Source organism: Helianthus annuus, chromosome 12, assembly GCF_002127325.2.
Source record: "Helianthus annuus cultivar XRQ/B chromosome 12, HanXRQr2.0-SUNRISE, whole genome shotgun sequence".
Classification (NCBI taxonomy): Eukaryota; Viridiplantae; Streptophyta; class Magnoliopsida; order Asterales; family Asteraceae; genus Helianthus; species Helianthus annuus.
In genome coordinates, this window is record NC_035444.2 from 12604898 (window position 1) to 12676986 (window position 72089).

Sequence of the window (72089 nt, forward strand, 5' to 3'; positions counted from 1 at the left end):
TCAGATGGGAGCATATTAACTGATTTTCTATATTGAAGAGAAGTTGCATTCCATTTAAATGCTTTTCGTATACGCCCATGTTTGTGTCTCCCTGCTCTCCTTTTGAAATTGTGGTAATTTGTATTGTTAATCATGGCTAATGATGGCACATGTGACAGGGGTTATATGGCACCCGAGTATGCGCTACATGGATATTTGTCAATCAAGACAGATGTCTATGGTTTTGGTATGTTGGTTGTGGAACTTATAGCTGGACGTAGAGTGAGCCTTTTAACTGGGGTTTGTTCTGGTTTAGAGAACCCTTATGAGTTCCATGAAATTGTAAGTATGATTATGGTACATTTTGTAAGGCAAAAATAATACAAGCATTCCTGAATTTTTAAATCAAACTGATCAGAAACACATAATTGACATGGATTTTAATGTCAATGTATAACAACTTGTTTTTTTTTAATAACATATATTTCTGTGTGACTTGTCAGTTTCACGGGAAAGGATTTTGGTTACTGATCATATGATTTTGGATCTTAGTTTTTTTACTTATTTGTGTTGGGAGATATCATATGGGCATGAAATGAAAAATGAAGTTTGTGAATGAAATGAAATGAAAAATGAAGTTTGTGAATTTGTTCAATTTTAAAACAGTAACATTATGGTAGGATTATAGCTGTTTCAATCTAACAGACATGATAAATTGATGTAGGTTGAGAGAAATTGGTTACAAGTAACACTTTCAAATGTAGTTGATCCCACAATTGATGTCGATTCAAGTTTTATGACAAGATTTTTGGAGATTGGGCTGTTGTGTGTTCAACAGGATCATGCGGATAGGCCAACAATGGAAGAAGTTGTTTCCATGCTGCTTGATAGCTCGTCTCTCACTCTCCCTATGGCAAAAATGGAAGAAAGGATTACAAGAGAGCGTTCAAATAGTGTTAGCAGTAGCAACACTGTTGACCATTCTGATCCTGATTACGATTATAATACTGGTCCAGATGAGGATTTTATATCAGAACTAGTCCCTCGATAGTGCATTTCTAAAATGTTTTACTACATAAAATTGTGTGTGCATTGCACTACCAAACTTCCTATTTTTAGGTAAAAAGAAGCTTGTGTTTTATTTCTATTTAATGTCAAAAGTGACCTAAAACTGGTTTATATCAGAACTAGTCTCTGACTGCTTACGTTTGTCCTCATCCGACTCGTCATCCGAACTATCACAAACCTCAACAATAGGATGACTCTGATTATTCATAGACTTTGAATAGTTGATTTCATCCGATTGACTTTGACTTGAGGATGCACCCTTAGTGAACCCTAGACCGGCTGTAAATTCAGCAAGATCTAAAGGAACGGTGGGTTCAAAATGTGGCATATTCTCGTCATCTGGCATTTTGGTGTAGTTGTGTCTAACCGGAGGAAGACAAGCCTGATAGCCGGTGCATTTTACATCACCTTTCTTCTTTTGAACATCGATGATATGATATGATCCAAAACATATCTCGAGTTGGAGCATAGTTATTAAAGGCGCATAGGCCTCGCCTGGGGCCTAGGCGCAAAAAAGCGAGGGCCTGAAAAAAGAAAAGCGCACCATGAAAAAAATGAAAAATATATTATGTATTAGAAAAATAATAATATTCTTCAAAAAAATAAACGAAAGCTATTATATAATATTTAATATCATATATTTTGTACAAAAAGTTCTAAAATATTTAGTGTACTGGTGTAGAAAAGTTGTTTGCCTTAGATAAAGATAGAAATCTAGCTAGAATTTTGCCGGAATTTAGAGAATTTGGCCAGAAAATATCGAAAATCTAGGAATCTCGTTGAAATCTACGCCCGAACCATCACCTGGAGAATTAAAGCGCAATTGCCTCAACTGAAAGCGCAATTGCCTCACCTCGCCTGGAAAATGGGCATAGGCGCAAGAGGCGATGGCTTTTAACAACTATGAGTTGGAGTAGTTGTCCAACTTGAGTTTGATAACATTATGTTCACTCGAGTTGGAGTAGCTCTCTTTGTTTCATCAATCATATTAATGTAGTTATTAATAATAATTTGCTTATTAAGAATGGTTTTCATAAGTTCAGAATTATCTTTCCTTAAGGTTTCAATTGTCGTTTTAAATTCATTTTCATTTTTTTTAAGAGTTGTGTTTGCCTCAGTGCACTATGTCAAATCTACAATCAAACTCTGATAATGTTTCTTGGTGTGATCAAATTTACCTTCTAGTTCTAAGCATTTACCTTTTAAAACCATACATTCAACACACTTAGACAAGATAGGTTTATTGAAACTTACCTGACTGGATTGGCAATCCAAACGAGCCATGAAGGCAACACGGAAAGTAGAAGATCCAACTTCTGAAAGATGCTTGGAAAAATCATTAGATGAGCCTTCAATTTTCTGTTCCAAAGTTGCTCCCTTGCTACCCGTTGATTCAGTTTCAGCAATCGCATCATCTACCTCACTATCAACATCTACTCTCAGCTTAGCTTCAGATCTTTTTATTTGTAGCTAGTAATTAGTTTTGATGTATGGTTTTCGATTTTTGTTTAAAAGAATTAAGTTAATGATTAGTTTAATTTTGTGTAAGTTGACCAAAGTTAAAAGGCATCCTCCTGTCGTTTGACTTAGTCTGTCTGATCCAAACGATATACCAACTAATTACAATATATATATATATATATATATAATATACCAAATGTTGATGCAGATTTTGTGTCCGATGCTTGTCGAATAGATTAGTTATTATTTTACGCTGAATTTGTAATAGTTAGTGAAACGGTCTATCGAACGTGTATAGACCCGCTCGTTTGAAGTGGTCAAACGAGAGGGTTATTCGGTTGACCGTGTGTGTTTGCAAGACAAGGGGTGTGACTATAAATAGAAAACCCTTGCCATTTGCAACATAAGAGAGTTAGAGGAGGTTTGAGACCTCACCGGGAGAGATCACCACTTGGTCTCTCCCCGGATGTATACTCCTTTGGTATTAGTTCGGTTATCATGTAATCGGGCCGACTTGTAATGTTTTACTACCGGATTAATACAAGGTTGTTTGTTTATCATCTCTAATCTCTTCCGTCTATGAACATAATCATGAAAATCACGGTTTCGGTCCCGAAACCCGGACCTACAAGTGGTATCAGAGCCGTGGCTCTTTACCTTGTTAAAAACCGGGTTTGTTCAAGTCTTGGTGTGTTTGGACACTTGGTTTAGCTCCCGTTTTTAGTGATTTTCTGGGATTTCTTGGCATAAAAACGTGTTCTAAACCAGCCGGGAGTGTTAAAAAGCGGGTTGGGTAACTTACAACTTGTTTTTACTAAATTTGGTGATTTCCGGCCAAATTCCGGTGTGTTCCGGTGACCGGACTTTCTGGATAAGATTTGCCATTTTGGGCATATTTTATTTGAAAATCAAAGTTGGTGAAAAGTTGGGTCAGAACATCCTTCTGCCGAAAGTTGGTTCACCAACCAATCACCTTTCTCACCAACCTGTCACCTTTTTATCTGTAAGTCCCGTTTAACCGGATCTTTCAATGATATCAACCAATCTTGTGAGAGTGCGGAATCCAATCACAAGATGATTCAAGATAAATCGAAAAATATGAAAATCAAAGAACACAATACCGAATAATCTTTAAACTTGCACACGATTCTATTACTATCAATTAGCAAAATCGTCTGGTACAAGCTTGCAACCAATCGTCTCTCTCTCTAGAGGAAATCTGTAATTGTGAAAATCCAACCCTAAAACAAGTTAGAAACTTGTTTATATACTAACTTAAGCCCAAGTCCCTACATGGGCTCCCCTTGGGCCTGCTTGGCCCACATGGCCTAAAGCTTGGCCCAAGTGACCTGTAAAGGTCCAAAACCTAATATAAACTAACCCGGTAAAGCCCAGTTCATAACCATAGTCCGTTGTATTAATTTGATGCGTCAGTCTCACACTTTAGGGCCTAACAATCTCCCCCTAGACTGATGCTATCAAATTATCTTCATAACTTGAACTCAGCAACGTCTTCAATGAAATCTATGGTTGTCACTATGCTGCAGATGTTGTGGAAGTTCTTGACTTCTGAACTCTCAGCACTGGGTCTCTTTCTTCAGCTCTTGTGGTTAGTTTCATATCAGGATCACGATCAGCGTTTGCTTGAAAATATCTTTGTCAAAAAGAATGTGAGAGGAGGATTCTCAGCAGCTCTTTTCTTCTTCAGTCTTTGTCTTTCAAGCAGGTTCACGGTACTTCTTTAAATGCACTTTCATTGTCAGACGGCGTTTCGTATCCGGTTCTTCTGACTCAGGTACATCTTGTTGTTGTGATGCTTTGGGCTTCTTCAGCAACAAACAGCATCTCAATCTTCATCAACCCCTGTCCTTGATTGAAATCAAGTTCTGCACATGCTCACAAACTCATAAGCAAACATTTCTTATGCAACAGGGAGAGTACCACATGAACACTAGGTACATCAAATTTCACAATTTAAATTCTTTCAATTTTTTGATGATCAGTCAAACCTTCAAGAACGGTTATATTTTTTAATTTTAGAAAAACAAGACACTATTTTTGGATTTTGAATTTTTCTATTTTTTTTTAATTTTTAATTTTTAAGAACTAAAAAAAAATAAAAACTCAAAATATAAATAACTACCATAATATACAATTACAATTGCAAATGGGATCAAAATTTGTTCTCAGGCAGACTAAGGAACACTTTTCAGTACGAGCCTAATCAAACTGGTCTATGCGATTGCCAATATGTTTGTCCACTTAAACTTTAACGCTCAACTTTTAATTTTCAACTTCGTGATATGCTTAATGTGATATTATACTATTATACCCGTGTGTCCCATTCCAAGGCATACCCCCACGATCAAGGTAAGCACAACGATTCATCGTAGCAGGTGAGTATACTGATGTCATCCTTTAAGATATCCTGACTGTGCAGTCTGCATATAATCTGTTTTATCATGTTTTAATTTCTTAACAATGAACACCCAAATAAATACTAATCAAATCCCGGAAATATAAACAGCACACTCTATCATGCAAGTATCTTCCCTACCACATATTTCACAAGTCCAATCCAGATTTCTGAAATCTTAACTGGGAATAGGTTGAGAAGAGAACAGAATAGATCTTAAGTAGAGATGGTATAATATACAGATCAAATGAGTTTTTCTCAGTTTGATATAGGTTTATTGGGGTTTCTTTTGGGCACTAGAGGGCCTCTTTCGGGTGTATTAGATCTATAGCGCGACAACGTACAGCTAGGTCAGCATGTATCTGGATGCAGCAGAAGCTGTCGTTGCCTAGCACCTCCAGGTCAGCATATATCTGGATGCAGCAGAGGAGGTACACGACTTTTTTCAGAGAAGATTTCAGAATCAGATCAAAATTGTGTGTATCGGGAAACATACAGACATTCAAATAGATATGAGCTAATTCCAAGTGACTTTCTTTCCTGGGGTCATGTACACTTTTAGTTCTAAGCAGAAGAACAACCAAAATATCCTCGGATGATTCAACAATATAAAGACCCGAAACCTCAGATGTTGGCTATCAATCAACGCAAGATTTAAGACCATAAGATCATACGCCGTTGGTATGTTACCCACATGATACATAGTTCGTTATGTTTATATCACTTAGTATCTTTTATCATGTTGAGCGTCAAGCCTATCGACATATCGCAGTAGATCCTAGTCTTTTCAGCTATGGCACCTTACATGTGTTAGTCAAACCCTTTAACACGAACATTTATTTCACTTCCCATATCATGCAATTTTTCTTTTTGGCTTTTTCATTTTTCTAATGTTTTTGTATTTTTCTCATTTTCTCCCCCTAAACTCTATATATGTCTCTCTCTCCCCCTAAATTTGTGCATAAATCTTGGATTTTTGCGCAAATTTACCCTTTACAAGAGAAAGGACACTCTATATACAAGGTTATAAACTAAGAAAAAGAGAGAAAATATTTTTGCTTAACCGTTCTTTCATCAGATTGAAGACTAATCAAATTCAAATCAAAGTACTGAATTTAAACGGTACCTTTTGCTGATCATTTCTTACTTCTTTTATCTCCTCCAAAGGAAACATATCATCTGTAAAAAAAATTTGAACTTTTTTTCAACAGTGAAATGTTACCCGTTTTATCTCTGGAACAACCGCTATCAACATTCCAGAGATTGTCAACAGCTCCTCCTTGGTTGTTCCTGAAAAGTAAGGAGATTAGTAAGACATTGGTACCCAGGCCATCGTGGTCCTGGGTTTACCTGAAGCATCAAAATAAGACACTTCCTTTAAACATAAGTCCCCTTTTGTCTCAAGGATTGGAGACGTTGCTGCTTTAGATTTGGGTTTCCAAATCTGTTTCAGCTTAACAAACGTGTTTGTTGCCTTAGGTTGAGCAACTTTGACTGGTTCAGGTTTGTGAGTTTTGAAAACCGATTTTTGTTCCTGAACAGCTTTGCGTTTGTTTTTAGCAGCGTTCCAATCCCCATCAGAAGGTTTAACCTTGGGATTCACATTCTTCATTGCCTTAGGTGATGATACCTTCATCGGCTTGGAATGGTAGTTACCCTTCGGTGTAACCCTCTGATTTTGCATATAATAAGGTACGTAGGGACGATTTGTGCAGTTCCGAGCAATGTGACCAGCAATGCCGCAATTGAAGCATGTTTGTCTCTTTACGTAGAATGCATTCTGATCAGCTGGATTTGCTCTTGAAGACCCTGAAGGACGAACCGGTCCTTTCTGTGCTTGATTTTGTTGCACATTTCTTGCAGACGACGATGAATTTGGATGCCTATACTTGTCGTTTGCAGGGGCCTTCTGTGGTGGAGATTTCTTCTGAGTTTTCTTGTTGTGAGTAGACTGCACGTCATGTTCAGAAATCTCACCAGTCTTTCCGAAAGCTTTGTTAGCACAGTCAAATGCATATTTTTCACATTTGCCATTACTGACTGGCTTAACAAAGGAATTTCACATCACGGGCCTTTTGATGACTATTGCTGCCCGTTGAGGACTGTGGAGAGCCTGATCGTCTTTGATGTTTAGGCTTCTTATTTCCGCGTCCTTTACCTACTTGTTTTGGCTCTTGTTTCTTGATTTGAACCTTTTCACCACGAACCGAAGGTTCAGATTTTTCAGCTCGCGCATTTGGAGCCTTGTTCACGTCAGTCTTCTCTTCAAAAGCTTTGGTAGGATCCGAGAGTTCTGGTTTGTCGGAAGAAATACCAGAAACTTTAGCAGAATCATTTGACGAGTTATCAGCACATGAACCATTTGTGTCCAAGAATGGTTCACTGGCAGCTTTGTTTTTGAAAGAAATCTCCTGATCCGTTTGAGAGTGTGTTTCAGTGGTCCCACATGATACATTATCAGGGACATTTACAGAAACAGTTTCAGAAGAATAATCAGAACATGGTTGATCTTCACTCTCACTTTCATTTGTTTGTTCAGCTTCAGTTGCTGTTGAACAGGAAACATCAGAATTATTATCAACTGAAAAAGAACCAAATAACGACGTAAAAAAGTTTGGTCCAAAAACAGATTCAGAAGCTGTTTCATTTATTGAGTTTTTAGAAAAATCTGAATTTGCATCTGGTTCATTCCCAAACATATCGCCCCACATCACTTCAGGTACTTCAGGTACTTCATCTGCACATGATGAAGAAACGTTAGAATCAATTGTACCCTTAGCAACAAAATTTATTGGAGGAGTTGGTCGTTTATCAACAGGTCTGCTGTTGATTGATGACTTATCAGTTTTAGGACCGTAAGTCATTTTACTTTCATTCATCAGCTCCTCCTCAGTCATGGGTAAATAAGTATAATTATCATTGTAGGGAGAAGGAGTCTGATTATAACCCAAACCACGTCCTTTCTTTTCCTTGTACGCAAGCTGTTGATCACACAAATTTTTGACTAATTTACTGGAAGAATCAAATTTCTTAATGTTGAGCTCATTAATTTGATATCTCTCTCTGATATCCTCCAGTTCCTTAGTCACATCGCATAGTTTTTCTTGAACCATGAAGAGTTGGGCTGTTTTTACACTAACATCATCCTTAAGTTTGATGATGTCTTTTCGCTGAGCTTCAATTTTATCTTTATAAAGCTTTTCATTCTTTGATAAAGTAAAATTTTTATTTTTTATGTCGTTGTAGTCTTGAACCAACTCAGCGTTGTGTAATCGATATGCCTCATTTCTTTTTCTACACTCAGGAGTGCAAAATACAGAAAGTATCTCTTCACGATCACGAGTAACTTCTTGAGCCATGGGTTTGTTAAACATAGATGCTGAATTTTGTGGTGAGTCAGCATTGCCATAGGATTTGATAAGAGAGATCAACTCATCTGACTTCATTTTGTAACAGTTGCCGTCGGTTGTCACTATTATCTGATTAACATTCATAAACCAACTACAGTTCGCCTGATTTGGAATCCCTTTTATAGCCTCCAGAAGCTTTCTGTTGCTTATGCGAGTAGACACCACCATTTCTGCCTTCTCCATTTCAGAAAGCAGTTCAACAAACCGGCCAATCACTGCATCTATAGATTCACCGTATGAGTAACTGAATCCTTCGAATTTCTGCTGAAGCATCTCTCTTTTTGAAGAATTTTTTTTTTTTTTTTTTTAAATTTGATCCCCCAAAAATGTGATCCTTTTTAACAATTTCCTCAACACACGCTCAAAGCGAGAACCCGTGTACTCGCTAACTCAAACCCGTTGAACACGAAGGAACGAACCCGCTTTCGAAATCACACCTCAAAAACCTGTCAAAAACCGTTATCACAAACAAACAAACCCCCCTTTTTTTATTATTATTTTTATGTTTATTATTATATAATGATTAACAAATGATAACCTTATGATTGATTGATTTATTATTAATTAAAAATCCAACAGTCCACAAAATCTTTCCCGACAAAACAAAGTGTCACAAACAAATCCTACCAAGATGACCAGTTCTTTCCTGACAATTGAAATCGTCACAAGTGGTGATGATCAATGGACGTAGCGACAAAATAGGGTGGTAACAGGAGATGAGGATGACGATAGGATTGAAAGAACGACAATTATGACAAAAGATAACAGTGGTGATGAAGAATGGTGACCCGAGATAAGGAGGGTGGTCGGAGGTGTTGATGAAAGAATGATTGACGGAGAAGTGGAGGTTGGAGTTACACGTTCGGTGTTCGAATGATCGGTGAACGGAGGTTCGTCGGATAAGTGGCGGTAACCAGCTCGTAGTTCCGTTTCCACTTGTAAGTCCCGGCGGCGTCTGTTAATGGTGACCGATGAAGATATGGTTAATGACGAAGAGGATGGTGATTAACGGTGGTCGGAGGAAGTGGTCGGAGACGAGGATCGGAGACGCAGGTTTCCGGTGAACGATGATGATTAATATGACGGATGGATGGAGATTAGAGACACGATGGGTGATTATGGATGCTGATTGCACGTGACGATGATCGGAGTGGTCGACGAGAACGAAGGTTGCGACTGAACAGTGATGTCTTTACTTGTCGGTTGCGACTCAAGACGGTAAAACAGAGACAAGGTTGCGACTTGAAACCGTAGTTGCGACTCGAGACGTTGTGAGCAATGAATAGAGGTTGCGAGTCCGGAGGTTGCGAGTCGGAACAATACCGTGAAGAACCGAGACCTTGATTGCGACTGTGGAGTGATGCACTCGAAACCGTGGTTGCGACAATGGAAGTTGCGACTCAATACGGGATAACTCGAAACCGTGAGAGCGGTTGCGACTTGATGGAGGTTGCGAGTGGATGATGATGATGATGTCTTCTGTTGATTGTAGGTTGCGAGTCAGACTTTTGGAAAGATGATACCCGAAATCTGTTTTTGGAAACAGTGGACTCGAATTTTGAAATTTTTGGAAACAAGAGAAAGGAAAAGACCACTACTATAATTTTAAAATTTTTTGAATTATGAAAACTGGTAATGTGATTTTTAAAATTAGGAAATAGTTGAAATTTTTTTTAAAAAGATTTGTTAGGAAACTGTTCAAAAAAAAAAGGAATTTTCAAAACAATTTTTAATTTCAAATCTTTTCAAAAATAAAACAATATCCTTAATCCATTAACAACTTCCAATAAGATCAAAATACCAAACTATAACGAATTTTGATAAAAATCGTATGAACATTCACCAAGAACACGAAGAACGCGAAGAACACCAACCCAAAAATAACGAAATCTTGAATCCTTGATATCACACCGAGCCTAGAAATAGGTTCTAAAGGCTCTGATACCACTTGTAAGTCCCGTTTAACCGGATCTTTCAATGATATCAACCAATCTTGTGAGAGTGCGGAATCCAATCACAAGATGATTCAAGATAAATCGAAAAATATGAAAATCAAAGAACACAATACCGAATAATCTTTAAACTTGCACACGATTCTATTACTATCAATTAGCAAAATCGTCTGGTACAAGCTTGCAACCAATCGTCTCTCTCTCTAGAGGAAATCTGTAATTGTGAAAATCCAACCCTAAAACAAGTTAGAAACTTGTTTATATACTAACTTAAGCCCAAGTCCCTACATGGGCTCCCCTTGGGCCTGCTTGGCCCACATGGCCTAAAGCTTGGCCCAAGTGACCTGTAAAGGTCCAAAACCTAATATAAACTAACCTGGTAAAGCCCAGTTCATAACCATAGTCCGTTGTATTAATTTGATGCGTCAGTCTCACACTTTAGGGCCTAACATTATCAGTTGTGTCAGAAGCGATCGAAGGATATCTTTCGATATCGAACGATCATCTTTCGATCAAGGAAGGCTCGATAGATAATCATCTTTCGACCCATCCTTCGAAGTCAGAGACTTATCCTTCGATCCAGGGAATCTATTCGAAGGATAGTTATTCGAAAGATAAGGATCTTTCAAATTGTGAATCTTTCGAAATAATTGCTCGAAAGATAAGGATCTTTCAAATTGTGAATCTTTCGAAATAATTGCTCGAAAGATAAGGATCTGTCAAATTGTGAATCTTTCGAAGTCTTTGTTCGAAACTCAACAGTGATCTTTCGAACACTGTTGATCCTTCGAACAAGTCTTGATCTTTCGAACAAGTCTATATCCTTAAATTCTTGTCTGTTTGAATCTAACAGGTTTGTGTTTGTGAAGGTTTCCAATTAGTATCTCATCAAAATGAGTTGTACAAGTCCTTGGGACTGGAGTATTGACTCACAATCTAGTCAAGAGCTAACCTCTGCTGCAGCTTGGGCAAAAAGTATGTTTCCACCGCCATCAATCAGTCCAAGTCAATGGGCTTTGGTATCCAATCAAAGTCAAAGCATTCAAAATCTTTTGATTAGTGAAAGCGAAACGGGCAGCAACAATCGTCCACCAAAGTTGAATCATATGAACGACTTTCCATCATGGAAAAACCGCTTTCACACGTATGTTCAAGGGCAAAGCACCGATCTTTGGACGTGTTTCATCAATGCATTCAATGCTAATCTTGAGGTTGCGGCGTCCACTTCAGAAGGTTATGCTAACATGCTGGAAAATGACAAGAAGGCTTATGAATTGGAGAAAAAGGCCATTGCTACACTTACACAAGCACTCAACAAAGATATCTATCATCAGTTCTCCTACTGCAAGACCACGAAAACATTGTGGGATGCCTTAGTTGCTAGAGGAGAAGGCAATGCAGCTACTCGAAAGTCTCGTCATGATTTGTTGAAGAAAGAGTTTGAATCGTTTCAATTTTTGGAAAACGAAACTCTAAATGATATGACAACACGTTTCTATCATCTGATTAGTGAAATGTGTGCTTATGGGGTTGTCTCTACTCAACAAGACATGGTGAATAGGTTTGCTGACGCCTTACCTCCAAAATGGAGTTCTTTCATTGAGCTGTTGAAGCACACTGGAACTCTGGACACGGTTAACATCTATGAGTTCATTCAGAAGCTGGAACATAAAAATGATGAAGAAATCAGGAAAGCAAAGCGAGCTCCCGCTCCTCAGAATACAGAAATGTACCTTCCAGGATTCGATGCTTTGGCAAGATCCGCTGCAGCTCAGCAACCTAAACTGCAAACTGCATTTGTGTCGAATACAAGTTCTCTTCCGTTTCCTCAATCAACTGCTGCTCCGGCTTTTGATCCAAGGTCTTACATTCCCGTCCCAACACAGCCACAAGTCCAACCACCACAACAACAACAGCAGGCTCATTATACAAACAATCCTCAACCTCAAAACCCTAACACAATCCGAGTCGATAATTCAAACCTTTCACACCTCAGCATTGAAGTTGCTAAGGAGCATATGGAAATTATCAATACAATGGTCAGTGCTTACTGTGGTTTGGTAGCAGGTCAGCTTGGAAACATCAACATGACCAATGAAGATTATCAACAGATCGACAAGGAAGAAATGGAGTTGATGGATATCAAATGGGCTTTTGCTAGTGCAGTGAGAAGGGCAAAAGATTTCATGGCTCGAACTGGAAGAACTTCGTTGGAAGGAAAGAAAGATCCGAAGTATGGGTTTGATATCAACGCCGTTACATGCTTCAATTGTGGTAATAAAGGGCACTTCAAACGTGAGTGCACTCGACCAACAAAACAAGGCAATCACAACCCTTTCAGAAACCAGACGAGTACTACAAATGTGAATGCCCAGCAAGAAAACCGTGAGAGGAGGATTGTGGCAGTTAATAACAATCAGGGCCAGTCTGGAACTTCAGAGTCCTGCTGGTTTGTTTAAAAAAAATAAATAAATAAATAAATAATGAGGCCCAAATATCACTCATATATTTTAATTATGTCACCAGCCCACTTCACAAACTTGATGCAAGCCCAAACCACATTCACTTGATTTATCATAAACAGCCCAACACTCCTCAAGACCATGTGACTTGTATTGGAAACCCATTAATAAACAGCCCAATACTTGAACGTTATTAAAACATGGCCCAAAAGTCAAACAACCCTAAACTTCATCAGCCGTCAATTTAATCTTCCCTCATCCTTGTCTCTCTGCGATACACTTCAGCCTACAACCGAAAACTGAAGATCCTTCGAGACATAACAATTGTTTGATCTTTCGAAGTTGTTGGGGATTATGATGATCTTTCGAAGTTGTTGGGGATTATGATGATCTTTCGAAGTTGTTGGGGATTATGATGATCTTTCGAAGTTGTTGGGGATTATGATGGTCTTTCGAAGTTGTTGAGGGGTAAAGGTGATCCTTCGATTCTGTTGAGATGACCCTTCGAAACAAAAAGATGACCTTTCGAAAACAGATGATCTTTCGATTCTGTTGAGATGACCCTTCGAAACAAAAAGATGACCTTTCGAAAAACAGATGATCTTTCGATTCTGTTGAGATGACCTTTCGAAATCAGTTTGATCTTTCGAGCATCCTTTACATCTTTCGAAACATGAAGCTGCCAAGAACATCAAGAACACAGCCTCTGTGTAAATCTGCAGATTTGATGAAAACATTTTGTATACAGTTTTTGATGATGATAACTTGAATGTTTAGGTGAAAAACATAAAACCCAACACTCGTTTCAGCACAGATCTGAATATTCGGGTCCAGATCCGAGTTTTTCTCGATTTTCACCATCTTTACATCTTGAATAAAAAGCACAAAAATCACAGATCTAGAGCACATGTGAATTAGTAAACGGTTAGATTTACTAAATCGGGCACCATGGCTCTGATACCAATTGTGGGTCCGGGTTTCGGGACCGAAACCGTGATTTCATGATTATGTTCATAGACGGAAGAGATTAGAGATGATAAACAAATAACCTTGTATTAATCCGGTAGTAAAACATTACAAGTCGGCCCGATTACATGATAACCGAACTAATACCAAAGGAGTATACATCCGGGGAGAGACCAAGTGGTGATCTCTCCCGGTGAGGTCTCAAACCTCCTCTAACTCTCTTGTGTTGCAAATGGCAAGGGTTTTCTATTTATAGTCACACCCCTTGTCTTGCAAACACACACGGTCAACCGAATAACCCTCTCGTTTGACCACTTCAAACGAGCGGGTCTATACACGTTCGATAGACCGTTTCACTAACTATTACAAATTCAGCGTAAAATAATAACTAATCTATTCGACAAGCATCGGACACAAAATCTGCATCAACAAATTCCCCCTTGGACGCTACTCGTGATGGTTCGTCTTCTGTGTCTTTCATGTCGGAGGATCTTCAAAGTCTTCACGCGTCGTAAGAAGAAAGTGTATCAACAAACTCCCCATTCCATTTAGGAAGTGTGTTAACAAACTCCCTCTTAGAATGAACTCTCCTTTGAGTCATGCTCGTGAATCATCTGACTTGTTAATTCTTCAGATCCTTGTGGTGTTGATGAAGGGTCAGCGGCAACTCGATCATCTTTATCCTTTGAGTGCCTTCACGTCGTGTCTTTATTCCGAAGTTTGTTATCGAACATGTTCTCCTCGCCTTTAGCATCTGCACATGCAAGAAATCTAAACGCATAATGAGAACAACCGCTTGGAATATAGTTTCCATAAACAAACGACACATGTGTGACCGTATCTCAATCAAACACCTACCGACAACAGTTTGAAAGTTTAGAAAAATGATCAATTTTAGTCCTTTAACTTTCAAAACTTGTTAACTTCGACTGTTTATGAAGATGCAATTGTTTTCCAGCTTACGATCAGGATTTTGGGTAGGATAGATTCGAGTTCCAACATCGGTCAATCAAAAATAAACTAGAAGCAAAATCTTTTTGGATTTTATAAAGCTTATATTAAAACACACCTAAAATCTTTTTGGAAATTTTCATTTTTCAAATTTAAAGACGGAAAACAATAAATAAATAAATATATACAAACATTCTTTTTGCGAGTTTCGAGGGTAAGAGAATCATATCAGTGTACGGTCATGTCAAAACGCTCTTGTTGTTCATTTAGTTAACATTTAGATAAGCATCCTATAACAATTATCGGTATTGCTGTCCACTTAAGCTCAACTTATCAGATGTAATCATGGCGAGGGGATACGATTAGTGTATGATTTATACTTACCAACCGGTGTTCATCCACATCACGACACATTCCCGTATCAAGGTATGCACGAGAGTTCATCTTACCGGTGAGTATACTGATTATCATCTGTTTGACCGTATATGATGTGAGATTCTCACTTATTTTGATTGAAAACAAGCCCTATGTGATAGAATCACTTATTGATGAGGAACTTGATTTTCAGATGCATGAAGGGCACAAGAGCAAGTCCGTGAACAGGTCAGTACTTTCGTACAGCAGAGAGACGAACTTGACTCCCGGATAAATGTGATATTTTATCACTTATTTGTTTGGACATGTGATTGTTTATCACTTATTGAGGTTGAATGCAGTATGTAATATGTACACGTATGTATAGTATCATGGAAGATCTAGACTTGCGTCCCCGTTATTTTTTGGTAAAAGATACAACCATGATACCCAGATGATAAGCAGCATAAAGACCGAATATCTCAGAACCTCGGCAATCTATCAAACGAAATTTCGGTACTAAGACCATATGCCAATGAATGGTTCCCACCTGATCTTCAGTCAGTTAAGATTTATATCACCCTGCACACTTTAAAATGATTGTGAGCCTACCGAAACATCTTATATAAAGCTGCTTATCGTTTTTCATTTAAAGTTTAAAGAGGTTTGGATAGACCACTGATGTACTATCATTTTCTCTTTTGCTCGCCAGGAAACTCATTTTTGTTTTTCTATTGTTTTTGTGTTTTTGAAATTTTTCCGATGTTTTTGGATTTTCCGATTTTTGGATTTACTCCCCCTAAAATCAATAAACTAAGACAAATTTAAAACACAAAGGTATTTACTAAAATGATTTTCCGATGTTGGTTTACTCTTGCTTGACCTTAATGCCGTTTACCAATAATAAAAAGTCAAATCTTGATTTGTCAAATGCTTTGGTAAAAAGGTCGGCACGTTGGTCATCGGTGTGGACCTTAACAACATCGATTAGCCTTTTCTCAAAGCAATCACGTATGAAGTGATATTTGATTTCGATGTGTTTGGTCTTTGAGTGCTGCACAGGATTTCTAGTGATCTGTAAAGCAGCCGAATTATCAACGTAAATAGGAGTAGTTAGGAATTCAAAACCGTAGTCCCGCAATTGTTGTTGGATCCAAAGAACTTGGGAGCAACAACTTGAGGCAGCAATGTATTCAGCTTCGCATGTTGATGTAGCGACGCACGTCTGCTTCTTGCACTGCCATGTGACTAGGCGATTTCCTAAAAACTGACATCCAGCCGTTGTGGATTTGCCGTCGATTTTGCATCCGCCATGATCAGAATCACTGAATGCGATCAAGTCAAAGTTATTATCCCTAGGGTACCATAGACCGGTGTCAGGGTAACCCTTCAAATAACGAAAAATCCTTTTTACAGCTGCAAGATGTGAGGCCTTCGGGTTGACTTGATATCTGGCAAGCAGGCACGTTGGGTACATTATGTCTGGCCTTGATGCTGTGAGGTACATAAGAGATCCGATCATTGCGCGATAGTATGAGGGGCTAACAGCTTCACCCTTCAAGTCTGGAGTAATTCCGTGATTTTGTGGCAGTGGGGTACCAATGGGCGTTGCATCAGACATCTGGAACCGGCTCAAGATGTCACCAACATATTTAGTCTGATGGATGAATATCCCAGACTCAGTTTGTTGCACTTGTAGGCCCAAGAAAAAGGTCATTTCTCCCATAGCACTCATCTCGAATTTATCCTGCATAATGCGCTCGAAATTCCTACACAAGACATCATTAGTAGAACCAAAAATAATATCATCAACATATACCTGTACCAGAAGAAGATCTCCATCTTGTTCTTTGATGAAAAGAGTACAGTCGATAAGACCTCTTCGAAAACCGTTCTCCAGCAGATAGGTAGATAAGGTTGCATACCAAGCTCGTGGCGCTTGATGAAGACCATAGAGAGCTTTGTTGAGCAACCAAACCCGATCGGGATGGATAGGATCTTTGATAAGTGGTAAAATACACATATTTGTCCCATGTAAATTGTATAATTTATGTATAGGTTTTATTTGTTTTTTATTTAGTTTTAGTGTTATATTATATTATTTTGTGTTTGGCTAGGTCCTGGTGCAAATGGAGCAAAAACGAGTAATATGTAAATGACCAGCCAATTGGGCAGAGTAAGATGCCAGTGACCGAAATAAATTACCGTATTTTTCTCGAGTAGGCCAAGCCCGCTATCTATATATTATTATTAGAAGTCATCATCACAAAAGAGGCCATATATTACAAGGCATATATTTATGATTGTTGGCAAAAGAGATAAGGAAGCTGCTGTGTTGTTCGAAGATTGTAGTTGGGCCGCCAAAAGCATTTTATTGGTCCAAAGAATTACATGAAACTCATGGGCAAATTTACGTGGAAAGATCTTCAGCCCATGTGATTTAGGAATTTGAGATACTGGGCCATGTGAATCACTAACTAAATACATGGTTTTGATAATATAAAAAAACCCTAATATGTCTACAAATAAAAAGAGGGGTGGCCGTGATTAATTTGAGGAGGCACGAATATTTTTGACGGCACACACGACTTGGAGACGAATTTAGAGTTTCTTGGGACGATCGTAGGGGCTGTTCAAAGGTTTTGAAGGCTCGGGGAAGCTTGGAATCATCGTGGGAGGCTAGGGAACACTCGGGTTTGAAGATTTTCGGGTTTTATCTTCTCGTTTATTCTTCTTGTTCGGTTGATCTTTGTTTATTCATGATGAATTCTGATTTATTACTGATTGTTATGTTGATTTTAGACATGATTATTGGCTAAACTTCTCGTACTACCTAGGTTATGACTATAGCATAATAAAGTTTGGATTTTTATTCGGTTTTTGTCGTGGTTGTGGGTCTTTCTTGTACTGTAAAAGCTATGGGAATTTAACTTGGTGCATATGCGTGCTTGTGATTGTTTGATTATTGTTTATTGCTTCATTCGATTCTTCGTGACGGTCTTTATCACATAATAGAGTCGGATTAGGGTTCTTGATTTAGGTGAGTGTCTATATCATGTAATAGGTCATTAATCCTTTAGGGTGAAAACGCGTAAGTAACCTTAGAAACAATATTCGGTAATTTAATAAAATCAAGTGTGCTGCTAGACTCGTCGCGGAAAGGCTCGAGGATATTAATAGGTCTCGGTTTAGTTATAAGGACTTAACATTCCATTGTCTATTAAACCAAGATTAAAACCCATTGTCGCTTTAGACGTTCGCGCGGCAAGGTAGAGCGTCTTACATAAGCACTTTCAAGAAACTAGAGGACGGAAAAGAAATCTAGAAAACCGGTGAGCGTAACAGCCTAGGTAGTGCCATAAGAATCGCCTTGAGAGTGTTTGAGGGGCTTAGTGGCGTCTTAATAGGTTTAGCATTCAAAGATCCCGGTTCCACACCACAAAATCATCGAATAGAGATCCATTCTGAGTTTAGCTTGCGTCTAGCCTAGGTAGTCTTCATCATCTCTGGTCAAAACCTTCGTTCGAGTTCGCGTCTAGTTAGTATAATTTTAATTATATTTTTAGGATATTTAGAAACCCCCCCCCCCCATCAAATAAACAATTAGTTAAGTCCGTGTCAGTCTAGGTCTAGTTAGAGTCATTAACGTAATCAGTAGAGTCTCTTGGGTTCGATACTCGGACTTCCTTAGGCTATACTGCATCGATCGGTACACTTGCCGGTTGTGTGGTTTAGGGTTTAGAGAGTCTTAGTTTTATAAATTTAAAGCTTAGAGAGTCTAGAATTAGGGTAATTTTAGTTGTTTTAATTAACCCATTTTCAGCACATCAATCTTCAAAACCTGGAGGCTGTTCGACGTACACCTCTTCTTCAACCACACCATGTAAGAATGCACTTTTGACGTCCATCTGGTAAACCTTGAATACTTTGAATGAGGCATAAGCCAGAAAGATCCGAATTGCTTCCAGACGTGCAACAGGTGCATAGACTTCGTTGTAGTCGATTCCTTCTATCTGACGAAAACCTTGAACGACTAAACGTGCTTTGTTCCGAATAACCACTCCACGGTCGTCTTTCTTGCATTTGAAAACCCATCGAGTGCCAATTTTCTTGTAGTTCTCAGGTCTTTCAACAAGCTTCCAAACACCAAGCTTTTGAAATTGCTGCAATTCTTCCTGCATGGCTTCAACCCAAGCACTGTCTTTCAATGCTTCTTTCCACGATTTTGGTTCTTCTTGTGACACGTAACATGCGAAGGACCAGTCATTTTGTTGACCAGATTCTCTTATAGCTGAATACAAACCAGCATTCCGGTTGTTTCTCAGCTGATTACGCGTCTGCACACCGCGATGGACATCTCCTATAATATTCTGCTGGGGGTGGGTATCATGAATCCTCATTTCAGGATTTTCTGGCACGCGTGCATTGATACCCAAATTGTTAAGATTAAGATCAACAACCAACTCCACACCAGGAATGTGTGTAGAGGTGGATGCATTCCCTTCAGCAGTGTCTACATTCTGCATATGAGGTGTATCAACAGAGGCACCTTGAACAGGAGCAACTGGAGCCGAAGATCCTTCAGCTGCATCATGATATTCATCATCTTCAGAAGATTCATTATAATCAGCAGCATCTTCATAAACCTCATTTTGAACCATATTGTTGACAGACGAAGAAGCTTGTGGGTCAACAACAATAGGTCTAACCAAAGGCGAGACAGCAGCGTTGTCACTTTCCAACAACATCCTAGCCGCTGCTGACTCTTCGTCAAAGGTTGGCAGATTGAAGGAGTCAAATAGCCCATCATAATCGAACATCCACGGATCACCCGGAGCCCTAACAGGACTCGTGTACCTTTGAACCCTCACTTCACTCCATAGCTCAATCTTTTTGGTAGCCAGATTCCAAACACGAAAATTCGGAGTAGCATATCCAAGGAAGAAACCCTCGATAGCTCTTGCTCCAAACTTTCCATCCGGCTCAATCATAGTACATGGAGCACCAAACGGTTCTAGGTAAGAAAGATCCGGTTTCCTTTTCTGAAGGAGTTCGAAGCAAGTTTTGCCATGTCTCTTTACTGTAAGAACTCTGTTTAACGTGTAGCATGCAGCCGATACAGCCTCCCCCCAGAATTGAATAGGGAGTTCCGACTCTACTAACATTGTTCTTGCAGTTTCTATAATCGTCCGATTCTTCCTCTCCGCGACACCATTTTGTTGTGGAGTATAACGAGAACTGTACTCATGAAGAATGCCTTTAGAAGTACAAAACTCATCCATAACTTGATTCTTGAATTCGGTTCCATTATCGCTTCGGATCCTCTTCACTTTCAACGAATAGAGATTCTCCAACATTGTAAGAAGATCCTTGAGGATGCCAGGAGTTTGACTCTTGTGTGCCATGAAGGATACCCAAGAAAATCTAGAATAATCATCAGTAACAACTAGACAATAAGCATCTCCGAATGTTGTCTTGTGCTTCATAGGTCCAAAAAGATCCATATGAAGACGTTCGAGAGGCATGCTGACAGTGTTGATTTTCTTCAAAGGGTGAGACTTCTTTGTTTGCTTCCCTTTTTGGCACGAGACACAGATATCTTGTAAATGAAAACTTCTCACAGGCACACCATTCACAAGATTATTTTTCACCAAATGGTTCATCTTTCTCAAGTGAATGTGTCCCATTCTTCTGTGCCAAGATATAGACTCCTTTTCCGTGGCTTTTGAGACAAAGCAAGTGACTTGTGCAGATGTTGTAATCGCTTGGCTCATGTCGAGAATATAAAGATCATTAACTCTCGGAGCCGATAAGAGAATCCATTCTTGTGGAATTTTGAATCCAGGTTTCAGCACATAGCAGCCGGCATCATCAAAATGCACGGAGAATTTTTTATCGCAGATTTGCGACACACTGAGAAGATTATGATCAATTTGCTTAACATAATTGATCTTATCGAAGCACACCATACCATTGGAGATACTTCCCTCTCCAGTGATGAATCCTCCTTTGTCTCCCGCAAATGCAACATACCCTCCTCTAATGTTTCTCACGTCGTATAGGAGCCGTAAGTCGCCAGTCATGTGCCTGGATGCTCCACTATCAACAATCCAGTGACTGTTAATAGTTCCTCCTAGAACATCCTGCACATGTCATTTAAAAACATCAGTTGAGAATGGGGACCCAAGCCTTAGTGGTCTTGGGTCATCCCTGAGCATCACGAAACGTGATATCAATCTCTTGATGGTTTTCAAGAACAACTGCTCCCCCTGAATTGTCACCCGCCTTAGGTAACCAAGTTCGTTTTTGCCTACCAGTTTTTGAAGATTATGGTTTTACAGGTTGTGACACACTTGGTTCCCTTTGAACTGTTTTAACTTCAGATTTTAAAGCTTTTTCAACAGTTTTCATGTTCTTATGTCGTTGTTTAGTTTCTTGTTCTTTTACAGTTCGTTTATCATGTTTAGGTGAAACTGACCGACGTTGAGGATGAACTGTTTCAGGTGGAGCTTTCTCAACAAATTTATTCTTTGGAGCATTTGGGCAGTTTTTGATGATGTGCCCAATTTCTCCACATTTAAAACATGTTCTCCTTTCAACAAATTTAGGAGAACTTGATTGACCACAAGATGTCGAACTCGTGGAACCCGAGGTACTAGCCTTTTCATCACACCCATTTGTGCGTTGAGTGTAATTGTTATCACTGTTACGTTTTAAGATTGTGACTTGTTTTACAAAATCAGTGTTAGATTTGTTCTCAAAAGTTTCAATCTTATCAGTACCCTTGGATGACACGAACTTGACATCTTTTGCTTTCTTTTGAAATCGAGCTCCTTTTGTTTCAGACTTCATCTGAGAGACTTTATGCTTTTGAACTCGTTTGACTGGTTGTTTACCATTAGAAGCACTAGGTTGTTGAGTGGTTGAAGATTTTTGATTACCAAACTGTTTTCTAATCTCAGCCTTAGGAATTGGATCACATTGTGTTACAACAATTCCCGGAAGTGTTTTTCCCAAAAATTTGTTTGTGTTGTCTTCAAAGACTTTATCAATCAGAGATTGATTTACATTTTTAATTGGGAAATCGTGATCTGAGTAGATTTTATCATCTCCAACCAAAGTATACAACACATTACTGCTTTTAACAGTAGACACACATGTCTTATCAACTTTGACAGAATCAATCACTTGTTTCTTAATAGATGAGACATCAGGAGTATCAGGATCACAAAGAATGTGATTCTCTCGTGGAATAACTACTCCTTTCATCTTGTTAAGTGATTTATCCTGTTCACCTACATCCACTTCTGATTCATCATCCGATGTCTCATAGTCCTCGATAATTGGAGGACTTTGCTTCATGGATGATGAAGTTTCTTGTTGCTTAGAGGATGTGTTTGAAGAATTGTCCGGTTTGAACCCTAGGCCAGTAGCAAATTCCTCAACATCAAGAGGCACACTGGGTTCATACCGAGGCATTTCCTCCTCATCAGGCATCTTGGTATAATTGTTCATCAAGGGGGGCGGACATTTCTTATACCCTATGCCTTTCTGATTTCCCTTCGGTTGTTGAACATCGATGATGTGATCAAGCACAAATTGGGAGTTAGAATAACTCTCCAATTTTTGTTTGATCGCATCATGCTCGCATTGGGCTATGGCTAATTGCTTCTTAGTTTCTTCCACAATGTTAATGTATTCATTTATACTTACTTGCTTGTGGTAAACTACTTTGTTCACTTCGGACACATTTTTCTTTAATGTTTCAATTACTGATTTAAAATCTTTTTCGTTCCGAGTTAAAGCCATATTTGCCTCTTTGCATTTGGAAAGTTCAATAACCAAATTTTGATTATGACTATGAAGCTTTTCTAGTTCAAGCTTCATTTCAGCACAAGATTCACAAACACTAGGAGCTGGAGGTTCAGAATTTACCTGACTCGAAGAGGCTGACACATTTGTCATAAAAGCAGTTTGAAAAGAAAAAGATCCGTCTTCAGAAAAGAACTTTTCCATTTCCCTGGATGTGGTAGCAGCCTTCTTGATCAGAATTGATTTCTGACATATGAGATCATCAGCTTCATTCAATAAATCCTCAACACCAGAACCTGCTTCCTCCTTCACATCAGACTCTGATTGATTATCCCCAGAAACGGAGCCTTCTTCATCAGAACTTCCAGAATAACCAGAACTGTCATCACTTTCAGAGGACTCTTCTTTATGAACATGCTTGATGATCTTTGCATAACAAGCTGTTCCACCTCCTTGATCACCTTCACCAAACTGCACAGACCAGTCACATCCCTCATCAGCTTGAACAGCCAAAGCCCGATTGGGATTTGAAGTTCCAGACTGGCCCTGATTGTTATTAACTGCCACAATCCTCCTCTCACGGTTTTCTTGCTGGGCATTCACATTTGTAGTACTCGTCTGGTTTCTGAAAGGGTTGTGATTGCCTTGTTTTGTTGGTCGAGTGCACTCACGTTTGAAGTGCCCTTTATTACCACAATTGAAGCATGTAACGGCGTTGATATCAAACCCATACTTCGTATCTTTCTTTCCTTCCAACGAAGTTCTTCCAGTTCGAGCCATGAAATCTTTTGCCCTTCTCACTGCACTAGCAAAAGCCCATTTGATATCCATCAACTCCATTTCTTCCTTGTCGATCTGTTGATAATCTTCATTGGTCATGTTGATGTTTCCAAGCTGACCTGCTACCAAACCACAGTAAGCACTGACCATTGTATTGATAATTTCCATATGCTCCTTAGCAACTTCAATGCTGAGGTGTGAAAGGTTTGAATTATCGACTCGGATTGTGTTAGGGTTTTGAGGTTGAGGATTGTTTGTATAATGAGCCTGCTGTTGTTGTTGTGGTGGTTGGACTTGTGGCTGTGTTGGGACGGGAATGTAAGACCTTGGATCAAAAGCCGGAGCAGCAGTTGATTGAGGAAACGGAAGAGAACTTGTATTCGACACAAATGCAGTTTGCAGTTTAGGTTGCTGAGCTGCAGCGGATCTTGCCAAAGCATCGAATCCTGGAAGGTACATTTCTGTATTCTGAGGAGCGGGAGCTCGCTTTGCTTTCCTGATTTCTTCATCATTTTTATGTTCCAGCTTCTGAATGAACTCATAGATAGTTATTCGAAAGATTCACAATTTGAAAGATCCTTATCTTTCGAGCAATTATTTCGAAAGATTCACAATTTGAAAGATCCTTATCTTTCGAATAACTATCCTTCGAATAGATTCCCTGGATCGAAGGATAAGTCTCTGACTTCGAAGGATGGGTCGAAAGATGATTATCTATCGAGCCTTCCTTGATCGAAAGATGATCGTTCGATATCAAAAGATATCCTTCGATCGCTTCTGACACAACTGACAAAAAGGTGACAGGTTGGTGAGAAAGGTGATTGGTTGGTGAACCAACTTTCGGCAGAAGGATGTTCTGACCTCAACTTTTCACCAACTTTGATTTTCAAATAAAATATGCCCAAAATGGCAAATCTTATCCAGAAAGTCCGGTCACCGGAACACACCGGAATTTGGCCGGAAATCACCAAATTTCGTAAAAACAAGTTGTAAGTTACCCAACCCGCTTTTTAACACTCCCGGTTGGTTTAGAACACGTTTTTATGCCAAGAAATCCCAGAAAATCACTAAAAACGGGAGCTAAACCAAGTGTCCAAACACACCAAGACTTGAACAAACCCGGTTTTTAACAAGGTAAAGAGCCACGGCTCTGATACCAATTGTAGGTCCGGGTTTCGGGACCGAAACCGTGATTTTCATGATTATGTTCATAGACGGAAGAGATTAGAGATGATAAACAAACAACCTTGTATTAATCCGGTAGTAAAACATTACAAGTCGGCCCGATTACATGATAACCGAACTAATACCAAAGGAGTATACATCCGGGGAGAGACCAATTGGTGATCTCTCCCGGTGAGGTCTCAAACCTCCTCTAACTCTCTTATGTTGCAAATGGCAAGGGTTTTCTATTTATAGTCACACCCCTTGTCTTGCAAACACACACGGTCAACCGAATAACCCTCTCGTTTGACCACTTCAAACGAGCGGGTCTATACACGTTCGATAGACCGTTTCACTAACTATTACAAATTCAGCGTAAAATAATAACTAATCTATTCGACAAGCATCGGACACAAAATCTGCATCAACAAATTCCCCCTTGTCCGTTGCTGTCGAATGCTGAAAATGCAACTGCAATCGATCTTCAGTCAAGTATTCATCTTCTCTGTGTTAACAAATTCCCCCTTGACCGATGATCCAGGTAAGTAGTATCTTGACGCTCCTTGTATAATATTTCCCCCTCAAAGTACGCGTATCCGTGTTGGGTGTTGTGCAATTTCCTCAAAAGGCTCAATTGACCGATCTTCCGCTGATCTTCCAATACTCCAACCGGCATTTGATAAGGGTTCCATTCTTTAAAAAACAACTGCATCAAGTCTTGATCTTTAAGCATACTACATTGATAGAGATTTCTGGTGAACTGTCTTCTGTAAACCGTCTTTGTGGAATCGACCAAGTAATGCACTTTAATCTTCAGCATCAACACTCAGGAAAGTCAGCTAGACCAAGTGTATCCCTTGCAAGCTCAACCAAACGGCACGCTTAGTTGAACTACATCCAGATCTCATTGTCTCGCCTTTGTGAAGTTGACCACGTAATGCACTACGGATCTTCAGCATCAGTACTCAGGAAGTCAGCTTGACCAAGTACATCGTTTGCAAACTCAACGAATTGAGTTACCCCCAGATCCCTGTAAAATCCCAAAGAAACATCAAACCCAAAACCGAATCCTGCAGGTCTTCAGCCTTGAACTATCAACTTCCATAAAGATTCCCCCAGGTCTTTAGTAAACAGCGCTTTGAAACTACTGTCGACTTTAGATACCTGTATGTTTCCGTGCAAAACTCTTCACGCTGGCTGGAGAATTAATTAAAATCCTCAAATATGTGTCTGTGCAAAACATTCCACGCAGAACCGTTTGTATCACCAGAAAATCACAAACTCTACCACCTGTGATTGCGTTTAGAAATTTACCGAAGAAATTCAACATATAAAAATTTTTATCCCCCCATTTCTTTGGTAACATCTCTAAACCTTAACAGATTCTTTCTACTTCAAAGAAAACTGTCGTCAATTTCACATAACAAATTCTCTCCACTGAGTAGAATTTATCTTCAAATGTTCACCAATTCCCTCCACTGAGCGGAACTGTCATCAATCTTCATTGAATGTTCTCGGTTCCGAAAATTCACGAAAACGACTTTCTTCTTTGCATATTCTAGTTGAATAAGAACGTCCCCTAGTACCCCGTAGGATCCGACTTGTATCCCTCCAAAGACTTTGTGAACTCGTTAGGACCGGTATTGACATTCTAGGTTCATTCATTCGTTACCAAATGCGAGAATATGACAATAAACAAAAATATTTCTCCGTTGCATATTCTAGTTGATAAAGAAATTTCGCCTAGTACCCCGTAGGATCCGACTTGTATCCCTCCAAAGACTTTGTGAACTCGTTAGGACCGGTATTGACGTTCTAGGTTCATACGTTCGTTTTCAAATGCGAGAATATGACAATAAACAAAATGCTATCGAACATTTCCGAATAACCGGTAACAATCATAAATATTGACGTGCGGAAGTGAACATACCGTTTTTTTTGGCCCATAGTAGTCACGTCACCATTTTTGACATTTTCATCGGTAACCGTGACTACCCCACATTTTTAAAAAAAATCAAGTTTTCATCATCTCTTGTTTTCATCATGCCGCATCATCCCGCGCGCTCCCAAATTCGTACGAATTTGGCATTGAAAAATAGAAGCACGGTTCAAATAATCTTCGCGAACACCCGACCCGACTCCCACTAGTAATTTGTTTACTCAAACAAATAAACTAATGAAAATCCAATACCCATAACAACTTGACTTTTAGATTAGCCCATCACTCTATTGGCCCATCATAGAAATCCAATTGTCACAACTGATATCAGCAACATTGAAGACTTGAAAGGACATCAGAGTCCTGAAGACACGAAGATCAAAGATGATTAAGATCGAGACAAAGCTACAGCCAAGGGGGAGTTTGTTGGTGCACTTGTGTCTGTACTTTGTCTGTATTCTGTATCGTGTCGATATTAAACGATGTCAGTTGTTAAACTTGTAAGTTTGACCAAGTCAACCATCCTCCTGGTTTGACTTGGCCAAACAGTCAACAATAAGTATGTAAGTTTGTTTGCTTCGAAGGATGTGATCGAAGGATGGTTTATATCCTTCGATCACCTCGAAAGACAACCTTCGATGGATACAGATGGACCTCGAAGGATACATCATCCTTCGAGGTATGTATGGATCCTTCGGTATGATTCTGGTCGATAGATGATCCTTCGACCTGACTATCTTATCCTTCGAAGCATGCAATCTGTGTTGGGTATATAAACCCATGCAGTGTGTTGATTTCAGTAGAGACACTAGAGGCACACAGATAGAAAGATAGACTCGAGAGATAGAGAGAGTATTCTGTCAAGAACACACACACACTTAGAGAGAGTTTACAAAACTGATTTGTAAACATTGTGCTTGTAACCGGAACCTTCATTCGCATTAATACAAGTGGTGTTAATCGGTGAATCTTGTGTGTTTTGTGTTTATGCTTGTCTCAACTCGGTTGCACTCTAGCTTGGATTCCGCACTTGCTAGTGTGTTAATATAACAAGGTTAAGGTTTAACCTCATCCTCCGCGAGGGACCTACACCAAAATATATACACAAAAAACTTAAACATGTATATAACATACATGTTTAAAAAATAAAATAAAAAAATCATATCGAGTATACAATCGGGGAAACGGGTATATCACCAAATAAAAATGTAACTATGTGGTCCCCCAGTGGCAATTTGATCAAACAAGTAGTCTTCTGGACCACCATTGGCTAGCTTGTCAACGCTGATAATTAAGAGACTTAACTCAATGTAGGATGACCTGGATGTAAGACTTTTTGGGCCAAAATCCAAACATCATGTTGCACTATTTGTGGAAAATACAGTGGTATCATAATTTTCTAGAAAGTTTGTTTCCAATCAATAAATTGACACCTAGACCAGGATATCAAAAGCTATATGAATCCTTCAATACTATCCATCTATGAATGTGATAACATATTTAGGATACTATCTATTCTCTTTTCTTTCTTCATATCTATACCTTATAATCATGTCTGCCCGTACCAGTTCATCCTCAGAGTCGCCACAGCTGTTCCGCCAGTTTACTTTTTCAGAGATTCAGCAAGCAACCCGAAACCTTGATGAGTCATTGGTCATAGGCCGTGGGGGTTTTGGCAAGGTTTACAAAGGAACCATCATTAATGGCCCAAATATTTTGACTGTTGCCATAAAGCGGCTGGATTCAACTTCTAATCAAGGAGCATCGGAATTTTGGGCAGAAGTAAATATGCTTTCTAACCTAAAGCAGTGTCACTTGGTGTCTTTCATTGGTTATTGCAATGATGGGCAAGAAATGATCCTTGTTTACGAGTATATGTCAAATGGAACACTTGAAGACCATCTCCACAAGCGCCAAACTCCTCTATCTTGGGTTCAAAGACTCACAATATGCATAGGGGCTGCTCGTGGGTTAGAATATCTTCACACAGGTACGGGTATTAAGCATGGGGTTGTACATCGCGATGTTAAAAGTTCAAATATATTGTTAGATGACAGTTGGGAAGCTAAGATTTCAGATTTTGGATTGTCCAAAATATGTCCAAAAAACCGGCAGACCACTTACGTCAGCACTGGCGTAAAAGGCACGTTTGGGTATCTTGATCCCGATTACTTTTACACTGGTAAGCTGACCAGAAAATCCGATGTATATGCTTTTGGGGTGGTACTGTTTGAAGTCCTGTGTGGGAAACGGGCAGTAGATAGTAGAATTGATGAGGAGCATTGGGGTTTGGCAGTATGGGCTCAAGAATCCATTAAAGAAGGTAGGCTAAAGCAAATTGTTGATACTAGTATAAGGGGGTCAGTATCTCCTAAATGTTTAAAGGAGTTTGCACAGCTTGCAAAACAGTGCTTGCATAAAGATAAAAAACAGAGACCTACAATGGCCAAGGTTGTGGTAGGTCTTGAGTCTACTCTGGCCTTACAAGAGAAAGCCAACGATACATTACAGCCTACCAGCATGAATTTTTTTGCAAGATTGGCACCAAAAGTTATATCTCCATCATTTGAGAACTCAGATATATTAATTTCTCTTCCAGGTTATAGTGCTTAGTTTACCTCTTTCATTTCTCCAATGCGCTAATGTTCATTTTAATTGACAACAATGCTCTCTTGCTATTTGTTGATATTTTACCATTCTCATTACTAACAGCTTGGTACTTGTTGAACTTGTAATAGGAAGTAGACGTTTAAAGTCTTTGGAGTTGTACTTTAATACTGTTGGAGGTGAAAACCAGACACTACATCGGTTTGATCTTCTTACTTTGAATGTTGCAACTAAAGAATTCTCTAGAGCTAATAAAATTCCACAAGGTGCATTTCAAGTATCCTTGTATAAGTTATCCATTATTTTTTTACTCAAGTTTTTATATATTTTTCCTTCACGATTTAGGAAAATTACATAAGAATGGCTGGTAGATGGGCAACAAGCTGCGCCGCAACCCCTTTTTGAATATAATTACATATTTTCCGGTAATCATGTTGTATGCTCTAAATTCCAACTTGGTTTCTCTTTTCAGGGAAAGCTGCAAAATGGCCAAAGTATAGCAGTCCTTCGTGCTCCTTTAAGTCAGAGATATGAAAACATATACATGAATGAAGCATCAATATTGGTAAAGCTTGAACATGAGAATGTGGCTAAGTTGCTTGGATATTGCATTGAAGGAACCAGTTTGTTGCTTGTCTATGACTTTGCACCTCATGCAAGGCTTGCTGACTTGATGTTTGGTATTGATTTTTTTTTTTTTTTTCAATTTTAAATGTACATTTCAAGCTTGAGATCGCTGCATGATTCAACAGAAAGCAACAAGTGCTGATAGCCTTCTATTTTTTTTTTTTTTTTAATCTCAAATTTACTATCACTCTAGTTTTTATTGATGGATTAAACCATGTCATAACCTCTGCTTTGTAATCTGTATTTTTAGGTCCGGAGCGTACTCTTTCGAACTGGGATAAACAGTACAAAGTAATACTAGGTGTTGCTAGGGCACTTCTTTACCTTCATAGGGATGCTCCCGTCCGAGTCATACATTGTGATGTAAAACCTGGAAGCATTCTTTTGGATGGAAGTTTGAACCCCATATTGTCAAGTTTTCGGTGTGCAAGATGTTTAGCAATTATGGAGACGGCTTGTAAGGTGTCCAAGATTTGCGGGACCTGGTTAGTACTAAAGAACCACCATTTTTCATCTCATGCTCATTTGTTGATTTAAGATTAGTTTTTGTTTTTTAATAATTCAATCACATTGGAGAAACCTAATTTGTGTTTGCCATCAGTAATCGACTAATCGCAAAATGGAGGAAATTGACTTATCTGGGACTTTTGACCTAACCATACTAGATGGATCCCCTAAATGAGCAACGGTGGGTTCAAAAGTCCGCAGACAACTGGCTCCTTAGCAATGCTATGAATAAATGTTTTGTCATGACTACTAATAAATAAGGATGTATTTGTTGGAAATCCGGACAGCGGAAGTCATCATCGTAATCGTTCTGTACTCGTGTTTGTGTGTGTTTTATATGAACGTACAGAGAATAGATAAACATACATACATACAGAGAAACATGAATGGATATAATAGAATCTTGGTAACTGTAAATGATAGAGAATACATCATATATATACGGTGGTGGTGACGGTTTGTCAACCGACACACCTGTTACTAACCGCTAAATAATATCTAATTTAATTACTAAATTATGATCTAGTTATCCTAACTAAATAACAATAATAAAGAATATATGCTAAGTTTATATTCTAACACCATCCCCTAAACTTAGCATCGGTAATGGCTCGTCACGTCGGCTTTGATGATAAACCCATTTTTTTCTTTAAACTTGTCATGATTCGTCCATAGATCCACCTTGATTTGTTTCGTGATGCCGAGTACGGTAATATTGTTGTTCATTACCCATTTTGTCGCTGAAAGTCTTTGATCTGTCGTTAAAGCCAATTTAGTGTTACTAAATCGTTCTGTCGCTGATCTGTTTCCTGTCGCTATCCTTCTTCTTTTGTCGCTAACTGCCGTCGCTAAATCTGGACATCCTTTCTTCCTTTTTTGTTCCCGCCGTTTCTGCATCATTCTTTTCTTCATATTAACATCCGATGATACCGTTTCTGGTGATCGGTTCCGGTTGAATCCTTCACTCTCTTCTTCTTCTTCTTCGTGATAGTCTCTATCATTATCTTGCCTGCATTTCCGGTCCCTGCTTCTTTCATCTTTATCACCCATGTGTTTTCTCTTGTGATGCTTTCGGTTAATTTCCGATTTCTCTCTTGATTCCGTATCCTTGTCGTCTTCTCTATTGTAATAACCGTCCCTGTCTTCCTGCATCTTACCGTTCAGTTTTTGAACATCTTTACAGGCCAAAACATCTCTTTCAGAATCGTCTTCCTCTCTCCGTGTCATTACTTCGCCTGCATCTCCATTATCTTCGTGACGTCCCGATTCGTATTCCATTAATGCAATTTCGTATTGCAATTCCATTATTGCAATCTCTTGTTTCAAGATTGCAATCGCGCGTAATCGGGGACTCATATAATCGGAGTCGCTATTTGTTTCTCGCCTCTTCCCATGTTTGTTTTCCATCTTCTTCATCCGTATCTTCCCAGGATCATGTAATTTTGATCCTAATTCTTTGTTTTCTAACCAAGCGCTCTGATACCACATGTTGGAAATCCGGACAGCGGAAGCCATCATCGTAATCGTTCCGTACTCGTGTTTGTGTGTGTTTTATATGAACGTACAGAGAATATATAAACATACATACATACAGAGAAACATGAATGGATATAATAGAATCTTGGTAACTGTAAACGATAGAGAATACATCATATATATACGGTGGTGGTGACGGTTTGTCAACCGACACACCTGTTACTAACCGCTAAATAATATCTAATTTAATTACTAAATTATGATCTAGTTATCCTAACTAAATAACAATAACAAAGAATATATGCTAAGTTTATATTCTAACAGTATTATGGGACTTTTTACAGAATTTGGTACAAATTGAGATTCTTACTAGTGGTGATGTTGAAAACTGAAAATTGAAAAAAATATTGTATATATTTTGTAGCATGTAGAGGTGATGTTGCATATTAGGGTAGGTATTATGGAGCTACATCATCCCCTTCAGATGGGAGGATCTTAATTGATTTTCTATATTGAAGAGAAGTTGCATTCCATTTAAATGTTTTTCGTATACGCCCATGTTTGTGTCTCCCTGCTCACCTTTTGAAATTGTGGTAATTTGTATTGTTAATCATGGCTAATGACGGCACATGAGACAGGGATTATATGGCACCCGAGATTGTGCAATATGGATATTTGTCAAGCAAGACAGATGTCTATGGTTTTGGTGTGTTGGTTTTGGAACTTATAGCGGGACGTAGAGTGCGCTGTTCTGGGTGGTGTAGAGTGGACCCTTATGAGTCCCTTGAATATGTAAGTATGATTATGGTACATTTTGTAAGGCAAAAATAATACAAGCATTCCTGAATTTTTAAATCAAACTGATCAGAAACACATAATTGACATGGATTTTAATGTCAATGTATAACAACTTGTTTTTTTTAATAACATAGATTTCTGTGTGACTTGTCAGTTTCACGGGAAAGGATTTTGGTTACTGATCATATGATTTTGGATCTTAGTTTTTTCACTTATTTGTGTTGGGAGATATCCTTATGTAATTTACCCTGTTGATTGGAATGAAAAAAAAAAGTTACATAAAAAAAAACAGAAACATTATGGTAGGAGTATAGCTGTTTCAATCTAACAGACATGATGAATTGTTGTAGGTTGTGAGAAATTGGTTCGAAGGAACAGTTTCAAATATAATTGATCCCAGAATTGATGTCGATTCAAGTTTTATGACAAGATTTTTGGAGATTGGGCTGTTGTGTGTTCAAAAGGATCATGCAGATAGGCCAACAATGGAAGAAGTTGTTTCCATGCTTCTTGATAGCTCGTCTCTCACTCTCCCTGTGGCAAAAATGCGAGAAAGGATTACGAGAGAGCGTTCAAATAGTGTTAGCAGTAGCAACACTGTTGACAATTCTGATCCTGATTACGATTATAATACTGGTCCAGATGAGGATTTTATATCAGAACTAGTCCCTCGATAGTGCATTTCTTAACTGCTTCACTACATAAAATTGTGTGTGCATCGCACTACCAACTTCCTATTTTTAGGTAAAAGAAGCTTGTGTTTTATTTCTATTTAATGTCAAAAGTGACCTGAAACTGGTTTATACATGATGTAACAATGGTTACTACAACATGAATTTTTGATAGATGTTTGAATCATAACCAGCGGAAGCATGGTTATCATTTGTTGATTTCATGATGATTATTGGGAATTATTATAGTAACTGTGGGTGTTTAGCAATGGACAATTTTGATGTTTGGAATTGTCTTGGTACCGAGTGCAGTTCCCGGCATCCAATATATATACATATGAAGAATGAAGCGGTTATGTATTTCCGGTTGAATAATGGCGGGAATAACTGCCATTTGAATAGAGATCAACCAAACGACATACCGGTTCATTATTCGAGTTACATAGTTACACACATATACATAATTACATAAATATTATGAATCCTAGATACTTATAAGAATTATGTTTATAATATATCTAATACTCTCCCCTAAACATGATTCAGTTTACGGGAGTTTTCCTTCACACTTTCATTTGCTTCATTCACTGCTGCTCTGGCCCTTTTGAAATCGAATCTTCGTCTTGTACTTCTCCTCTTGTTTCCATTCCAGTCGTTACTAGTAAACAATGCATAGTGTTCCGATGGATCCCTTGTAACTCCCTGAGTTTCTTCAGTCCTCTCCTCTTGACCTGCATCTTGTTCAGCAGCGTCTCCCTCACTTCGACTGTATCTTGGATCTTCATTCCTTTTCAGCATTGTTTCCTTTTCAGTAACATTTTTTTCTTGCACTTGTATTTGAATGGTTTTGAACTTGTAATAGTAAACGAGAACATCTAAATACATTGCGTGTACCAGACGCATTAATTCACCCTCATTATACTCGAAACCCATCTCTTTCGCTACCATCGGCCAAAGATTATTTTCTGTTACGTATCGGTGTCCCCCTTCTCGTTCTACTATCAGATACATGTCTAGCAAACAAATCCTCCGGTTGTTAGAGGCATAGGCTGGAATTGGTCTTGATGTTATTCCTAACATCTTTGTAATAAACCATTCCACCATTTCGTCAAACTTTGCTTGCAGAATAAACTTGTATTTTCTAACATATTCATCATCGTCCATCATATTGAGAAATGCCTTACAATCTAAGAATTCCTTGAATCTCATTGTTTGAAGTATCATAACGTTCCAGTCTGGTTCCTTAGATGATATTTCGAGTTTTTCGAAATAATTATTCAAGTAATTCGTTTTGAACGACATAAATTCCGATTCTTTGTTCATTACCTTCTGTTTCTCAATAACACACATCTCTTCTTCTCTGGTTAATCCAGATCTTATGTTTCTGATGTTGTTTAGAGGAATTCCAAAAGTTGGATAAAGTTTACACATATCTCCCATAAATTTCACTGTAAACTCTTGTGTTATTAATTGATCATAACTTAGAATATTTCTATCTATGTCTTGTGTAAAGAACACACTTTGAACACGGATCTTCTCCATTCCAGACATAACATCAACAACACCTATTCCTCTAATGAAATAGAATTGATTTTCCCCGTGTTTGTTTCAACATCAGCCATATATTTAATGCGCTTGAACATTTCTAAATTTGCAGAAAAATGATGTTTTAAAGTTTTGCTAACATACCACATTTCCGACCAACGACCTCCATCGGTTCCTGCCACCAAATACTCTAATTTCTGATCGCTTCTGAGATCTTCATCTTCTTCATTCTGCCGCTGCACTCCGGTATTGATGGCGAGACAGAATAGTTGAGATTCTTCATCATCTTCTTTGTTCTTGCAGTTTGATATTTGATGGCCTGGAGAATTACAGTAATAACACCGTTTCATCAACCACTTTCTTTCCCTTCTTTCCTCTGTGCAGTGTTGGCACGGAAACATTGTAGATGTGGCCCTAAGATCAGAAACTGGCGCTCTGATACCACTTTGATAGATGTTTGAATCATAACCAGCGGAAGCATCGTTATCATTTGTTGATTTCATGATGATTATTGGGAATTATTATAGTAACTGTGGGTGTTTAGCAATGGACAATTTTGATGTTTGCAATTGTCTTGGTACCGAGTGCAGTTCCCGGCATCCAATATATATACATATGAAGAATGAAGCGGTTATGTGTTTCCGGTTGAATAATGGCGGGAATAACTGCCATTTGAATAGAGATCAACCAAACGACATACCGGTTCATTATTCGAGTTACATCGTTACACACATATACATAATTACATAAATATTATGAATCCTAGATACTTATAAGAATTATGTTTATAATATATCTAATAATTTTTTCAGGGAAAGCTACAAAATGGGCAAGGTATAGCAGTTGCTAGAATATATATTAATGACGCATATGGACGTTTTATTAATGAAGCATCAACACTACTAAAGCTTGAACACGAGAATTTGGCCAAGTTTCTTGGATATTGCATTAAAGAAACCAGATTGTTTCTTGTCTATGACTTTGCACTGCCTGCTATGTTTGGTATGAATTTTTATTATGAAATGTAAATCTCAAGCATTGCCATGCTCAACAGAAAGCAATGAGTGTTGCTAGCCTTCTTTATCACCGATTTATCCTACCATTCTAGTTTGTAAGATTATATCAGTTTTACTGGATTAAACCTTTACATAACATCCATCTCGTAATCTGTTTTTCAGATCCGGTGAGTACTCTTTTGAACTGGGATAAACGGTACAAAATTATTCTAGGTGTTGCTAGAGCACTTCTTTACCTTCACAGAGAAGCTCCCACACAGATCATACATTGTGATGTAAAACCTGGGAACATTCTTTTGGATAAAAAGTTGAACCCCATATTGTTAGGTTTTCTAAATACAAGATATTTAGACATCAACCAGACAGATATGCACGTGATTTTTGATCCCTGGTTAGTACCGAAGAACTACCATTTTCAATCTCATGCTCATTTGTTGAAGTCTTCAAGTAATTTTATTTTTCTTTCTAATGAATCAGTTGCATCCAACAAGTGGTCTAAAGTCCACAGACAAGTGGCTCATTAGCAATTCTATCAATAAGTGTTGTCATGATTACGAAGGATGTAATATAAGACTTAAACAAAAAGAAAAGAAACTTAATTTAAAAAATGAAAAGTATTGTATATTATTTTGTAGCATCTAGAAAGGATGTTGTTGCATAATATTGTAGGTATTATTTAGCAATATCATCCCCTTGAGATTCTCTTACATGTACGCCCACCCATGTTGGTGTCCCTCTGTGTTGATGCATTTTTGTGTCTGTCACTAGTCTTGTACTTTACGTTGTATTTTGTATGGTCTTTTATCGTTTATCGAGTCTGTATTCGCAGTTGACCAAGTCGGATATCCTCCTATCCGCTTGTGTCTGACTATCTGTCTCATTGTTATGTAATGGTCGTTAAACAATGCATGTTGCATGTAAGGGTAATTATGTCCATTTGTAAGTGCTTGTTTGTTGCCTGCTGTTTGCTGTCTGTTTGCAGGAAACGGTTTAAGTTTTGCAGCCTTCGACGAAACAGGTTTGTTTCGTCGAACACATGTCGACGAAACAGACCTGGATATGGTTGTCTCTGTTTCGTCAAGATCAGCGACGAAACGGATCTGTTTCGTCGTCTGATGGGCTTTGTTTTGGGCTCTGATGCGTTTCGTCGGCCCAATATGTGTTTCGTCGAGCTCATTAGCCCAGCTGCTATATAAAGGCACAGATAGTCACAGTTTCAGGTTAGAGATGAGAGAATACCCTTAAGGTTACTTTGTGTAAACTGTGTTTGTATCAGCTGTGCATTCTCATCCAGTTAATCAAACGATTGTGTTTCTTTGGTTAACCACTGTTCTTGTGTTGTTCTATGTTTGGTTTGGCTTAGTTAAGTGGATTCCGCACACTTAACTTTGTTTGTTATAAACAAGGGTTTGGTAGTGAAAATCGATCCTTCGATTTCGGGACCTACAAGTGGTATCAGAGCGAAAGGCTCTTATCCTTGTTTAAAATCAAACATAGTTCGGTATTTGTCAAGTGTTATTGTGTGTTTTCTCAGAAAGTTATTCTTGAAACTCACTATTTTCTGGAAAAAGGACTCTTAGAATCTGTTAGATGTTATTTGTTTGCTAAAAGTTTTACCGAAAACCTTGCTTGTTTAAGTGTTTCATGTTAACAGTTGGTTTTTGTTGAAAGTTTTAGGCAAAAGTTGTGTTCGGAAATTTATCAGTTCACCGGATTATTCAAGTGTTTTTCAAAACTTCAAACAATATTCAAAGTGTTCTTGACAATTGCACTTTTTGATCTTTATCAATCAAACAGATAAGGTTGTTTCTACTTTGATAACTGTAATAGGTTTAATCTATTATCCACCATACCATAGTTGGTGATTTAGCATGGGTTAATGTGTGAAAAAGTCGTGTGAGTTGACAGGCTAAGTATAAAAAATTCACCTACTTTACCAACCATCTGACAACCTTTTTGACATAACAGACCTCGACGAAACAGATTACAACGAAACAGAAAAGCGTTTCGCCAAAGGTCCCTTCGACGAATCGAAAAACGTTTCGCCAAAGGTCCCTTCGACGAATATAAAGTTGTTTCGCCAAAAGTCCCTTCGACGAATCAGAAATCTGTTTTGCCATAATCCTTCGACGAAACAGAATCTGTTTCGTCATCAGTCGTTTCGTCATAACAAAGTCTGTTTCGTAGAAAGTGTTTCGTCGTGTGTGTTGTCATTTTTCAACAGAAGATTTGCAAGTCTATCATAACATTGTGTTTTCAAGTGTTTGATCAGGTATTCTACTAGTATACATCAAAAATGAGTTGCACGAGTCCGTGGGACTGGAGTACAGACCCACAACCCGGTCAAGATCAAACTTCCGCAGCCGCATGGGCAAGAAGTATGTTTCCTCAGCCAGCGATCAGTGCAAGTCAATGGGCGTTGGTATCAAATCAGAATCAAAGTATTCAAAATCTTCTACTTAGCGAAAGTGAAACGGGCAGCAACAATCGCCCACCAAAGTTGAATCACATGAACGATTTTCCATCATGGAAAGGGCGCTTTCACACATATGTTCAAGGGAAAAGCACCTAACTTTGGACGTGTTTTATCAATGCATTCAACCCTAATCTCGAAGTAGCAGCATCCACTTCAGCAGGTTATGCTAATATGCTTGAAGATGACAAGAAAGCCTATGACTTAGAGAAAAAGGCGTTTGCTATCCTTACACAAGCGCTCAACAAAGAAATCTATCATCAGTTCTCTTACTGCAAAGACACGAAAACATTATGGGAGGCCTTGGTAGCGAGAGGAGAAGGCAATGCAGCTACACGAAAGTCTCGCCATGATCTGTTAAGAAAGAGTTTGAGTCATTTCAGTTTTTGGAAAATGAAACCCTAAATGATATGACTACACGTTTTTATCATTTGATGTTGGTGCATGTTTTGTGTTAATAGCTTAATAGTTTGCTTGTTTAGTCTTTGGATATTTTGTATTGGGCTTAGCATTATTGGTTAGGAAGTTATTTAGTGTAATGGGCTTGGAGAATGGCCTGGCCCAAACCAAAGCCCATGTGCAAAGCTTGTCCTATAAATACAAGGCTTGGCATTAGGGTTTAGGTTAGCCATTTTAGAGATATTGAGATAGAGTTAGAGAAATCTACAGAGATTGGCTGAGAGATTTCTTGGGTCTTGAATTGATTGTAAACGCTCGAGTTGGATAATCAATAGAAGACCGGATTGAAAGTGTATCGTGTTCTTGATTCTTGTTCTACTTGTTTTTCTGTGAAATCTGATCTAGGGGATTCCGCACTCTAGGTTGGATCGACGATTCTGTTACGATCCGCATGCGTCAGGGGACCTACAATTGGTATCAGAGCATTCGGCTCTTGTTTTGCTCGGTTCAGAATCGTTTTCTGCAGAAAAATCGAAGATTTGGAAGTTTTTGAAGGCTGTTCTTGAGTTCTGCTGCTGATTTCGGATAAAATTCAAGCATTTCGGACCATTACTGATCAAAAAGCATGGATTTCGGATAAAAATCAAGCATTTTGGATCATTACTGATCAGAAGACTTGAATTACGGACCATAAATCAGTGATTTTGGACAAAACAGCATCATTTCGGACAAGAATACAAGAATTCCGGATCAAGAAACAAGCATTTCGGATTAAAGACTTGAATTCCGGACCAGTAATCTTGCATTTCGAATCATTTCGGATTAGGAAGTTTCATTTCGGATCAGATTTGCTTGCATTTCAGATCATACTGAAGGATTCCGGACTATTTCGAATCAGGAGGTTCCATTTCGGATCACAAGGTTTCATTTCGGATCAGATTAGTTCATTTCGGACTAGCAGGTGTTGATTACGGACCATTTCGGACCATTACGGACCATTTCTGATCATTTCGGAAGGGGTGGAATTTTTCTTGGCTTGCGTAAGAAAAATTTCACTGTTTCGCGTTTAGAAAACTATCCGTAACTCATTTGGACAAACCGTTTGCACCGTTGGGATCCTTGGATTTTTAGGACAAAAAAAAATATTTGTACGGTATAATTTCATTGGAATCGTAATTTCGAGACGAATCTAACGGTATAATTTGGTAAAAACAGTTTTCGGAAAAATATTTGTACGGTTTTATCAGTTCGCTTACGGTAAAAGCTTGAAAAGGACCAGTAGAGAAGTTAGATTTGGATTTTGACACAGGTTACCAAAATTCATTTAAACTTTTACGTTGCGTGATGGCTAAGAAGGATAGTGGAAGTGAGGTTGCTAAGAACTGGCCAAAGCTTGCAAATATCAAAGAATATGCTGACTGGAAAGAGAAGTTTGAGGCATTTGTGAAAAGTGAAGACACGAGAATGTGGAGCTGTATGATAGATGGTTATGTTGCTCCTACTCGTCGTGTTGAAGGAAGAGTTAAAGTTATTTCTTATAACAAGATGGATGAATCTGAGAAACAACTGGTTGATGCTGAGAAGAAAGTTTTCGCAGCAATAAAGATGTCCTTGCCTGAGGGTGTTAAACATACTTTCAAGACGTATGGGACTTCTAGAGAGCTGTGGGAAGCTTTGGAAAAACGTTATCAGATCTCGTCAAAAGTGAATACTTGTGATCAAGCATTGGTTGCTGAGTTTGCAGCTGTGAAGATAGGAGAAGTAGCTGCTGAGGTTGAAAAGATGAAAGCTGATAAGGAAACTGCTGAGAAGAAAGATGCAGAAGTTTCAAAGGGCTTGAAAGATGTGAATGAACTTGCAACAGAGGTGAAGGTAACATCAGAACCTGTAAGTCATACATGTCTTAATTGCACTGAACTACAGGATAAAGTTGACAGACTATCGGAGCAAAACAAAATTCAGTTAGCTGAATTGCAAAAATTTCAAATGTTCTTTTGATTAAACGGGAGTCAGATTGTTTAAATAAACTCAAATCAACTGAACAAGAAATTAGCAGTCTGACAAGCAAAGTCAATGAACTGTTACTGGTCATTGATTTGGCTCGTGAAACTGTGAAAGAAAAGACTAACGAGCTTTCAGAAAAGTGCACAGAATTGGCTGATGCACAAGCCAAAATTATAGAACTTCAGGGGAAATTACACAATTTTGGGAATTCTTCGTTAGTCAGAACTCAAATTCAAAAGGGTTTAAAAAAGAGTCATGATAAAACAGGGGTGGGGTATACAAAATCTTCATCTTCTGGAAATCAAGAATACTCATTTTTACCAACTGAAGATGAGCTAACTGATTTTGTTGCCACTGCACAAGTAGTAGTGGATCCGATAGCTGTGGACTTGCCAAATAGTCCAGTTTCTTTGAAAGAATCTGTTGGGTCTAACAGTACACCTCATAAAGTGGATGAGGATACTGAAGACGAAAAGATCAAAACATTTAAAAAGGGATCAAATAAAAGGAAAAGTCGTAAGCAAAGATCCTGTTTTAAATGTCACAACAAAGGACATGTGGCGAGTTGTTGTCCTTTGAAGAAAGGTAAACAAAAGATTGATGAGGTTAAGGATGAAAATCAGGTTGGGTCAAGCAACAGTGTAAAAACTAGTTGTCAAGCTAAGAAACCTGAATCTCAATCAAAACCTTCAACTTCGAAAAGATTTGATAGACCAAGAAGTATTTCTCCACAGCTTAGTAATTATAATGGTAAATCAAATCGTTTTCAAAGTCAAACTAGAAATTTTGGAGATCGAAATCGATACCAAACTGCTGGTAATCGAAATTTTCAACAAAGAAGTGGACATAGGGGTTTTAGTAACTCGAATGTTCAACAACATCCAAAATTTTTTCAAAATTCATGGTATGATTATGGGAGAAGAAGGTATCAAGATAAAAGGTTACCCAAGGATCCACTGAAGTGTGATGGATATTGGATGGATGTTCCTGTATTGGATGAATACGGCAAACCCAAGACCATCAGGGCTTGGGTTCTCAAAACTAACTGAGTTGTTGAGTGAATGTAGGATGACCAAGAAGGACTGTTGATGTGCTCGACAGTGGTTATTCCTGTACAGCATCTGAGGTGAATAGTCGGTTAACATGGGTAACGAACTATTTACTTTTGTGATTGTTTTGATGTGTTAAACGTGGAAAAACTTTAGTCAGATTTAAAGTGGGGAGTCTGTTTGTGTTTAAATTTGTCTTTTTGAAAATTACTCCATAAAAACAAAAATTTAGGGGGAGAAATTCCTCTAAGCCAAAAAGAGTTTAGATAGTGCGTGAGTTTAGGGGGAGTAAGTTGTAAATTTTAAAAAAAATGAAAAACATAAAAAAAATAGAAAATTAAAAAAAAAATGAGTTCACTGTGTGAAAAAGAAGAAATGATAGTACATCAGCAAGTTAGACTGTCACACTGAAATTGAACCAAAATTGCTTAAGTGTGATAGCAGCTTCATCATATGATGTACCAGTAGGCAAAAAGCATGAAATAATCAACTTACCAAAGTGATATAAACCTAAATGCACTGAGTGTGAGTGGGGAACACATCAGTGGTGTATGGTTTAATGACCTTAATTCTTGCGTTGATAGATTGCCAAAATCTGAAGTTTTGGGTCTTTATACTGTTATTTCATCCGGGGATATCATGGGTGTCCTTCTGCTGCATCCAGATATATGCTGACCTAGACACACCCAGGATATCTTAAAAGAGCTAAAAATGCCAAAACCCTGAAAATGAAAAAGCTCTCAAAGAGAGTCATTCAATAAGTGCAAAATGCACAATTCGTACCAAAAAAAATGGTATCCGTCTTAGCCCTCGATAAGATATTTTGGTCTCTCTGCTGTACGGAAGTACTGACCTGTTCACCAATTATCTATCGTTGAAAATTAAAACGGATGAATTCAGTATACTCACCTACTACGATGAATCTTTGTGCATACCTTGATCGTGGGGGTACATCCTGAAGTGGGACACGCTCGTATTTCGGTATTCTAAAATTACCTTAATGTATTATATGGTGATGGTACTTGAAATGTTCACGCATTTTGTTTAAGTGGACAAACATACTGGTAATCGTCTTGAACTGCTTTTCACAAAAAAAAAAATTAAATAAAGAATTGATTAATGAACAGTTTGATTTTGCTGATATGATCTTCTTGCACATGATACTCTCAAAAAGAAGTTTGGTAAATATCTTTTAGTTTAGTTTAGTTAGTTTAGCTTGTGTGGAAAAATATCAAAAATACCAAAAAGATTTTCCTTTTAAAAGATCTCCCATTTTGAACTGAAAGGTAGTTGTTTTTGCAATCTAAGATAAAATATTGGTTTATCTTTAAATGTGAAAAAGGCTAATGGTTTTTCGAGATACTTGCTTGTGTTTCTAAACAGATTGATGCAGTTATCAAAATGAAGTGCAGAATACAAGTAAAGTGCATATTGAGAGTGAAATGCAGAACGTGTGAAGATGCATGGTAGGATCCTTCTACTACGTTGCAGAAAGAGAAAGAGAGCGATATGGAAGGTTTGAAGATACTTGCTTAACCAAAGATTGCTAGTTCGCTGATCTACAACGAATGAAAGTTTTGGAGATTGGAAGCATCAGCTAAGGGGGAGTTTGTTGATGTCAGAAACTGTGTAGCTGACGCTATCCAAAGACCAAAAGACTGCAAGATGTTTGAAGACAAAGTTACACTATGAAGCTATTGTCAAGGGGGAGTTTGTTGGTGCATGTTTTGTGTCAATAGCTTAATAGTTTGTTTGTTTAGTCTTTGGATATTTTGTATTGGGCTTAGCATTATTGGTTAGGAAGTTATTTAGTGTAATGGGCTTGGAGAATGGCCTGGCCCAAACCAAAGCCCATGTGCAAAGCTTGTCCTATAAATACAAGGCTTGGCATTAGGGTTTAGGTTAGCCATTTTAGAGATATTGAGAGAGAGTTAGAGAAATCTACAGAGATTTGGCTGAGAGATTTCTTGGGTCTTGAATTGATTGTAAACGTTCGAGTTGGATAATCAATAGAAGACCGGATTGAAAGTGTATCGTGTTCTTGATTCTTGTTCTACTTGTTTTTCTGTGAAATCTGATCTAGGGGATTCCGCACTCTAGGTTGGATCGACGATTCTGTTACGATCCGCACGCGTCAGGGGACCTACATTTGATTAGTGAAATGTTTGCTTATGGGGTTTTGGCCACTCAACAGGATATGGTGACTAGGTTTGCTGATGCTTTACCTCCAAAGTGGAGTTCGTTTATTGAGCTGTTGAAGCATACGGGTACTCTAGATACAATTAACATTTATGAGTTCATTCAGAAGCTGGAACACAAGAATGATGAAGAAATCCGGAAAGCTAAACGAGTTCTCGCTCCTCAAAATACAGAAATGTACCTTCCAGGTTTTGACTCCTTGGCCAGATCCAGTGCAGCTCAGCAACCAAAATTGCAAACTACATTCGTGTCCAATACAAGTTCCTTTCCGTTTCCTCAGTCAGCTACTACTCCGGCTTTCGATCCAAGGGCTTATATTCCAACACCTCAACCTCCACCTCAAGTTAATCCTGCACAACCTCAATTCGATCCGAGGGCTTACATTCCTGTTCCATCACAACCACAAGTCCAACCACAACAGCAAGCTCATTATACCAACAATCCTCAACCTCAAAACCCTAACACAGTCCGAGTCGACACTTCAAACCTTTCACAAGTTAGCATTGAAGTAGCAAAGGAGCATATGGAACTTATCAATACGATGGTCAGTGTTTACTACGGTTTGGTCGCAGGTCATATTGGAAACATCAATATGACCAATGAAGATTATCAACAGATCGACAAGGATGAAATGGAGTTGATGGACATCAAATGGGCTTTTGCTAGTGCAGTTAGAAGGGCAAAAGACTTCATGGCTCGAACTGGAAGAACTTCGTTGGAAGGCAAGAAGGATACGAAGTACGGGTTTGATATAAATGCTGTCACATGCTTCAATTGTGGCGAGAAGGGGCACTTCAAACGTGTGTGCACCCGACCAACCAAACAAGGCAATCATAACCCATTCAGAAACCTAACGAGTACTTCAAATGTGAATGCCCAGCAAGAGAATCGTGACAGGATGATTGTAGCAGTTAACAACAATCAGAACCAGTCAGGACCATCAAATCCCAATCGGGCATTGACCGTTCAAGCTGATGAAGGATGTGACTGGTCTGTACAGTTCGGGGAAGGTGATCAAGGAGGAGGAACAGCATGTTATGCAAAGATCATCAATCACATCAAGCATGTTCATAAGGAGGAATCACTACAAGAAAGCTGGGTTTTTAGTACGTGCAAAAGCGTCCTAAAATGCTATTTTATAGGACCTTTCATTTAATAGGACCAACGGTAAAAGCGTTTCATGTAAAGGGGTCGTAATAAGTCCCGGAACTAAAAAAGCGTCCTAACATCTCAAATAAGATTATGAAACCAATTTTATGGTCGCGTAATATGTCTTTGAACAACCAAAATAGTGCGCTAATAAAAGCATATTAGGACACTTTTACGATGTTCTAACATGTGCTTACATACTTTTAATCTTTTGATACACTTACAAGCGTCCTTAGAAATTAATTGATAGGAACCTTATGATGTAACATTATAGCTAATTTAGTACCAAGAAAAGGGTCCTAATATATCAAATAAGATTATGAAACCAGTTTTATGGTCACATAATATGTCTATAGACAACTTAAATAGCGTCCTAAAAAGAACATATTAGGACACTTTTACAGTGTTCTAATATGTGATTACCTACTTTTAATCTTTTGCTACACATACAAGCGTCCTTAAAAATTAATTTATAAAACCAATTTTATAAACAGACCATCAACATATAACATCCTAATAGTTATTGTATAACATCAAATAATAAAAGAATCATTATATTTCGAATAAGCATGTTCATAACCAAAACACTAAACATAAATAAGTTATAACATTATCTAACATAAAGTCTTAACATTTAACAAAGAAATTAAAAGCAATTAAAGAAATAAGAAGCATAAAATCTTGAGTCATCATGCGTCCTCAATCCTCATGGACTACCTACAGATAAACTATCCATGTATAAGCATTAAGTTCCATGATATTAAAATTATTTATATCACAAGTTTAACAAATACATACCGAGATGAATGGATAGGGCCATGCGATGGATGCACCAATACAATCTTGAATTGTAGAAAATAAACCATATGGTCTTACCAAGTTTTCATCTTTTTTTATTGGTACTTGAACGTTTACCTCACACCATTCTGGTCCAATCTTTGTACCACCAACTAGATCATTTGGGTCCAAGCACTAGACCCTTCCTCTTGCTACAGTCTCGGGAGAGTTTAGAATGCTTTTGAGGAAAACTTCATCTCTGACCTAGATTTTAGTTTTCAACAAATATTTATTAAACTCTAGTCATAATAGTGCAAAAAATCATTTTACAAAAAAAATTAATAAAGTTTTACACTAGCAGGCTAACATTTTTATAGAAAAACTAAGGAAAATTGGTTTTTAAAGATTTATATAGAAAAATACCAGTAAACAAACTATGATGTCCATTGGTTACATTGGGGAAATGTTGTGATGCAAGAGGTTGAACACTAGAACCACCCCTTGACCCTTCCATCTCTGATACTTGGGCTCGTAACTGGACCACAGTACTAGTAAGTTCTTCACATTGAGACTTCAATTGGATGTTTTCTCTATGACATGCCGAACGACTTGGTATTACACCCCAAACATTAGCAGCACGAACACCCAGACCTTGGTATAGTTCTTTAACTCTTGCCCTCCAGTTCTTCACCTTTCGCCCAAATGATTGCAATATCCAGCCTTTAGCAACTTCAGGAATATCAAATTTTGTCTAAAAATGAAACAGGTTACATGAGAAAACAAATACTTAAGTCATTAACATACATATTTTTAATTATGTACCTTTAAGAGTGCAAGCAACACTTGTTTTTTGGCGGACTTAACTTTATTCCATGGTTTATAAATCGGACAATACTTTCCACTCCTTGAAAGGGTTCCCTTGAAATGGGTCAGTTGACTACTTTTGTCATTAATAGGTTGTCCGTGTGCGTTAACTAAAATAGGAATTTTATCCCCTTTTTCTTGGGCCCAAACCTTTGGCATACGCATTGGTCCTCTCACACTTTTACGTACATTCCGAACTACAAAAAGTGAACATAATTTACAATGTACATGTATACATTAAAAATACTAAATATATGATTTAACAAAAAAATGAAGCAATCAAGTAGATCAAATAAACCTGCTTTATTTTCTTGTTGTGAAACTTTATGCTCTTCTTCATTTTCTAGAACTTCACATTCTTCTTCAACCAGTTCATCGTTCTGATTTTCTAAATCATTCACCTTTTCTAAATCTTCCATGTCTTTATCTCCATCATCTTTAAAACTATCTTGTTCTTCATAAGCTTCATTCATATCTATATCTTCAATATCATCAAATTCAACATCATCTTATTATTCATTGATATCTATAGTTACCAAAAAGTAAGCATAAAAAACAGTTAATTGAATCTAGACTTAATATTAATTAAATATCATACAAAAAATATTTGAAAAAAAATATAGGTACCATGAAATCTCATGTCACGCTCCCCATGGTCATCATCGTTGCCAACTGCAAATAACTTTCTCTTATATCTTTTCAGGGACTGCGAAGCAATGTATGTTGGACGTTGTTTCTGTAAGTCAAATTATTAGAGAAGAAACCAAAAGAAATTATATTATCCGGATTTGATATTAGTACCTTTTTAGAGATTTTTGTAGCGGCTTCTTGATAATCTTGCTCAACATCAACATCAACATCAGAACCAGGCATATACTCTACATCTATATCTTTCTCGTTGGTATCCATTGATTTCTTTTTCTTTTTCTTTGTTTTGTCACTCTTTGCTAGACTTGTCAAAGATTTAGCAATATTTTTCAATCCCAAAGCTTTTAATTTTTTTTGGTTCTCTTGAATCCTTGACATTCTACTCTTTTCATAAGCATTCATGTCCTTTGGAGTGGTAATGATGCCGCTTCACAGGTTTTAGTTGATGCCATTTAACATTCGTTGTGTCACCACAAGAGTAGAACTCTCTGGCGTAACACACGGTGGACAAAAACCCGGTTGGTGGCTAAATATGTACTAATGCAATGTTAATTAAACACCCCTTTCATAGATAAACCACTCTCTACCTAGAAAGTGTTACAAACTTACAATGAACTGGCCATTGCAATTTTCGCAACTCTATAACTCAATGTAAGTTTATACTTAATTTTAAATGTTTATCCATTTAATATCTAAAATTTCAAGGACCCAACCCTTGTAAAGGGTTGTGCTAACGAGCTTAGGCATAAATAGATATCAAATCTATCTAAAAGTGCGTATATTTATTTTACATACCTAACCTAACACTTTTTTTTGTAAACATTGTTGCATAATATACAACAACAATCTACTCGTTTGATCAACAATTTAGAACCTATGTCTAGATTTATCAAGGCAGAAAAACGACAGTGAAGCGTACCTGTAGAGTGTATGAATTTGGAGAGCGTATAAAGCAACTGATTCACTCACAGAACATAGTGATAATGTGAAGCGAGCGAGATACCATTGATGAAGAGCAGTTGGCCGGAGGGGGAAGAATACGTGACCGCGAGAGAGATCGATGTGGTCGTCAGGAAGGAGCCGATAATATTTTCTCTATCTTACTAGCCCCCTTTGCCGGAGAAACCCCGAATCCAAATTTGAGAATAAGATGGAAACCTAAAATTTTTAGGGGGAATGGGTAGGAGATTGAGATGTTGAGAGGGAAACTAAAATATACCAAAAAGATAGTTATTATAAGAATATTTAAGAAAAACATATCTAAATAATATTAAAACGATGATTAGATAACCTCAATGTAGATATTTTTTTCAAATAAATATTTTTTGATTTCGCTATAATAAACATAATATTATCAAGAATAAAGAAAATAATTTTTTTTTATTTCTCATAACTTTCATTTGCATACTTTCTCAACCAAGTGACTAATGCAGTTTGACCATATTGACCATGTTTGTTCCATGCAAACTATTTTTAAGCAAATTAGACTAGGGTCGTGATAACTCTTGATGGGTCATGCATACCTAAAATAATCATTAAACTCTTAATAGAATATGATGAACTTTATTAAGCCACGTAACATCTTAAATGACTATATAAGGTTGTAGTGACTCATAGTATACCACTATACCATAATGTATAGTAATAGTTCGTATCTATCTTAATGGATCATATTGGGTGACATTCGAGATTCGTGAGTAGTGTTAATGGACCATATTGGACCTTATTATTCATGATGACTCTTAATGGACCATTTTGGGTTTCATTATTCATAATGACTCTTAATGGACCACATTAAGCCTCATGAATGATTCATGATGACCATTAATGGACCATTTTGGGTTTCATTATTCATGATGACTCTTAATGGCCCATATTGAGTCATAGTATTCATATTGACCTTTAATGGACCACATTGGGCCTTGTTATTCATGATAACCCTTGGTTGACCATTTTGGGTCTCCTTATTCACGATGAGTCTTAATTGATTACATTGGCCCTTAGCATTCACATTGACCCGTAATGGAACATTTTAGGCCCATTATTCATGATGACTCTTAATGGACCACATTGGGTGTCATTATTCATAATGACCCTTAATGGACCATTTTGGGTCTCATTATTCATGACGACTCTTAAAGGATTACATTTGGACCTCACTATTTATGATTACTCTTAGTAAATCATGTTGGGCTATATTAGCTGATATTAGTCCTTAAGTTATATCGAGTTGTAGTGAGTCATACAAGATCATAATGAGTGATAGTGGGTCATGTATGTCTTATTGGGCCATCTAGGCGTTAATAATGATGATTCTATTGGGCCATGTTGGGCTCTATTAGCTCATATTAGGCCTTCAGTTATATCAGGTTGTAGTGAGTCATACAAGATCATAATGAGTGATAATGGGTTATGTATGTCTTATTGGGCCATCTAGGCATTAATAATGATGATGATTCTAATGGGCCATGTTGGGCTCTATTAGGTCATAGTGGATCTTAAATTGTTTAATCTGGTTGTAACGAGTCATATTGTAACATAATCAATGATTATAAATGATATATGCCTTAGTGGGCCATATTGAGCCTTAAAAGTCATTACGACTCTTAATAGACACGTTACACACTATACTGGTCTATAAATGAAGCTAGATTAACCCGTATACCCATACGCACACTATATATTGAACCTTGAGTGTGCTATTGCTATAGAATACTTTAATTTAGAAATATTAACATGCTAAGCGTACGGGCACCCTTTAGCGTGTGGTCGTACACGCACATCAATCTAATCTACTCCTGATGACACTGCACTGATGACTAGACATCATAATTCATATATTTATTTACATAAATTTATAATACATATATACTTAATTAGCTTTTGTTTACATACACATAAATTTATAATACATATACACTTAATTAGTTTTTATTTACATACACGTTAATTCAAAAGTAAACACTAGTGTAGCTTGCGAACTAGGTAAACTAATCCTGACCATACACGTGTGTAGATACATGGCCAGGATTTGATATTGAAATACACTAGTGTATTTTACGATTTGATGATGAGATCCTGGCCATACACGTGTGTAGATCAATGGTCAGGATTTGTTCACTCAGTTTGCAAATACACTAGTGTTCTCTTTAAAACCCCACCCTATATGTATATATATAAAATTTATTTTATATGTTTAATTTGGGTAAAAAAAATTAGTTTTTTCATATATTTTAATAGACTAGAAAAAAATCAATAATTTCACCCAAAATTCATTTATTCCTTATAGTTTTCCTCTAATTAGTACTTCTTTTTTAAACGGTCAAACTTTCCCTTTCACGCATTTTCACCAAAAATTAAGTTTGAAGGGAACTAGAGGAGTTTCGGAGGGAACTAAGAGGGAAAAGTAAATACATAAAAAATTTTAGAGGGAAAAGTAATTAAGTAGAAAAAAGCTTTAGAGGGAAAAGTAATCAAATAAAAAAAAAACTTTAGAGGGAAAACAGAAGAGCGAAAAAATTGGGTTTTATTAGGATATTAACGAAATTAGAAAATAAATTTATATAATAAATTTATATCATGTTTGGGAAATAAAAAATATGCTACGACTACAATTCAGCCCTGGCTAGTTTGGACATTTAGTTTTATAAAACTGTAAAATAACAATTTATATAAAAAATAAAAACAAACCTTTGGAATCTGATTATGATATTTATGGGATAATATCAAAAGTTTATTAGGTTTTTAAAATTTCTACTCACAGCTAAGGGGTAGCAACAAAAAAGATACCCCTTTCATTTTAGAAATCAAGACATCCAAACCAATTTTTGTTTTTATTAAATTATTCAGCCTAAACTTTTTTGGTTGTGAGAGTTTATGGGCAAATAAGTAAATTACATATGACACGATGCTACGTATATTTGAATGCAACCTTTTATAGTAAAAGTTGCGTTTAAATTTTGTTAATGCAACATTTTCGACAATGTAGCAAACTTAAATAAAATTTACAACATTTCAAGTAAAAGGTTATAAATTTTAGTAAAATTCGCAACTTTTTAATTGAAAGGTTGCAAATTTAATCTAATTTTGCAACTTTTTATGAAAAAGGTTGCATTAGATCTTTTAATGCAACCTTTATTTTCAACGAAGTTGCATTAGAGTCAAATACAACTCATTTAAAAAGGTTACTTCTAAAAAGTTACATTAGGCTTGTTTTCTAGTAATGATAATAATAATAATACAATGATTAAGCATCCTATAAAGTTTAAAGTTATAAGACCCAAGTGTCAAGTGTCCTATTAAGTTAACTTCTAATATGACTTCGACTACAAAGGGTCCTATAACACTTAACATTTATAACTTGACTACAACATGTCCTATTAATTTATGTTATAATAGGACCCTAGATGATCAACTGTCCTAATACAGTACCACATAATGGGACATTAACAATTAAATGTCTTATAAAGTACTTTATTAGGATCTACACTTTAAGTGTCCTATTAAATTATATGATAATAGGACCCCAAAAAACCATCCGTCCTATTAAATAGTTTTTTAGGACACCGGTTTAGTAGAGTATATTATAAAAGGACCCCAAAAGTTCATTAGTCCTATTAAATGGTTTTTTAGGACCCTCTTTTACAAGCGTCCCACAGAAAAGGTCCTAAAAAGCCATTTTTGTTGTAGTGAATTTTCTGAAAGTGACGACAGTTCTGGTTATTCCGGGAGTTCTGATGAAGAAGGTTCTATTTCTGGGGATAATCACTCTGAGTCTGAGTCTGATGTGAAGGAGGAAGCAAGTTCTGATGTTGAAGACTTGTTAAATGAAGCTGAGGAGTTAAAGTGTCAGAAATCAGTTCTGATCAAGAAGGCTGTTGCAGCATCTAGGGAAATGGAGAAGTTCTTTTCTGAAGATGGATCTTTTTCTTTTCAAACTGCCTTTATGGCAGATGTCTCAGCCTCTTCGAGTCAGGTAAATTCTGAAACTCCTACTCCTAGTGTTTATAAATCTTGTGCAGATATGAAGCTTGAATGAGAAAAGCTTCATAGTCATAATCAAAGTTTGGTTATTGAACTATCTAAATGCAAAGAGGCAAATATGGCTTTAATTCGGAATGAAAAGGAATTTAATCTGTAATCGAAACATTAAAGAAAAGCGTGTCCGAAGTTAACAAAGTGGTTTATCATAAACAAGTGAGCATAAACGATTACATAAACATTGTTGAAGAAACCAAAAAGGAACTAGCCATTGCCAAATGCGAGCATGATGCCATCAAGCAAAAATTGGAGAGTTATTCTAACTCCCGATTTGTGCTCGATCACATCATCGATGTTCAACAACTGAAAGGAAACAAGAAAGGCGTAGGGTATGAGAAATGCCCGCCCCCTTTGAGACATAATTATACCAAAATGCCTGATGAAGAGGATATGCCACGGTATGAACCCAGTGTGCCTCTTGATTATGAGGAATTTTCTACTGGCCTAGGGTTCAAACCGGACAGTTCTTCAAACACATCCTCTGAGCAACAAGAAATTTCAACATCTATGAAACAAAGTCCTCCAATTATTGAGGACTATGAGTCATCGGATGATGAATCAGAATTGGATGTTAGTGATCAGGATAAATCACTTGACAAGATGAAAGGAGTAGAAATTCCACTTGAGAATCACATTCTTTGTGATCCTGATACTCCTGCTGTTCAGTCAATCGTCAAACAAGTGATAGATCCTGTCAAAATTGACAAGGCGTCTGTGTCTGCCATTAAAAGCAGTAATGTGTGTACATTTTGGTTGGTGGTGACAAAATCTATTCAGATCACGATTTCCCAATTAAAAATGCCAATCAATCCTTGATTGATAAAGTTTTTGAAGATAACACAAACAAGTTTTTGGGAAAAACACTTCCTGGAATAGTTGTAACTCAATGTGATTCAGTTCCTAAGGCTGAGATTAGAAAACAATTTGGAAATCAAAAACCACCAACAACGCAACAACCTATTGCTTCTAAGGGTAAACAACCAGTAAGGCGAGCTCAAAAGCCAAATGTCTCTCAATCGAAATCTGAAACAAAAGGAGCTCGTTATCAAAAGAAAGCAAAAGATGTCAAATTCGTGGCATCAAAGGGTACTGATAAGATTGAAACTTTTGAAAACAAATCAAACACCGATTTTGTACAACAAGTCACGATCTTAAAACATAACAGTGAAAATAATTACACTCAACATACAAACGGGTGTGATGAAAAAGAAAGTACCTCAGGCTCCACGGGTTCGACATCTGTTGGTCAATCAAATTCTCCTAAGTTTGTGGAAAGGAGAACATGCTTTAAATGTGGGGAGTTTGGACATATCATTAAAAATTGCCCGAACACTCCAAAAGATAAATTTGTTGAGAAAGCACCACCTGAAAAGGTTCACCCTCAACGTCGTCCAGTTTCACCAAAACATGATAAACGAACTGTTAAAGAACAAGAAACGAAACAACGACGTAAGAACATCAAAACTGTTGAAAAGGCTTTAAAATCTGAAGTCAAAACAGTAAAAAGGGAACCAAGTGTTTCACAACCAGTAAAACCAGAAACTCCAAAATCTGTTTACAACTATCAGTCTGGTAAACAAAAACAAACTTGGAAACCTAAGTTGGGTGATAGTTCAGGGGGAGCTACTGTTTTTTGAGAATCATCAAGAAATTGAGATCACTTTTCGTGATGCTCAGGGACGACCCAAGACCACTAAGGCTTGGGTCCCCATCCTCAACTGATCTTTGAACGACATGTGCAGGGTGTTCCAGGAGGAACTATTAATAGTCAATGGATTGTTGATAGTGGAGCATCCAGGCACATGGCTGGCGACTTACGGCTTCTATATGATGTGAGAAATATTAGAGGAGGCTATGTCGCATTTGCGGGAGACAAAGGCGGATACATCACTGGAGAGGGAAGTATCTCAAATGGTATTGTGTGTTTCAATAAGATCAATTATGTTCGTCAAATTGATCATAATCTTCTCAGTGTGTCGCAAATCTGCGATAAAAAGTTCACCGTGCATTTCGATGATGCCGGTTGTTATGTGCTTAAACCTGGGTTCAAAATTCCAAAGGAATGGATTCTCTTATCGGCTCCAAGAGTTAATGATCTTTATATTCTTGATATGAGCCAAGCGATTACGAAATTTGCACAAGTCACTTGCTTTGTCTCGAAAGCCACAGAAAATGAGTCTATATCTTGGCACAGAAGAATGGGGCACATTCACTTGAGAAAGATGAACCATTTGGTGAAAAACAATCTTGTGAATGGTGTGCCTGTGAGAAGTTTTCGTTTACAAGATATCTGTGTTTCGTGTCAGAAAGGGAAGCAAACAAAGAAGTCTCACCCTTTGAAGAAAATCAACACTGTCAGCATGCCTCTCGAACGTCTTCATATGGACCTCTTTGGACCTATGAAGCACAAGACAACATTCGGAGATGCTTATTGTCTAGTGGTTACCGATGATTATTCTAGATTTTCTTGGGTTATCTTTCATGGCACACAAGAGTGACACTCCTGGCATCCTCAAGGATCTTCTTACAATGTTGGAAAATCTCTACTCGTTGAAAGTTAAGAGGATCCAAAGCGACAATGGAACGGAATTCAAGAATCAAGTGATGGATGAGTTCTGTACTTCTAAAGGCATTCTTCATGAATACAGTTCTCGTTACACTCCACAACAAAATGGTGTCGCGGAGAGGAAGAATCGGACGATAATCGAAACTGCAAGAAGAATGTTAGTAGAGTCGGAACTCCCTGTTCAATTCTGGGGGGAGGCTGTGTCGACTGCGTGCTACACATTAAACCGAGTTCTTACAGTTAAGAGGCATGGCAAAACTTGTTTCGAACTTCTACAGAAAAGGAAACCGTATCTTTCTTACTTAGAACCTTTTGGCGCTCCATGTACTATGATTGAACAAGATGGAAAATTTGGGGCTAAAGCTATCGATGGTTTCTTCCTTGGATATGCAACTCCAAATTATCGCGTCTAGAATCTGACAACCAAAAAGATTGAACTATGGAGTGAAGTGAAGGTTCAAAGGTACACAAGTCCTGTTAGGGCTCCGGGTGATCCTTGGATGTTCGATTATGATGGACTATTTGACTCCTTTAATCTGCCGACCTTTGACGAAGAATCAGCAGCTGCTAGAATGTTATTCGAAAGTGACAACGCTGCTGACTCGCCATTGGTTAGACCTGTTATTTTTGACCCACAAGGTTCTTCATCGGTTAACAATACGGTACAAAATGAGGTATTTGAAGATGCTGCTGATTACAATGAGTCTTCGGAAGATGATGAATATCATGATGCAGCAGAAGGGTCTTCAGCTCCAGTTGCTCCTGTTCAAGGTGCCTCTGTTGAGACGCCTCATGTGCAGAATGTAGATACTGCTGAAGGGAATGCATCCACCTCTACACACATTCCTGGTGTGGAGTTGGTTGTTGATCTTAATCTGAATAATTTGGGTATCAATGCTCGTGTTTCTGAAAATCCTGAAATGAGGATTCACGATATCCATCCGCAGCAGAACATTATAGGAGATGTCCAACGCGGTGTGCAGACGCGTAATCAGCTGAGAAACAACCAGAATGCTGGTTTGTATTCAGCCATCAGAGAATCGGGTCTTCAAAATGATTGGTCCTTCGCGTGTTATGTTTCACTAGAAGAACCGAAAGCTTGGAAAGAAGCTTTAAAGGATAATGCTTGGGTTGATGCCATGCAGGACGAACTACAGCAATTTCAAAAGCTTGGTGTTTGGAAGCTTGTTGAAAGACCGGAAAATTACAAGAAAATTGGCACTCGATGGGTTTTCAAATGCAAGAAGGACGATCGTGGAGTAGTTATTCGTAACAAGGTAAGATTGGTCATTCAGGGTTTTCGTCAGATCGAGGGGATTGACTACAATGAAGTCTATGCACCAGTTGCACGTCTGGAAGCTATTCGGATCTTTCTTACTTATGCTTCATTTAAAGGATTCAAAGTCTACCAGATGGACGTCAAAAGTGCTTTTCCTTCATGGGATAGTTCAAGAAGAGGTGTACATCGAACAGCCTCCAGGTTTCGAAGATCCTGTCCATCCCGATCGGGTTTGGTTGCTCAACAAAGCTCTTTATGGTTTACATCAGGCACCTAGAGCTTGGTACGCAACCCTATCCAACTATCTTCTGGAGAATGGATTTTGACGAGGTCTTATTGATTGCACTCTCTTTATCAAGGAACAAAATGGAGATCTTCTGCTGGTGCAGGTATACGTTGATGATATCATATTTGGTTCTACTAACGATTCTTTGTGCAGGCAATTCGAACGTATTATGCAGGAAAAGTTCAAGATGAGCGCTATGGGGGAGATGAGTTTCTTTTTGGGCCTATAAGTTCAGCAAACTGAGTCTGGGATATTCATTCATCAGACTAAATATGTTGGTGACATCTTGAGCCGGTTCCAGATGTCAGCTGCAACGCCCATTGGTACCCCACTTCCGCAGAATCACGGGATTACTCCGGATTTGAAGGGTGAAAGTGTCAACTCCTCCTATTATCGTGCCATGATCGGATCCCTCATGTATCTTACTGCTTCGAGGCCTGACATCATGTATCCAACGTGCCTGCTTGCAAGATATCAAGCTAACCCGAAGGCCTCTCATTTGTCAGCTGCAAAAAGGATTTTTCGCTATTTGAAGGGATGCCCAGACACCGGTCTTTGGTACCCTAGGGATGATAGCATTGACTTGACTGCTACAGTGATTCTGATTTTGATGGTTGCAAAATTAACGGCAAATCAACAACAGCAGGATGTCAATTCTTATGAAATCGCCTAGTTACGTGGCAGTGCAAGAAGCAAACGTGTGTTGCTACATCAACCTGTGAAGCAGAATACATTGATGCCTCCAGTTGTTGCTCCCAAGTCTTGTGGATACAACAACAAATGCGCGACTACGGTTTTGAATTCCTATCTACTCCTATTTTTGTTGATAACAATGCTGCCTTACAGATCACTAGAAATCCTGTGCATCATTCCAAGACCAAACACATCGAAATTAAATATCACTTCATATGTGATTGTTTTGACAAAAGATTAATCGATGTTGTTCATATCCCCACCGATCACCAACGTGCCGACCTGTTTACAAAAGCATTTGATAAATCACGGTTTGATTATCTACTTTTGGTCAATGGCATTAAGGTGATACCCAAGTAAACCTCTTTGGCTAATCGTTTTTGTAAATATTTTCTTTCAAAATTCTAAAAATACAAAAAGATTTTCACTTTCGTAATCTTTTAGCATTTTAGGGGCAGAAAATTTCAAGAAAATACAAAAACATTTGAAAAACTCAAAAATCCAAAAAGATGTCTTTATGTTCTGTCCTTTCGTTTGAAAAATTCAAAAATCAAAAAAAAAATTAGAAAACCCAAAAATGAGTTTCTTGGAAAAAGGAAGGTGATGATATTCACTCCTGTGGTCGGTCAACATGGTTAAAAACGTTAAACAAATGATAAGTATCTCTTCTAACGATGTATGGGTAGGCTCACAATCAAACTAAAATGTGCAGGATGATACAAACCTAACAGACTTCAAGTCAGGTGGGAACCATTCATTGGCATATGGTCTTGGTACCGAAATTTCGTTTGATAGATTGCCGAGGTTCTGAGATATTCGGTCTTTATGCTGCTTATCATCTGGGTATCATGGTTGTATCTTTTACCGAAAAATAACGGGGACGCAAGTCTAGATCATCCATGATACCATACATACGTGTACATATTGCATCCGACCTCAATAAGTGATAAACAATCACATGTCCAAACAAATAAGTGATAAAATATCACATTTATCCGGGAGTCAAGTTCGTCTCTCTGCTGTACGAAAGTACTGACCTGTTCACGGACTTGCTCCTGTGCCCTCATGCATCGAAAATCAAGTTCCTCATCAATAAGTGATTCTATCACATAGGGCTTGGTTTTCAAATCAAAATAAGTGAGTATCTCACATCTCTATACGGTCAAGCAGATGATAATCGGTATACTCACCGGTAAGATGAATTCTCGTGCATACCTTGATACGGGAATGTGTCATGAAGTGGACTCACATCGACTTGTAAGTATAATCCTTACCGTAAAGAGTATCTCCTAATTGTGATTACGTTTGATAAGCATGAGTTTATGTGGACAACAATACCGATAATCGATGTGGTATACTTATCAAGAACTTTAAACAGAAATCAAATCATGTTGACTAAGACCGTAAGCTGGTATGATTCCTTATCCTTGAAACTCGCAAAAGTTGCACTTGTACAGTTGTTTATCTTTTCCAATTGCATTTTGTTTAGTTTTTCGCGTTTTAAATTTGCTTGTAGTGTAGTTTGTAAGTTCGATTTTGATTATGCCAAAGTTGTTACTTGGTGTTTATGCCGGAAGCCTGAAACCTACTTCATAAAACGTCTTTCATTTGAAAACTCAAACAGAATGGCAAAATGGTAAATTGTTAAAAACCTGTTCTGTGTACAAAATTTTCATGCCTTGGTACTTTTGAAAAAGATGTCGACGAATCAATACATGGTCGACGAAACAGATTCCTATCGATGAAACAAAATCTGGTCAAAGTCAAGGTTTATCTTTGGTCAACCTTGGTCAAACCTGTTTGGTGTTCGACGAAACAAGCTGTCTCGTCGAGATTATGACGAAACGGAACAGCCCGTTTCTGTTTCGTCATGGGCTAATGTTATAGGCCCAAGTTCAGCCCATCATTCTGTTTCGTCGAAGCCCAAACACTGTTTCGTCGAAATTTCCGTTTCGCCGAGGGGAGTCGGTGTATAAGGGACCCAGTTGTCAGTTTTGTGTTCATTTTTTTTCAAACCACTTGAGTTCTTAACTGTTCATCTTCTCCAACTTTCCCCAAACACCCTATTCCCCCCATACTTTCAATCACCTACAAAATCACTCATTTCATCTGATTTTCTTCGAAATCTTACAAAGTTCAAAGGTACAAACATGTCCATGCTTACATTTTTCATATTTTGCACCGTCAGTTTTCATCGGAAACCCTCGGAGACCCTCTGAGACCGTGTTTTTCTTTGATATTCTGTGTTTGATGTTGAAATTGTTGCCATTTCTATCTGTATCTGTTATACCTAGGGTTTTTGTATGCTTATCTGACTTTGATTCGGGTTTGGGTTTATGAAACAAAACAGGGGTTTGATGTTGGTGGTGGGTTTACCGTTTTAAATGGATTTTTGACCAAAAATCTCATCCCTATTTGTTTTTGGGCATGATTTCTACTTGGGTTGGGTTATACATGTAACTGTTTGTAAGTTATAATGTTCTGCACTTCGTTTAAACATCAGAAGGTGAAACGCCCAAATTTGCAAAACCCTAACTCCGGCGAATCAGAAGATTGGCGAAACAGAAAAGTCAACGAATCGAATCCGGTCAACGAAACGAACATGATTCCGTTTCGTCGAAGTCATGATTGGCGAAACAGAATGGTCAACGAATCAGATCTAGTCAACTATCAGACTCTGTATCGTCGAACTTGTTTCTGTTTCGTCGAAGACTTAATCGACGAAACGAAGTGGTCAACGAATCAGAACTGGTCAACTATCAGATTCTATTTCGTCGAGCCTACTTTTGTTTCGTCGAATGACTTCTGTTTCGTCGTCCATGCCTTAGGAAATTTCACAGTCTGTAATTTGTTCACAGTAGACTTGGTTTGTTAGGCTATCTGTCAAGTGGATACATGAACTTGTATCCATACATGTCTAAGTGCATATGTAATGTGATTATTGCTTATTGTGGATGTTTCCAATTGCAGATGGCACCGAAAGAAGGAAAAAGAAAGCCCGCAACAAAGAAGGAAAACAAAACTGAAGAGGAGATAATGTCTGAGAAACGCCACAATCAAATTTCCTACTTGGATCCGGATGAAAAACTTGCTGAATTGAAAGACATCACAAAGTGGATCAGGGAGTCTCGTATAAACTATGTTGTTACGTTCTCGAAGCCTATGTACAAGTCACTTATCAAGGCGTTCTGGGATTCCGTGAATGTTGTGCAAATAGATGGAAAGGATGTTATCAGAGGACGTGTGAACAATGTGGATGTGACCGTATCTCCGGATATTCTGAACGAAGTTCTTCAACTACAAGATAATCCGGACGCTCCAGATTCTGTTCCAATTATGTGCACGCGAGGTTGCTTGCTACGCATGAAATGCACCGGAGACATCTTCAGCACGCAAATCACTAAAGGTGATCTGCCGCTGCGATACAAATTTCTGCTACACGTTCTAATCCAGTGCCTGAGCAATAGACGTGTCGGTTATGACATGGCTGGCAACGATCTAGTGGGTCTTATGGTGGCCTTGGTGCTGAACAAACCATTTAGCATTTCAAGGTACATCTTTGGCAACATGAAAGAAAACTTGGCAAGAACTGGGAGGAGCAGGATAATTGGGAACAAGTTCTGGATGTATCCACGATTTCTACAGATTATTATGAATGTCCAACATCCGAGTCTTCCTAAAGCAGACAACGATGTTCTGAAGGTAGAGGCTATGAAGTTCAACTCTTTAAGGATTATCAAGAATCTAGCTCACAAAAGATACAAGGAGAGCGTTCCTCCAAGAAAGTTGTTTGGTGCTCTAGGTAACACTGCATACGTTTCTCCTGGTAATGACCAGTGGCGTCATGATAACAGTCAGTCTGATGATGAAGAGCCTGAGTTGAAAAGGATGATGAGTGAAAAGTTTGGTCCTGAACCGGATGTTTCTGATGAATCGGAGGGTGACAGTGATGGTGAAGGTGGTGATGGTGGTGATGCAGGTGCCGTTGGTGCATCAACTACTGGTGGCACATCAGCTGGTGGTACATCAGTGGGTGGTACATCAGCAGGGGGAGTGTCAGCGGGTGATACATCAGCCGGTGGTGATGACGAGGCTGATTCTAATGATGATCATCTGATCGAACCTGGATACGAGATGTATCTTGATGAACCCGGCGTAAAGAGATTCAGGAAGATTCGACAAGAAGATGATCCGGAATACGTTCCTTCTGATTCTGAAGCGGAAAAAGGAAAAGAAAAGCAGAAAAGTCTGCAGAACATCAGAAAAAGAAGAAATCTCAAAGATATTTAAGTACCTCCTCCCGGGGATCTGTACCACAAACACCTGTTCAAGAAGCACCTGTGGTATCTTCACCTCCTGCAGCTCAAACTGTATCTCCCCAGGCTATTCCACAAAGATCCATAGCTGCTGCAATTAGAGCAACCACTTCTCAGCCTAGTGGTGAGCGTCAAAGGATCTTCTCGAAAATGACTCAAGAAGAGAAGAATAACTTCCTGTTCTCTCAATATGAGGCAGCAGCAGATCGTATACAGAGACAGACTGATTTCATTCGGATCACGAAATCAGTCATCAGGTGGAGATTGATAGGTTGAAATCTATTGTTGGTGAACAACAAGCCACAATACAATGCCAACAAGCTGAGATTGATTTCCTTAAGGCTGAAAATGTACGGTTGAAAGTTGCCGAAGCAGAAAGAGATAGAAGGAGTTCGGTTCTTCAAAAGTTAGCTGAAGACCTGAAAGGTAGATGTGACTTCATGAAGGACTGGTATGAGTCACGAAACACGACTATAGCTGAAGGAGTGAAAAAGATAACTGGTGGGTATGAATTTCTTCGTAAGCGGGTTGCGACTCTATGGGAAGACAGGTGTAAACAATAAGAGATTATGCAGAAGAGGGATGAGGATCCAGAAGATCAAGGAAACCCAGATCCTTCTGCTACATCGCAGCAGCCCCCAGCCGCTACATCCTCTGCTATAATCGTTTATCAGCCGTCAGTGATAGGGTCAACTCAAGGAACATCCAGCGGAACCGTTGCTGAAGAACAACTACTTGAAGCTTTGGCTGGTACATCTCCTGTCCCTAGTTCAGCTGATCTGGCATTACAGGTTGTGCATCCGGTTACCGGAGAATTTCTTGAAGAGGGTGAGATTGTTGAAGATCTCTCGCATCAACAGTTGATTACTTTGAAAGCAATGCGAGATATTAATGATGATGAGATTGAGAAGATGCCGAGTGAGCCGGAATCTACTTTTGACAACATCGATGAAATTGTCTTCGAGAGAGATGTGAAGAAGTCGTCGTATGTTAGACAAGATGGTACTAAGTTTGCCCCATTTGACGAAGACTGGTTGAAAGACAATGTAGAGGATATTGATGAACATCTAAAGAACCGCGATACATCAGAAAATGCCACAGATGCGTTTTCTGCATGGCGCCAACGGTTCTTGTCTAGGGTTTCTAAGCCTGTGCTAGAGGCTACTCAGGTTGACTACTTACAGCTCGAAAAGGCTAAGCCTAGTGGGAGAATCCTATGTTGGGTGTTCGTTAAGGAGATACATTGTGTCGCAATTAAGCGGGAGTTTGGGATTCAGTACTTTCGATCGCTGCTGAGCATTTTATCTTTGCCGTTCTATGATGTGGCAGCACTAACAAAGATTGAGCTCATAAATCGCTCAAACTTTGAAGGTGCATCTTTATTTGCGCGGTTGATCAAGATGAACAAGAAGTCAGGGTGGAAGGACAAGTCTTACAAGCCACAGTTCCCCAGGTATCAACAGATAAAGTTTACGCTTGATCCAGCAACCAACACTGCTAGATACAAGCTTGTTTACGAGCCGGCGAAAGTGGTAGACAAGATTCCTTTGATGCCGATGAAAGAAGACTTTCTTGGTGATATGCGTTTATGGTGCTATGATTCCGACACTCATGAGGCAGTTATCGTGTTTAATGGTGATCAAGAGAATTTCAGGATGTTGGATCCAATGTGGATAGTCAATATGTCCGCATCCGACATCAACAAGTTGTACCGGCATGACATTTTCTATGAAGACAAGGACGCACATCAGGCGTTAAAGTTTTAGCGCGTCACTTGCTTCTGTTACTACAGGGGAATTCATTCGGGCAGTTCGTGGTCCGAACGCCACTGAAGAAGGAAGATATAAAGACCGAAGACGAGTAACAGACAAGGGGGAGTTTGTTGATGCATTTTTGTGTCTGTCACTAGTCTTGTACTTTACGTTGTATTTTGTATGGTCTTTTATCGTTTATCGAGTCTGTATTCGCAGTTGACCAAGTCGGATATCCTTCTATCCGCTTGTGTCTGACTATCTGTCTCATTGTTATGTAATGGTCGTTAAACAATGCATGTTGCATGTAAGGGTAATTCTGTCCATTTGTAAGTGCTTGTTTGTTGCCTGCTGTTTGCTGTCTATTTGCAGCAAACAGTTTAAGTTTTGCAGCCTTCGACGAAACAGGTTTGTTGTGACAACCCTCACTAAACCAGGTATCCGTACGACCTAATTAACTATTAATTGTTGCCTAATTACTGTGCTTAACTGAGATTTCTGATAAACTGCTACTTGACTATTGATACTTGTACATATCTGCATCATACTTTGATTTTTCCGTCACTACATTATTTACTTACTGAACTCTAGTGACAAACATGATGCACAAAAGCACAGTAGCATTTGGACGGATAACCTATTGAACATGCTGATATAGCCAGCATCAGGCAAACACTGCCTCTAAAGGCCTGAATGAGCCAGAAATATTTTACTACACCCATAGTGTGTGTAGGGATACAAGGGTTGTATAATTGCGTCTCTAGGAATAAGATACAGAGATTGGATGTGCCTAAAACGTACTCTAAGCACGAAACACAGCACTTTTATTTACATACTAGCTTCTAGCTAACTAATAAAGTGCCAAAACATGAGGAATTATTCCTGACACTTTACAGAATAAATTGTGTCGCTAAAAATATTATTTACAACGCTTAAAGGATTACTTAAGCACTTTAACGGATTACTATCCGACCGAACAACCGGACTATACCCGGAACATAAGAATATTGCCAGAAATATTATTGGTATTTTTCTGAGCCAGTTAGGGTCCCTGATTACCCTAACACCCGCTTTATAACGCATTAAACGACTAACGGGGTTAATCTCTAAAAGTAACCTATTTAACTTAACTAAACACCAACTGAACAATCAAGATCCAACCGGGTGACCCCCCCCCCCCCCTTAGGCCGGTTTGGTCCCTTTGTAACTAAGGGTACACCTTTTGATTATTATAATAGATTACGTGGATATCTAGACGACATAAACCGTTGGACGATGGCACAAATTTCTCTATATAAACACACACCCATACATGAGAGATCATCACATTCACCAACTTCACTCTCTCTCTTGCCCTCCTCTCCTCTCGGCCGTGACCACCCACCCCCATCCATCATATTTTCGGTTCTTGTCTTACCATTCCAAGCTCACACAAGTGTCGGGGATCACGTACGAGGAAGCTTGAAGCAAGCGGAAGTTGAAGGACCACGTTCATTTGCTTTTATCCACGCCATTTTCGCCAAAGATCTTCCCTAGCCCCGAGCTAGAGGTATAACATTTAAAACTTGTTCTTGATCGTATCTAAAGTGGTTAAAAGGATTTTTAACGGTTAAAAGTCGGTAACCTATCTTTTGAATCTAGAAAGTCTACTAAAACTCGAATATCGTTGGATAAAAGGTCATGTCTTGTGTAAAAGTCGTAGTATTCGAATATGTTGGTTGTAGAGACCCGATCTACGATGTGGTGGCTCTTATCATCGTTTAACCCGACTTTGTTAAGATCACGAATCTTGACATAAGCTTGTTTCTAGCGGTACGAGGGTTAAAAGGTGAAACTCCACCACACGGGAAACATGAACTTGTGTAAAAGTGTTTTGACGTGAAAAATAGTATTTAAAACGAGCCGATCTACGTATGTACAAGTGGTACATTCGTAGAACCAAGTGTCGAGAAAATCATGTTTTATAAAAGATGGATAACATGTTAACAAAGATGATTTTTATAAACTACAAGTGTATGAACACTTGTGAAACGAAAGATCCGACAAAATAACAATTTTTATAAAAATTGTCGGGAAGTTGTAAAGAGTGATTTGTTCCAAAAACGGGGTTTTTACAAGACTAAATTATTTTATACATAGATCCACTAAATATAAGGTGATCTACACTATGACTTTCGGAAAAACTACAAGTTCATGTAATAATGCGATCTTGCATACAAGTTGGCAAGTATGATTTATTGAAACTTGTTTAATGTGTTGGAAATTGATTGGTTGATTTAAAAGAAGTGTTGGAATGATTTTGTAAAAGAAAATGATACGCTTGAAAGCGTGGCCACCTCCAGTTACAGGGGAAACTCTAGCGAAATTTTTCTAAAATCTAACACTTAGAATTATTTACAAGTGTTAGAGTTATTTTTGAAATGTTTACAAAATATATTTCGCCATGACTTTATCACAAATATTCGGAGGTGGGATTTTCACAAAGCTAAACGTGATAAATATTTATTCGATAAATATATTTTTCACCACACTCTTTATGATTATTTTGTGGAAATATATAAATATTATTTTTAGAGTAAAAATAATATTTACAAACTTTGTCGAGCCCAAAATAATACCAACGCCTACACGACAAACATATAAGTTACAATGGTAATTACTATTACCACTTAATCGCCAAAACGTAACTTACGCTTCATACAGAAATATTCATAAATGCGAATATTGTCAACGTATTATTTTGGAAAGTATTACACGAAGAGAAAATATATTATTTTTGAGAAAAATAAATTATATTTTGGAATGAGAAATAAAATATATTAAGTGAGACTTAATATTATAAACGCACATGTATTAATTCCCCCATCCTTGGGAAGGAGATTTTCTACCAAGTATATACACGGAACGGTTGTCTAACCGTTTCCCGAAAAGTTAAACTATAAAGCGAAGGCACGGCCATCCGTCTAATAGAATTAGCACATGTAGGTCGTTGCGCAGCAGTTGGATATTTGGATTACTTGGTATTGTGACGCACTCACTGTGAGTTCATGTCCCCCTTTTCTCTTAACTGTTTTCAGTTTTCTAAACTGCGGGGGTGAAATACATGTTACAATGATTATGAATATGTTTATACATGGTATGGTTAGCGTAAGGAGGTTTACTACTTAGATCATGTGAGTGGGTAGGCACAACTTGAGGCCATTAATCCTCGTAGTATGACCGAGGGACAGGAGCGGTAGATCTATCTGGGTGTAGCGAGCCCAGCCCCAGGTCCAGCATACCGGACCTCGGGGTGACTTAGTGCCCGACGCATAAATCCGCTAGGTTTGAGTCATCCCTACTTGCACTTCACACATATCAATGGCCTTGCAAACCATTGGTGATCTCTTTTTCCTTATTTGCTACATACCAGGTTTTTGATAAAGATAAAGGTTTATATACTCACTTTCGCATGAACTCGCTCAACATTATTGTTGATTTTTCAACTTACATGTATTTCATGAAACTAACGATCTGGTGCGGTATGGCTTGTTTTCCGCTGCATTAGGCCCGAGGTCATCCAGGGTTCGAGGCTTGTGGCTCTTTCCTGGACAAGTCACAGTCCTTGAATCATGTTTATGTTAAGTTTGCATTTGTAATGTTTAGACAAGTTATGGTTGTTGGGTGACAACCCGTTAAGACAATGTTTAATATTTTATTATCAATGGATGATCTTGCATATTTTAATACATATAGCCTTGTTATGATTAAGCTATGGTATTAAGAAGTCACACCAAATTAACCACGCTTCCGCAAAGCCAGGGTGTGACAGCTTGGTATCAGAGCTCTGATCATAGCGAACTAGGATTCCTTCTCGAGTCTAGACTATGATCACTAGGGCTCTCACGAAAACATTTTTACTGCATACCACTTAAGTCCAGATCCAAAACGTTTTTATAAACAAATGTTGAGCATATTTTATTTAATATTTTTAGGCTCATTCTGGGAGGCTGAGGCTCAGTCTGGGAGACTGAGGCTCGGTCTGGGAGGCCGAGGCTCGATCTAATGGATCGAGGTAGTTGTCTAGTGGGACTAGGGAGTCAGTCTGGGAGGCTGGGAGAATTTGCTAGTGGGACTAGGGAGTCAGTCTGGGAGGCTGGGAAAGTTTGCTAGTGGGACTAGGGAGTCAGTCTGGGAGGCTGGGAAAGTTGGTTAGTGGGACTAGGAAGGACAGTCTGGGAGGCTGGGAGGCTAGTGGGACTAAGAGGATTATGTGATTATTACTTGGTAACTTATGTGATTACCTGATTTACTGATTATTTGTGCATACTTGTGATTGTGTTACAGACACATGGATACATCAGGCACCGGAGACTCAGATACCACTGGACCTCTACCCATAGTGTCGGATGACATTGTGTCATCGGAGCATGAGGTGCATACCTCAGACTACACGAGTACGGACGATGATGACTTCCAGCCGTTCGCTCTACCCGACGGCGCTGATGAGCATATTGATGACTCCTTGCCCTTCGCTTTACCCGAGGGTGCCTATGAGCCTATTGATGGCGATCATGCTGAGTATCTTCCCCTTGTTGTGATTCCAGCTCCGATTCCTCTTTCTTCTTACCCAGCACACGAGCTATTACCAGACGCCGAGGCTGACGGCGACATTGATCTCTACGAGGACGAGCCTTTTGAGGACGAGGTTCCTGATGCAGCCCCTTTACCCGCTGGCGGTCTCTTGATGATCGCTGATGCCCCAGCTGGAGACTCGCCCGTCCACTCACCAGTCCCAGACTCTTTTGAGTCTGTGGCATCTGTACCGTCTCACGAGGTGAGCACGCAACATTTTGTTCATGACTCGGACCCCGATCAGGCATCTTCTGCCGCCCCCATTCCGAGCTTTGTGTTTGAGCACGACGATATTGAGGATTCCGATCCCGTTTTTCCTCCAGGATTTGATCCTGACCGCGATATTGAGTATATTCCTATGGACCAGCATATGGAGGACCCTGTTGATCCCGTTGATCCTATCGATCCCTTTGACCCAGAGATTGATTTTGACATGGCTTTTGACGACCCGGAGCCTGCCGTGGCCCCAGAGCAGGCAGCTGCTTTCGATCCTGTGCATGAGCATGACTTGGTACATGCCGACGTACCTGTTGAGCCCGTTTTGGCTGACCCGCCAGTTGGCGATCTTCCTATTGATGATGTCCCTTTGTTAGTTGCTGATCATGCTTTTGATCCTTTTGTTGACCCACCTTTGATTGCTGACGTCCCTGTTGACCATCATATTGATCATGTTGATCCTGTCATTGCTCCTTTTGATCATGTACCCATTGAGCCTGAGCACGCTCTATTTGCAGAGCATATGGATCCACCCGATGAGGAGGCTCAGCACGGTTGGATACCGGCTGACGAGGATGTTCCACCGCTTCCACCACATCACACTGATACACATCATGCTGATTTTTCATTTCAGATCCCACCGTTTGTACCTCCAGCAGGGCCTGGAGAGGGCTCTTCAGCCCACCCCTTTGGGCACATACCGATGCCTATGCCTTTCATGCCTCAGATGACACCTGTTCCATCTTCTGTTCATGTAGCACCATTCGATCCCACCAGCACGCCACTGCTTTGGTCATCTTCCTCTCCGATGCCACCCACTGATCCATATCATCCATTCCATATGGGGCATACCATAGAGGACGTTTTGATGTCCTTTGTCCATCAGCATGATTCCCATACACAGCGACTCCAGGAGCTCGAGAGAGCTCAGTTATCACTAGGTCCATACCATGGTCAGGCATCTTCATCTTTTCAGCCTTCTCGATCATTACCTCCTGACTATGCTGCCCGACTTTTGACCTTGGAGCAGCAGATTGCATCTGTTATTCGCACTCAGCAGGCGATGGAGGAGGACTGGCTTCATTTACGCCGCTTGCTCTACACTCACTTTCCCCCTCCTCCACCCCCATCCGCTTAGAGCTCATCGGTGCCATAGTGGTAGACGATGGTGAGACGACCGCGATTGTGACTGCACAGCCTTTTGGAGACCATCTGACGATACTGATTTTGGTTGATATTTGTTGATGTACTGGATGTATGTGACACTGATGTGATATTGTTTTTGACAGGGGTGATGTAGCCCCTATTTGATTTGTGATTGTATGATACAGTGACGTACTGATACCCTTACCACATTATGGTCTCGATATATATAACAATCGCCGTATTCTCACCATATCTGATTCACTTGATTGCTTATTTATGTTTTGTGACATGGGATGTTGTATGTATGATATTTGCAACATGGGATGTTGGGACATGGGATGTTGTATGTATGATATTTGCAACATGGGATGTTGGGACATGGGATGTTATGTGTATGATATTTGTGACATGGGATGTTGGGACATGGGATGTTGTGTGTGATATATTGATAACATGAGATGTTATATACTATTACTATTACTATATACGTATGTTTATTATGGCCTAATCGACGTACGCATCTTTAGAAGATGGCACCCAGACGTCAACCGCAGCCGATGCCCACGACTCATGAAGAACTCCAGCAAGTTATCGCTAACGCCATTGCTCAATACGCTGCCTTGCAAGGAGGACCAAGCGGAAGTAGCTCGAACATTAACGGCAACCAAAATCCTCCTCATGGTAACCCTAAGTCATTAAGACATACCATGGCCTAAATGGATTCCTTTAGCAGATGCTAATGCCGTTCCTATGATGTAATGTATGTGCAGGGTGCACCTACAAACAATTCTTGGACTGTAAGCCCATAAACTTCGACGGCACAGGTGGTGCTGTTGCTTTCATCCGCTAGGCAGAGAAAACCGAGTCTGTACTTCGCATGAGCAAATGCGCGCTAGATCAACAAGTCACTTACATCTCAGGGCTATTTGTGGATGGAGCCCTATCCTGGTGGAATCTACAGGTCCAGACCCTTGGCGAAGCCGCAGCTTACGCACTGACGTGGACTGAGTTGAAAGAACTCATGCGCAAGAAGTACTGTTCTCGCGCTGAAATCCAGAGGTTAGAGACCGAATTCTGGCACCTGAAGATGGAAGGTTCTAAGATAGCTGAGTACGTTCAGAGGTTCCACGATTTGTCGCATGTGGTACCCTATATGGTTACGCCCAAGTTCAAAAGGATTGAACGCTTCATCTGGGGATTGGCTCCTCAGATAATCAGCATGGTGACTTCTTCCAAACCTGCAACCATCACAGAAGCCATTGATCTGAGTGTGGCTCTCACCGAAGAGGCGATTCGGTTGAACAAGTTTGATGAGGTTGAGCCCAAGAAGAAGGAGACTCATGTGGAGTCATCTGGTGGTAATAAGCGAAAGTTTTCGAGTTTCAAGCAAAGCACCGGGATGGTGGTTAAGAAGGGAGAATCGAATGCGCCAGCTCAAGATACGGCTGGTGGTAGAAAGAAAGGGAAGGGATACATGGGTGCACACCCCAAGTGCAACTCATGCCAAAAACATCACTCTGGTCGTTGCAGCCTGAGAGTTTGTGAATCATGTGGGAAGACTGGTCATACGAAGGATTTCTGTTGGGCTAATGCTGGCCGGGGAGGCCAAGGAGGAAATGGGAATAGGAACAACCGTGGTGGTGCTGGGAACCGCCCACAAGGAAACCAGGGAGGTGATGGGAACCGTGCCAATCATGCTAACCAAGCAGGCACCATGAATCGGAACCAGGGAAACCATCAAGCTGGAAACAATGGTGGAAACGGGCAGAGGCCCGGATGTTTCAATTGTGGAGATCAAGGGCATTTCAAGAGGAATTGCCCGGAATTAACCCAGGCACGCGGAAGAGTTTTTAACATGGAAGCCAGGGAAGCGCGCCAGGATCCCAACATTGTCACTGGTACGTTCCCTGTAAACCAACGCTATGCGTCCGTTTTGTTTGATACTGGTGCCGATTATAGCTTCGTATCGCTAGAATTTAGAAACATGCTTGGTTTAGCCGCTAGTAAGTTAGATATTCCATACTCGATCGAATTAGCGAATGGGAAGTTAGTAGAAGCTAACGAGGTGATTCGAGGTTGCGTAATCGAGTTGGGAGAGCGTGAGTTTGCTCTCGATCTACTACCAGTCCAGTTGGGAAGCTTCGACGTGGTAGTAGGGATGGATTGGTTATCGAGTAACAAGGCAGAGATAGTTTGCCACGAGAAGATTATTCGTATCCCGACCGACGATGGTGAGACCATTGTTGTTCATGGGGAGAAGCGTGAGACGCCGTTAAGGATGATTAGCTGCCTGAAAGCAAGGAAGTGTTTGAAGAAAGGATGTGTTGCTTTTCTAGCACACATTGTGGATAAGAAGGCTGCTGAGCCAAAGATCGAAGGCATCCCTGTCGTGAGGGAATACCCAGAGGTCTTTCCAGAAGACTTGCCTGGCTTGCCACCTCAAAGGCAAGTGGAGTTTCGCATCGACTTAGTTCCAGGCGCTGCGCCTGTGGCTAAGGCACCCTATAGACTTGCTCCGTCTGAGATGCAAGAACTGTCGACACAACTTCAAGAGTTGTTAGACAAGGGTTTTATCCGACCAAGCTTCTCGCCTTGGGGAGCTCCAGTTTTGTTTGTGAAGAAGAAGGACGGTAGTTTCCGTATGTGCATTGACTACAGA

At 38.9% G+C, this 72089-nt stretch overlaps 3 protein-coding genes across 6 annotated transcripts; 2 read left to right on the forward strand and 1 right to left on the reverse strand.

Annotated features, from left to right (window-relative positions):
- Nucleotides 1-132: 132 nt before the first annotated feature.
- Nucleotides 133-1030, forward strand: LOC110892461 (cysteine-rich receptor-like protein kinase 8). The gene is made up of 3 exons (XM_022139621.1): nucleotides 133-325; nucleotides 483-586; nucleotides 704-1030. Exons 1-3 carry the CDS (start codon nucleotides 133-135, stop codon nucleotides 1028-1030), a joined length of 624 nt encoding a protein of 207 aa, XP_021995313.1.
- Nucleotides 1031-28092: 27062 nt separating this feature from the next.
- LOC110894135 (receptor-like protein kinase FERONIA) lies at nucleotides 28093-33574 on the forward strand. 4 transcript variants are annotated; one of them, XM_022141323.2, is made up of 6 exons: nucleotides 29216-29313; nucleotides 29453-29587; nucleotides 29794-30001; nucleotides 30199-30433; nucleotides 32570-32723; nucleotides 33080-33574. In XM_022141323.2, the coding sequence occupies exons 2-6, from the start codon at nucleotides 29543-29545 to the stop codon at nucleotides 33404-33406; spliced, it is 969 nt and encodes a 322-aa protein (XP_021997015.1). In that variant the 5' UTR covers nucleotides 29216-29313; nucleotides 29453-29542; the 3' UTR covers nucleotides 33407-33574. The 4 variants fall into 4 exon arrangements, with proteins under 4 accessions (XP_035836684.1, XP_035836685.1, XP_021997014.1 ...); XM_035980791.1 differs by lacking the exons at nucleotides 30199-30433; nucleotides 32570-32723; nucleotides 33080-33574 and having other exon boundaries at nucleotides 28093-29313; nucleotides 29667-29936; XM_035980792.1 differs by lacking the exons at nucleotides 30199-30433; nucleotides 32570-32723; nucleotides 33080-33574 and having other exon boundaries at nucleotides 28094-29313; nucleotides 29453-29500; nucleotides 29794-29990.
- A 13474-nt stretch (nucleotides 33575-47048) lies between these two features.
- Nucleotides 47049-47925, reverse strand: LOC110883492 (uncharacterized protein F23B12.7-like). The gene is made up of 4 exons (XM_035981186.1): nucleotides 47677-47925; nucleotides 47503-47611; nucleotides 47199-47383; nucleotides 47049-47072 (listed from the first exon to the last, which is right to left on the reverse strand). The coding sequence occupies exons 1-4, from the start codon at nucleotides 47923-47925 to the stop codon at nucleotides 47049-47051; spliced, it is 567 nt and encodes a 188-aa protein (XP_035837079.1).
- Nucleotides 47926-72089: the final 24164 nt, after the last annotated feature.

Coding starts and splice junctions, on each gene's coding strand:
- LOC110892461 (XM_022139621.1), top strand. CDS start 133: ATGGCTAATGATGGCACATGTGACAGGGGTTATATGGCACCCGAGTAT. Junction 326..482: donor TGAGTTCCATGAAATTGTAA/GTATGATTATGG, acceptor GTGACTTGTCAG/TTTCACGGGAAAGGATTTTG. Junction 587..703: donor GGCATGAAATGAAAAATGAA/GTTTGTGAATGA, acceptor AAATTGATGTAG/GTTGAGAGAAATTGGTTACA.
- LOC110894135 (XM_022141322.2), top strand. CDS start 28,197: ATGAATGTGATAACATATTTAGGATACTATCTATTCTCTTTTCTTTCT. Junction 29,314..29,452: donor TATATTAATTTCTCTTCCAG/GTTATAGTGCTT, acceptor AACTTGTAATAG/GAAGTAGACGTTTAAAGTCT. Junction 29,588..29,793: donor AGCTAATAAAATTCCACAAG/GTGCATTTCAAG, acceptor TTCTCTTTTCAG/GGAAAGCTGCAAAATGGCCA.
- LOC110883492 (XM_035981186.1), bottom strand. CDS start 47,925: ATGAATGCTTATGAAAAGAGTAGAATGTCAAGGATTCAAGAGAACCAA. Junction 47,612..47,676: donor CTACAAAAATCTCTAAAAAG/GTACTAATATCA, acceptor TTTGACTTACAG/AAACAACGTCCAACATACAT. Junction 47,073..47,198: donor AAAATGAAGAAGAGCATAAA/GTTTCACAACAA, acceptor CACTTTTTGTAG/TTCGGAATGTACGTAAAAGT.